Source organism: Melanerpes formicivorus, unplaced genomic scaffold (genome assembly GCF_026170545.1).
Source record: "Melanerpes formicivorus ecotype bairdi unplaced genomic scaffold, bMelFor1.0.p_v2 SCAF_23, whole genome shotgun sequence".
In the NCBI taxonomy this organism is placed as follows: domain Eukaryota; kingdom Metazoa; phylum Chordata; class Aves; order Piciformes; family Picidae; genus Melanerpes; species Melanerpes formicivorus.
Window position 1 is genome coordinate 12,162,125 of NW_027142375.1, and position 72,089 is coordinate 12,234,213.

Consider the following 72,089-nt stretch of genomic DNA (forward strand, 5'->3'; position numbering starts at 1 on the left):
AAAAATAGAAGACAGGAAGAAACTTTCACCATGGTTCGTAAACTGCTTGTGCTGTAGCTTGCTTGGGAAACATTTTAATAACACACATGACTGACCTGTGGGTCTTCAAGGGCTTTCCTTCAAATTCCAATGAAGGATAAATTCTCAGTAAGGTCAACTTGTATGGACACGAATAGCCTACAGGCTACTACAAGCAACTCAGAAGCACAGTGGTGGCACATTGACTTCCATCCGCCCTTACAGGATAGAAGATAAAGCTTTTGTTACCTGCATGGGTAGCCTGAAGCCGTATCAGATTAAATCTTCAAGCTTTGAAAGCCTATAGGATTCTCACACTATGCTTGAAAGAGATGAAGTCTGTTCTTTCACTGGGGCATGTCTCCATTTAAAGGAGAGGAATTACCTGGTTTTGAAACTGTTTTATAATTATGGTTATCTGGGCAATGTATTGCTTCATGATTTGAACCAGAATATGTTTGTTATCAGTGACACAATTACACCATGCAAAATAAGGACAAGTATAGAAACACCTGGGAACACAATCTGAAGATCAATGTTAACATATACAGAATGTAAGATTACAGAATTTAGAGCTGCATTTAAAAAACTCATTAGTAGCATAGTAAAGGCAAGAATTAAGGTTACCTGTGCCATTTATTATAGCCTGAAATTCCATTCATAGTCAGCATCAGTTGGTTTCTGTTTTTAATAGCAACATAAACAGATAGATACATATGAAATGTCATTTACTCACAAATAGTCTCTTACCTTATTAACATTCTCTTACCTTATTTTCCCCCTACTTTTATTTTCCAAGCAGATTCCTGAGGAAGAATGGCCATTCAGTACTTTGCATGCAAATATGCCATTAGCCAGAACTTTTGTTGTCACTCTCCTTGACAGGACTGAACTCAGCTGCCAGGTTCAACTCAGAAATTATGGCATTCTGCTTTATTTTTGAATGAGTCTGCATTTAAAAGAAACTATCACAAAGATTTCTTGAGATTCTGATCCTTCATTTTGCCTATCAGCAATTCTGAGATTTTTTTTTTGAGGGGGGGGGAGGGGAGCACAACTACACTTAGGTGTCTAAAAATTTGTTTGTCACCTGTATTTACTTACACACTTTTCACAGAATCATAGAATGGTTTGGATTGGAAGGGGCCTTAGAGATCATCTAGTTCCAACCCCCTGCCATGGTCAGGGACACCTTTTGCTAGTCCAGGTTGTTCTAGGCCCTGTCCAACCTGGCTTTGAATATCTCCAGGGAGGAGACATCTTCACCCTCCCTGGGCAACCTTTTGCTATGATATGCATGTGTATATGCAAACTGTATACAACCACCTCTCATCCACTTGAGGGAATTCTCCATTTCATGCACAGGAACCCTGTAAAGTGATAGCCTGTTTACAAAAGACCTTTGGATAATCCTTACTTCTCTTGAGGTAAGACTTTGATCCTCTCATATATCTGACACCCCATTTTTATTCAGGTTTTTAGGTGTCATAAACATTAGTGAAACTAGAAAGTCAAAATCCAGAAAGTATAAGCATATTCCTTTCCACTGTTTTTACATCTAAAGTAAATGGCTAAAATATATTTACGTATATTGTCCACTTCAAGAAAGAAAAGTTGCCCCACAGTGAATTCTATTCAGTTTTAGGTTGCTGACATATCTGTTTGGTGTTGTTACTAAGACTTTAGTGAGTTTTTCAGTACAAGTAGCTTCACATCAAACTGTGCTATATCCTCATTTGCCCATTAAGAACACTTAACATCTTTTCTAGCCTGCTTGTTAGGCATTCCATCTTGATACTCCAAATCCTCTTGCTTCACAGTTCTGGAATGCTCTCCTGGTGGACATCAGATCCTGCAGAGCCCATACCGAAGTGTTGATTTTGATTCATCCCACCTCCAGCAGTCAGCTATTCAGGATTTAATATGTGACCATTCCCTAGCCCCAGGATGGTATCGCTTTATGATTTTTGATAAGCCTGCTGAGATGCCGACCAAGTGTGTGGAGGTATTGTAACAACTCATTTGATTGTGAGAAATACATGTTGTTTTCTTAGGATAGGGATAAAAAACCCCAAACAATTATGGAGACTGTGTGGAGGACTATGGAGTACTCCTTCTGTATAACTATTTGAGTATATTAAAATGTGTGTGGCAGTTTAGGCTGGGTGCCTCTTCTTGCCGCCACCCAAGTTATGCCTCTGGTCTCCCAAGGGTCCAGTCCAGTAGGCGGACACAGGAAATAGAGTATTTCATACCCATAATGTCCTGCGCCCTATAAATCCAGCTGCAAAGTCTTCCTCTTCCCTCCCTCTCTGCTCCTGTGGGAGATGCTCCCTATCGGGTAACAGTGGGGATTTATCTCAAGGCCTCTAAGGCCTTGCTAGGAGGCCTGCCAGGAAGCGGGGCGGGGGGAGGGGAGGAGGGACATTCTCAGACCTTAGCCGGCCTGAGACTAGCCTAGCAGTGGGCATGGAAGAAAGAGCCCTGGGGGTTTTGGGTATAACCCTCAGGTGGGGAGAAGGGAAGTACTGGGAGGTTTTTGGGTGTGCACAGGGGACTCTGTACGCTTTGGGTTTCTTTTGTCACTATGCTTGTAGCTTTCTGTAAAACACTTACTGCTTTTCCATTTAAACTTGCCATCACTTCTACAATCTATTTGTTTCAGTGTCATTCTTTTGCCTCTCCCAAGGGCAAGAAAGGACCTGCCTGGCCTCAAACCAGGACAATGTGTTAAGTGGACAGTTAAGTCTTAAACATTGAAAATTTTACACTGAATGGGCAATAGCAGAGGATGATAAATTACATCCTTTTAGGGCACTTAAACTGTCATTTGTAGTCGCTGCTAAGGAAGACTTTTCTCAGTGGCAGTCTAGCGGGGATACCATGTTGTAAAGCAGCCACTGTGTGATGGTCAGTCTCTTAGGAGAGCCATGTGAAAGCAGTGTGAAGACTTGCAGCCACATCAATCCAGTAATTGTGGGGCTTTTAAAGTGATCGTGCTAGAGAGAAGGGATTACTCCTAAAATGACTTGAACTAACAGAGCTAACTGAAGATTAGTTGCCTTGTCATCTGCAAGTCCCCTAAGACTCAAGGATTACTTGGAATATTTTCTACTTTACACTTGGAATGCTTTATTTTTGAGTGTACTAACAGCTCTATAGTTGTTACATCTAAGGAGATATATTTCCCTACTTTTAAACATTACCTTGTGTAAGAAAAAATAATATTAAAATGTCATTAGAATATGTGATGTTCCTAATGAATTGAAATTCCCTGACCATAGGTTTGTTGGGGTTTTTTTAAAGAAGGAAAGCCCAACAATGAAGCATTTTAAAGGAATAGAAAGCAGCTTAAAGATACTAATAAAATTATAAAAGAGGGAGCATTCTAAACTCACATTTTCATTTTATTTTGAATTAAATATTTACAGCAGCATAAAGACATCAAAGTATCTTTATTGTGCAGCTGACTCAAGGACTCAGAGGGCTGTGTTACAGAGGCTGCTGTTATTCAGGCTTTGATACTGCAAAAACCCAGCAAAAACTACCATTACGGAAGGACTTTTTTTTTTTCCAGTTAGATTTAATACAAACAGATAATTAACTAGTTGTATTTTATCAAAATGCATACTTTTGTGCAAAGAATTAGCATGATAAATGAGAGGAAAAGACCAATGTATTTTTCAGAACACTTGCAAAATACCTGCTCAGATCACTTAGGAAAGTTTTACGAATCTGAGGGAGCTGGGGCTGCTCAGCCTGGAGAGGAGGAGACTCAGGGGTGACCTTATTGATCTCTACAACTACCTGAAGGGAGGTTGTAGACAGGCAGATGTTGGTCTCTTCTCCCAGGCAGCCAGCACCAGAACAAGAGGACACAGTCTCAGGCTGCGCCAGGGGAGGTTTAGGTTGGGTGTTAGGAAGAAGTTCTATACAGAGAGAGTGATTGCCCATTGGAATGGGCTGCCTGGGGAGGTGGTGGAGTCACCATCACTGGAGGTGTTCAGGAGGAGACTTGATGGGGTGCTTGGTGCCATGGGTTAGTTGTTTAGGTGGGTTGGATTGGTTGATGGGTTGGACGCGATGATCTTGAAGGTCTCTTCCAACCTGGTTTATTCTATTCTATTCCTATTCTACTCTAAATATATGGTAAAAATGGGCTAACATCCTTGCACAGAGGAGTCCAGATAATGAAAGCTGGAATGAGGTTGATTTAAAACTTACTCAGCAAGTTAGATTTATGCTTTGGCAGCTGCTTCTTTGCATCTGTTGACAAACTCAAGACATTTATTTTGAAATCTCAAAGTCAAAACATTAAAATCAAACTGAAATGGGTGTCTTGTTTGAGAAGCTTCTTCCTTCCTTTCCCTTTAGGAGAATTTTTATTATAGCTATATTTAATCCTTGTCAAAGATTTAGACTGTGTAAAACAGTCCATCCCATTTCTGTCTGCTTCTCATTAATTCTGTCTGATGGATTGATGATGGGCTCAGATATTCTAGAGTAAGAAAGGTGTACTTTCAAGATGACTAATTGCTCAATGAGTCTGCAGTCATCTTTAGACCAAGAGGTCTAAAGACAAGATTATCCAAGACCTGAGGTGATGTATGAAGCAGAGGTTCTCAAAATCTCAATTTCAGATTTACAGGTTTCATGTGAATACTTTTCAGATGCTGGCTTTAATACACTGTGTCCTCCTCCTTGGTGTTCCTTTAGTTCGATTTCTGCAGCATGAAAGGCAGCAGGTGGTCTTTAACTCCTTCTGGTAGCCCATGAGCCAGATTCTTCTTTGTGTCCTTTTCTCAGGATTCACACACACACACACACACACACACACACACACACTCACACACTCACACGCACGCACGGTAAACTCTTGTGTCTGTTCAATTGGCCTAAAGCTTTGGTTGCTAAGATTGTTACTGCTGTTAAGTTGTGACCTGCATGGAAGCTTCCTTGACCTGAAAACCTCACATAGCCACAGTGGAGAGGGGTGAAGTAGACTATTACACAAGCACACTTATCACTCCCTGAGGAAAATCATGGAACAAGGCTTTTGTTTGCAAGAGGGGGATAACAGCCCTCTGAAGTCACCTGTTGAATTAGCATCTGATCCACAGACCTTGAATCCCAGTGCTTTGTAAATGCCAGAGGATTTAGGGTCGCTGCATAGTCATTGTGTTTGTTACAGGGTTTCCTAAGGGTGGGGAGTTGAAAGACAGGGCTTTGATGTATTACATTTTTGGCTAGAGCTGCAAGTCATAGCATTAGGTCCTGCAAGACCTTGCATCAGCTGGCTAGGTCTCAGAAGAAATCCCAGTTAGCTGAGGCTTTGGTCCATTGCAAAGGGCAGATAAAACACATCAACTTTAGGGCCTTTAGCTGACATTCAGTGTATGCATGCTCTACCCTGGTTTTGCTGTGCTCTGGCAGGGTAAACACAGTCAGTTACTGTAGATTTGTAGCTTGTGTAGAGTAACTCTCTAAATTGTAACATAACTGTTAGCTTTTCTGGGCAGAACTTTCAGATGTGGCTCCCTTCAGGCACTAAATTATAGTTAGGCTTTAGAAACACAAATTCATTAGACTCAGGTAAAGACTTAAGTCTCTTTTGGTATCCAGCCTTGAGGAGGAAAGTATGCAAGTCTTCAATTGTCTTGTCTAAACTTTACTAAAAGCTCTTGCAGAAAATTAATTGGATACATATGTACCTCTCATTAAAGCAAAGCAGCAGTTTGATACAGCAATAACCATTTTCTGATGTTTTTCTCTGGTGCTGAAGATGAATCACTGTGGGACTCAAGCCCCTGTCTGGTTGTCTCTGAGAGAGTCAGAATCCATGCCTCGACCTGGTGAGATCAAACAGTTAACAGCTTGTGCTACATGGCAGTTTTTCTTCAGCACTTCAAAAGACTGCTGTCTCTTCCGAATCCCTGTCACTGTGAGGAACTGTGGAGATTTCTTTGTTTACTTACTGCAGCCCACCCAAGGATGCATGGGGTATTGTGCAGAAGGTGAGAAAAGCCATGCTTTATTCAGCTGAGTGTGTGTGTTCAGGAGTAAGTGTGTTTCTCTGGTATTTGTTTGAGCTGAAATGTCTGAAAGTCATTATACATGCTAAGATTTCTTCCAATCCTTACTTTTAATATTGACATGACGGAAAAATTATTTGGTATGGTAAGGTGGGTTCATACTACCCCTCATATTTAGCACTCAGGTATTGTTCAAAGCCTGGAAACTTTAACAATTGGCAATTTTCATATAATGAGATGGGGATGTAAGACACATCTACAAGTAAAAATTCAGAATACCTACAATGGTGCTTTTATTTACCCATTATTGAATGTGCATAGAATTACCTGTCAGAGTAAATTTTGTGTAAGAACTTGAGCAAAATGTATTTAATGTTTAGCATTGTCAGGAATATTTTGTATTTACTTTGGATGGTGGCTCATGAAGAGGAAAGGATATAAAAATCATAGGTGGCGAGCTAGCAAATTTGTAGTGCCTCAAAACAAAGGCAAGAAAATTAACTCTGGTTTGGCTGTGCTGAGTACTGTAAATCTGAAACCCATTTTGAGTTTATAAGCCCTCTTTCAAGATGATGTTTTCATGTGAAGTGTATTGTGCTCTTGGGCTGCTTTTTCTATCTAATTTTCTATGTATTCTGTGTTTCCTCTTTAACATTTATAAATTCTGCAAATTTTCAGTCTCTCCACATGCTGAGGAATTCACTAGAGAGTGAAACATCAAAATCTGCTTTTCATTCTTTTTTGGTGAATTGTTTTCAGTGTTGCTGCTGCCCTTCTGGACTTAGTTTGAGTAGAGTGACTAATCTCTTTCTACTCTTCACACTGATATTTTCAAGTTTAATCAAAGATCCACTTTCAAAGTGGATTGAAAGTACCAAACAATAGCAGTGCACAAGTACTGTTCTTAGGCCCCTCTAGGAAAGATTATTTTTTTCCAAAGTAGATCTGCATTGAATTTGGCTCTCCAGGGTTACAGTTAATGAATAAGCATTCAAATATGGATTTGAGGAGGCAAAATAGATATTCAGCAGAATAGTTTTGTGCCTTGTGTTCACTAACTATCTTTAAGTGTTGGTTTTTACTGCACATCTGCAGTAAAAGATGTGGAGGTGGTAGGATGTCCCATACCCTTCCTTCTAGGTGTCACCAATCTACTTGTGATCTTCAGCACAGGGCTTTGTGCTGACCACTACCATTAATGTAGATGGATTGGGCTACAAGACTGCTTCTTTCTGCCAATTTACACTTCAATTAGTGTCTGGTGATATTTGGTGTATTTTTAACATAGGGCACTATTACCAGAGCATTGCTACATGTGTACACTCTGCATGTGTGTGAATATACAATTTAGGAACAAGTTGTTTCAGATGCAAAACCACACCTGTGATCCTGAGGGAATAGAAATTCAAGCATTTGTGGCAGGAATTATTTTGTTTTGATTTTCTGTGCATCTATGACCCAATAATGTCAACATTTAGTGATGTTATGTCTTGAATAAAATCCTTTTCACTTTATCAACAGTATTGCTCTGTTTATTGCAAAATGAGCAGTTCGGAGGCAATTTCAGACTTCGAATTACAAAAGAACTTTCTCAGCAATAGTGTTCAAAGTACCAACATTACTTTAAATAATTCTGATTTACTTTTATTCTTTGGGAGTCAAATACAAGATTAGTCTACAAATCATGCTGTTGCTTATTCTGTTCCTTTTTACACAGACCTTTTTTCTTCCACCTACCCACCCCTTTCTTTGTAAGTAAAGAATATATTCTTCTGTCAGGCAAATTCTTTTGCATGTTGCTGCCTCCTGTCTAGTAATATAGCTAATTGTATTTTATTCCCTTGTTTTTCATTATTTCCACCCTCTTCAGCATCTTCCTATTGACTGAAATATAATCAGAGTTTTTTTTCCCCCCTCTTAGTAATTAATAAAAGCAACATACACACTTCCCTGATTCTCTGAGCAGTTATGTAACACTTCCACATATGAATAAAGGTAAATGTTATTAGTGTGTTGATTGGTAAAATATATGTCAGTGTTCATTTCATCTGATACTGGTTTTGCATAGAACAAAAAGCACAAACCACGCTTCTGTTTGACTAGGTAACCTGGCTCCTTCATCTTCTTCACCTATGTCACCACCACTGCCAGTCATTCCTGAAGTTGTAGCCGAGTTGGTCAAAGGCAGCATTTACCTAAGGTGTACCTTTGGTATTCCTTTTGCAAACAGCTCAATTGGATTCATTGTAACTTGGTCAAGACTTTCTTCTGAAGGTATCAAAGAAGAACTGAAACATGAAACAACATTTCATATGTTCTCACTTCTAGAACTAGACGGGATAAACATCAGACTTGGAGACAGAGTATGTTAAAGCACAATTATAATATCTTTTTATCTTTGTAAATATGACTCAGTAGACACTAACAGTTGTTAGAGATGGAGTTCCAGCACCTTGCTGCGTACTGCCTGTAGTTGTTTATACCAACAGTGCCTATATGAATGTGGAAATACCACAGAATGTATCAGTAATTATCACTGACATTAAGATTTTGTGACAATACAGTATAGTGTACCTCCAGGAGATAAATTTGTATTTCAGTTGAATCTTCTCCACCCTCTACTGTGATTTTGCTTGATACTGTAAATTAAGAGGATTTTTGGATGCCACTGCATCTGAGTTAGAAGCTAGAGACTGCAAGAAGCTTTATTCTTCATTCATTAGATAGATTTATTTTCTCTGAATTGATAATGAGCTGCTGTTTGGTGGCTTTGTCTCTAGGATCAGATTTAAATGGTTTAATCTCCACCATCAAAAGCATTGGAAGTACTTGTGTTACGTTCTGTGGTAGCAGAATCAAGGCCTATGCTCTCATGGTAACTTTGAGAAGCTTAAGCATTGGAAAATCAAAAAGCTTTCTGCTTGTATGTACCATAATACAGGTTATTTTTCCCTGGCTAAAATTAACCCCCAAAAAACATGTGGTTGGTGTGCATGTGTATTCAAGAGAAAACCAGGTGCTTGCAGGGCTTAGGAACAGCAACAGGGATGGCTAATCCTCAAAAATCCTATGGGTACTTAGTGAATAGTTGCCTGACAGTGCTAGCTCATTGACAGTCAAAAGGAAAGGCACAGTCATAAAGTATCTGCTGCTGCTGCAAAGCCTTAGCTCTCTCAAGATCTGAAGTACTGAATGTGTAGTCAATCTCCAAAGGGATGCAGCAAAATGAACAAAAGATGCAAAACCACAGTTTCTGGTAGCATGGAAATGGTTCAGTGGAGTGAAATTGCAGTAAATTCTTCATTTTGAAAAGATTATCCAGACACTAGGAAAAAAGTACAATGAGGAGAAGGAGAGGGTGGTTGTTTTGCATAATCTGAGATCTAGTAGGCTCTCAGTAAAATTAAAAGGCAAAAAAAGAAAGGTGAAACAGACAAAAAGAAACTAATAACATGTAATATAGCACAGAGTCATGGGATGCAGAGATGCTCCAGAAGGAGTTTAGGTCCACAGAGACTTAAGTCCCTGTTAAACATGATTTGTATGAAGCCTTTGGATCAAGAAGCCTTTGCACCACTGATGGAGCATGCAAGGGAAAGGTCTTAGGATGCTTGAGCAGTTTCTATGTTTTTGTTAAGCAGCACCACTGTCAGTTGGTAACTTCTGGTGCAGATAAATTGTTATTCCAGTTGCATCTTCTCCATTCTCTACTGTAATTTTGCTTGATACTGTAAACTAAGAGGATTTTTGGATGCAACTGTATCTGAGTGAAAGGCTGTAAGAGTCAGAGATTGCAAGAAGCTGTATTCTACATTCATTAGATAGATTTGTTTTCTCTGAATCAATAATTGGCTGCTGCATGATTAATCCATCAAACTGATTCATGATGCCTGGGTTTTGTCTTCATGTGACCACTTCATACAAGAAATACCTTCTATTATGCTTGTTTTGCCCAACAGGTCTATTGTAGCAGTGCTGCTTTCTTCATGGAGAAGCCTGATATACAAAGTTCTTCTGTGGAAAGCAAGGAATTTTTTGCTGGTATTAAGGTACTTTTGGAAGGAGGCCATGTTTTACTTTATCAGAGGAAGAATCTGGGTATTGCTGCAACAGTCAGAGCTCTGACAAGAAGGCACTCAAGATACGTTAATTGTGAACTAGCAGAGCATGTTTGCTGTAGTGAACTTATACTAGTTAAAAAGCAGAAGAGTCAAAGTTGCTTCTCTGCTCCCCATATACTCATGGTGAAGGAAGGCTGAATCAGGGGCTCACATGTAACAAATGCCTTGGTTTCCAGTAGCTAGAGTCTGTGCTGAAGTTTTATGTGTAAACTAGGAGGGCTGCAGCACAGAGCTGAGCCCCACTATGCTGTTGTCCATTATATTTACCTGCTGCTGCCTTTTCTAGCATGATTTTGGCTTCTGCCAACAGGTTCTCCTAGCATGCCACCAGGGCCTCTTCCCAGCTGGCTGTGAGGGTAAGGGTTAGGGTGAGGCAAACCTGTTCTGGGCTCAGGGAGGGAAGATGGGACATGAAGAGCAACAAGGCTGGTGATGGCTTTGGAGGGCATGTCATACTAGGAGCGGCTGAGGGAACTGAGGCTGTTTAATCTGGTGAAGAAAAAGCTAAAGGGAGTTCTTGTTGCTCTCTACAGCTACTTGAAAGGAGGTTTGAGTGAGGCTGATCTTCTCCCAAGCAGCTAGTGATAGGACAAGAGGAAATGGGTTTAAGTTGTTCCAGGAGAAGTTTATATTGGCTATTAGGAAAAATGTCTCCTGAGAGAGTGGTGAGGCATTGGAACAGGCTGCCTAGGGAGGTGGGGGAGTATTCATCCCTGGAGGTGTGCAAGAAGCTGTAGATGTAGCACCTCAGAATACAGTTTAGTGGTCATGGTAGTTGGGTTGCAGTTGGACTTAATTATCTTAAAGGACAGTGCTGTAGTTTACTCACAAAGCTTGCATTTTAAGTACAATTTCTTCTGTGCCAGATCCATCCAGAAACAAGTGATATAGCAGAAGATGGGAAGGAATACAGACTGGCAATAGAAAGTAGCATTCCTATTCCTTGTCCTGAGTTTAGGCAGCTTGAAAGTGACTGCAAGATCTCAGTAACATTAAATACTGTTGATGATGGTAAGTATTATCCTGATTTTTGTTGCCTTTTATGTTTAATGTGTTTTTATAAATAGTCTCCCTCCTTGGATAAATACTTTAATACCTCCTATAATGGTGAAATGAAACATTCACAGTCTGTATACACAGCTGATGAAAGTATGGAAGAATGTGTCTGTAATCCATTACTTGTTGAAGTTAGCAGGTGCTTTTGGCAGCCAGATTCTGTAATTTGGATAGACAGAACATCATAATACTTGCAAAGTTTGTAATCCAGTTCTTTTTGTTGCCCTGTTGTTTTGCAAGTATTATCTGTGCATTTGGGAAGTTCTCATCAGAAGAGGAGGCTCAGGGCAGACCTTATCGCTGTCTACAACTACCTGAAGGGAGGTTGTAGCCAGGTGGGGGCTGGTCTCTTCTCCCAGGCAACCACCAAGAGAACAAGAGGACACAGTCTCAAGCTGCACCAGGGGAGGTTTAGGCTGGATGTTATTACTTAAAAGGAAACTCTACAGGAAGTGGAGAGAAGGACAGGTAGAACAGGGGGTATATAAGGAAGCTGCCCGAGCAGCAAGAGTCCTGGTTAGGAAAGCCAAAGCAGAGTTTGAATTGAATCTAGCCAGGGAGATTAAAGGGAACACTAAGAACTTCTACAGGTATATTAATGGGAAGAAGAAGACTAGGGAAGGTGTGGGCCCCCTCAGAAAGGAAAATGGTGACATGGTCACAAGTGATGAGGAAAAGGCTGAGGTACTTAATAACTTCTTTACCTCAGTCTTCACTGCAAGGGCCTCTAGCCACACTCCTGATGTTATGGAAGACAATGCCAGGGACGGGGAGGAAGAGCTGCCCATTGTAAGTGCAGATCAGGTTCGTGATCATCTGAAGAACCTGAAAGTGTTCAAGTCCATGGGACCCGACAGGATACACCCATGGGTACTGAGAGAACTGGCAGATGAGGTTGCTAAACCCCTCTCTATTATATTTCAAAAGTCATGGCAATCTGGTCAAGTCCCCACAGACTGGAAAAGGGGAAACATTGCCCCCATCTTCAAAAAGGGCAAGAAGGAGGAACCAGGGAACTACAGGCCAGTCAGTCTCACCTCTGTGCCTGGAAAGATCATGGAGCAGATCCTCCTGGAGTCACTACTCACTCAGAAGAATAGTGAAGAGGTGATTGGGAACAGTCAGCATGGCTTTGCCAAGGGCAAATCCTGCCTGACCAACCTGGTTGCCTTCTATGAGCAGGTGACAAAATTAATAGATGAGGGGCGAGCAACTGATGTCATTTACCTGGACCTGAGCAAAGCCTTCAACACTGTCCCACACCACATCCTGGTCTCCAAACTGGTGACACATGGGTTTGATGGGTGGACCACTAGATGGATAAGGAACTAGCTTGATGGCCGCACCCAGAGAGTGGCTGTCAATGGGTCCATGTCCCAGTGGAGGCCAGTGACAAGTGGAGTCCCTCAGGGATCAGTCCTGGGACCTATCTTATTCAACATCTTTGTGGGGGACATGGACAGTGGCATTGAGTGCACCCTCAGCAAGTTTGCTGATGACACCAAGCTGTGTGGTGCAGCAGACACGCTGGAGGGAAGGGAGGCCATCCAGAGGGACCTTGACAGGCTGGAGAGGTGGGCACAGGCCAACCTCATGAAGTTCAATAAGAGCAAGTGCAGGGTCCTGCATCTGGGTCAAGGCAATCCCAGGCACAAATCCAGGCTGGGCAGTGACTGGCTGGAAAGCAGCCCTGAGGAGAGAGACTTGGGGGTGCTGGTGGACAAAAAGCTCAACATGAGCTCTCAGTGTGCACTTGCAGCCCGCAAAGCCAATCAGATCCTGGGCTGCATCAGGAGAAGTGTGGCTAGCAGGTCGAGGGAGGTGATTCTCCCCCTCTACTCAGCCCTGGTGAGACCCCACCTGGAGTACTGTGTCCAGTTCTGGAGCCCCTATTACAAGAGGGATACGGATGTGCTGGAATGTGTCCAGAGAAGGGCCATGAGGATGATCAGAGGGCTGGAGCACCTCTCCTATGAGGACAGACTGAAGGAGTTGGGGCTGTTCAGTCTGGAGAAGAGAAGGCTCCGAGGTGACCTCATTGTGGCCTTCCAGTATCTGAAGGGGGCCTACAGGAAGGCTGGGGAAGGACTTCTCAGGACCTCAGGTAGTGATAGGACTAGGGGGAATGGAATGAAGCTGGAGGTGGGGAGATTCAGGCTGGATGTGAGGAGGAGGTTCTTCACCATGAGAGTGGTGAAACTGTGGAATGGGTTGTCCAGGGAGGTGTTCGAGGCCCCGTCCCTGGAGGTGTTTAAGAGCAGGCTGGATGAGGCTCTGGCCAACCTGATCTAGTGTGGGGTGTCCCTGCCCATGGCAGGGGGGTTGGAACTAGATGATCCTTGTGGTCCCTTCCAACCCTGAATGATACTATGATACTATGATAAGAAATTCTTCATAGAGAGAGTGATTGGCCTTTGGAATGTGCTGCCCAGGGAGGTGGTGGGGTCACCATCATTGGAGGTCTTTGGAGGAAACTTGATAGGGTGCTTGGTTGCATGTTTTAGTTGATTAGATGGTGTTGGATCATGGTTGGACGTGATGATCTCAAAGGTCTCTTTCAACCTGGTCTGGTCTATTCTATTCTATTCTATTCTATTCTATTCTATTCTATTCTATTCTATTCTACTGCTATTAGTGTTTTCTGTGGCACTTTCTCAAGCATACGTTCTGTGAACCCCAGGAGGATCTTTGCCTGTGCAGACAACATTAGGAAGCCTATCATGATTTTACTTTGTCTGTCAAACTGGAAAATTTAAAAACTGGTTTCTTGGCTGTGTATGAAGATGTAGAGAGGGGGTTTGCATGACAAAACTTAAGAAAAAATGCATAATTATTTTAATTGATGGAACTATTGGTAAATACATTAGTATCTTTATAAACAGTATAGGAATTATTTAGAGGAGAACTCACTAATGATGTGTTTTTATTAAAACAGGTAAGGAGCAGTTAGGCTTAAACCTGGCTCTTTCTTCTTGTCGTGTGGATCTTCTCCAGAAACCCTGCAACAATGGAATCTGTAGTCGAGCTGTAATTTATTTCACTGCTGTGACAGACTTTGTGCAGGATGGAGACAGAATTACCAGAATTGCAGCTGAACCTATATCCAGTGAGAATTTCCTGTGGAATGGCTACGTTCCAGAAAGCACACAGGTTGAAAATCTTTATGTTGAACTCTCTAAACTGGCCACAAATGTGGCCGATGCTAATGTCTGTTTCGGCTGTGACTTGCTGACTGACACCAAGGTTTCTAAGTGGTCAGTTTTCCATTGTTTTATTTTCTCTGACAGGGTGCATTTTCATTTTAGTTATTTTTACATATTACTACTGATAGAACTACTCTGATTCAAAGTAGAATACATTCTTTAGAATGCAAACCAGTATCATAAGGTAAATGATGTGCCTGAGTCTGTTTATTTCCTAATCTGACATAGTTTTCTATGTGCTGCTTTGTTTTGAAGATAACAGTGAAAGATCTACCTACTGCCTACTGCTACTCATTTACGGACCCTCATATAATTACATTTGATGGAAGGTAATTAACTGGACTTCTGCTCTTAATTTTTATTCTGTTGGAATTTTTTGTGTGTGTGGTTTGTTTTTCTTTTGAGGAAGTGCTATTTTAACCTTGCTTCAGGGAAGAGATGGCTAACCCTAAGGAAAAAAAAAAGAAAGAAATCGCTATTTATGATTTTCATCTTAAATGATTTCCAGATCTTGGGAAATTAAGCACTACCCAACTCCATTTTCATAAAGCAGACATCTTTAAAAGTATGCAGCTTTCTAAATCACTTTGTCAAGGCTACTTGTGCAATTTTCAGCAGCTGTCCCCACATACACACTACTGTGCCTCTTACTAGTCTTGATGCATAGGTGTATACCTGTAGAAACAAACAGGCCCTCCAGTTCCCCGTCTTAAGCACTGTTAAAATGGTCGTCAAAGAATGGCAGTAGCTTCATGGTTATGTTTCTCTTCACAGCCATTCCCCACATATACTCTACTAATGATCCTTCTTTTATTCCATATTGTTCTGCTGTAAAACAGCTTTAATTTTTATTTTCTTCTTGACTTAGAGCTGTACAGAGGTAGGTATGATGGTGTTTGTTCCGAACAAAGTTGTGTGTTGGTTTGTGTGGCAAACTGTTTGGGTTTTCTGATGCAGGAAAATGAGATGCAGTATCAAAGTTCACCAAGTTGCTGACATGGGGTGATAGAGTTCTTTTAAACCAAAGTGATATCACACACTATTCTTTTGATTTCCAGGCTCTATGACAATTTTAAAACAGGAACATTTGTTCTCTATAAGAGTACGTCCCGAGATTTTGAAGTTCATGTTCGCCAGTGGGACTGTGGAAGCTTTCACTACCCAGCATCCTGTAACTGTGGCTTCGTTGCCAAAGAAGGAAGTGATATAATTGCATTTGACATGTGCAGTGGTCAGCTACACGAGTCACAGCCACACTTATCTGTAATAAATAGAGATACAACAGGAAGCAATGTCAGAATCACTGAATCCTACCTGGGGAGAAAAGTAACAGTAAGTAGTAAATAATTGCTTGCGGATGTAGTAGTTGTCTCAGCAATTATTTTTACTACACAACACACTTCAGAACTGAAACATGTTTTATTTTCTGGAATTAAGCAGTAGAATTAAGTTTATTTTACATTTCTAGTCCTCTTGGCAGTGTTGGGCTTGTAAGTGAAGGATATCATCCTCAAAACCAAGAAATGTGTCAATCTGCATACCCTTCTGGAACCTTATTGTCAGTCACAACCCTTGTGTGGAAGGTGCAGTTTACAGTTTCAATAGGCACTTAGCAGCCCTGATGTTCTAAAATAAGGTCTCTGTGCACCCTTTTGCTCATTATATATAGGAAGGCTGTGCAGGCAAGTAATTAAGTATGCCAAATAACATCCGCAGAATTAGAAGTGTAGATGGTTTCTCTAGAGAATGTGGTCCTCAGATAGAACATTCATGTTTGCTTTTATAATTTCCTTTAACTTTCCTTCTGTAGACAGAATCGATGTAGGACTCCAATGAACTTCAAATGAAGCAGAAAATAAAAATGAAGCCTTCAACTACTCTTTAATCACTGTTGGTCTGAAAGGCAAGCCAAATAAACAGATATGCCTTTTCAATTTCAATTTGGCTATTGGCATAAGACTGTTTAAAATATTTAACTTTTATCTGAAACACTTCATCAGAAGACCTCAGATATAAGGTATTAAAATGACATTAGGCAAATGAGAAATTAAAGGCACTGAGGATACAGAAAAATTAAGTGACTTGCTCAGGTTTGTACAGCAACTTCATAATAGAAGCAGCATTTAAACTTGCAGTGGATTTTTTTTCTTGAGACTTCTAATACATCTTTCAAGAGATTGTTCATTTGCTTTAAATTAAAAACTAAATCCTTGAGACTATCATAGATTCAATAAGGTTGGAAAAGACTTCAAAGATAAGTCCAACCTGTGACCCAACACCTCATGACTACTAAACCATGGCACCAAGTGCCACGTCCAATCCCCTTTTGAAACACCTCCAGGGAAGGTGACTCCACCACCTCCCTGGGCAGCCCATTCCAATGGCTATCAACTCTCTGTGAAGAACTTTCTCCTCACCTCCAGCCTAAACTTCCCCTGGCGTAGCTTGAGACTGTGTCCTCTTGTTATCTTCCTTTGGTAAATCCAATTTGAATGTGTGTGATACTGCATTATTGTCCTTTGTGCATTTGTAATTTCCCAGAAGATATGCTTCATGTCCTTGTCTGTGACTATTCTGAGCTATCTACAACATTTAGGATCAGCTTTGCAGGTAGAAAGGGACTCTCTATTAAATTACTGACAGAAAAGAAAGTTGAGACAGCTGCTGCCAAAGATTTTAACCACCTTACCCGAATCAGTCCTTTCCATGTGCTGGAATGTGAAGAGTGAGCAGCCCAGCTGGTCTTTGATATCTCTGGTTTTACAGTCTGTGACCTTCCACAATATAGCTACTAATGATAGACTAAGTTGGACCTATGTGCACCATCCAGCTGCCTGCTAAGGTGGAGATGTGTAAGGGTATCACAAGAAGAAGTAATGGCTGTTGTCTGATCTAGATTAGTTAGAGCAAGAATTTAATGGACTCTCTTTAGAAGCATGGCCCTTTCCAATAGTTTCTTGCTATACATGGTTTTATTATGCAAAATAAAAGTCATGCTTCTCATGGTGATATCATCAATCTCTCTGTAGGTTTTGTTTTCTTCTGGAGCTTTTGTTCGTGCTGATGTGAGCGAATGGGGAATGAGCTTAACACTTAGGGCACCCAGTTCAGATTACAGACATACAGTGGGACTCTGTGGCACCTTTGATGGAAGTGCAGAGAATGACTATCACACTGCAAGCGGACTGGAAATTCCAAACCAAGCTTCTTCTTTTATCGAAGAATGGAGGTAACAAGCTACTTCTGTTTCAATCAAATGTCACAATTTTTGGTTCAACCTTTCCTTCACACACTTAAAATATTGTAAAAATAATAATAATAAACATAAACAATACATTAAAAAATAACAGTCAGGTAATAAAACAATAAATAAAAACATACTAAATAATAATTAAACAACAATTCAATATAATAAGTTAACTTTTTAGATGCCTAAGTCTTTTAAGTTAATGTTAGAATGTCATCCTTATATTCCATAATTAATTTCAGAGGAAATTGAAAGTGAAGTGCCAAAGTAGTGTTTGAGTTGTGTGATGTAAGATTATTTTGAGCAGATTTTGAACCAAGTAGCAAGAGAATATCCACTCTTCTTGGTTTTTCCTATTATAAGGTACTGACATGGTTTTGTGATTTAACTGGTCTTTCATTGCAGCTGTATGTTATGATTAATTCTTTACTGAACCAATTAAAATTCCATGTTTTTCTTTCTTCTCCAGAATTGCACCAGGAGACAGCTTGTTTGACAAGACGCCTGCTTCTTTAACACCTTCTAGAAAAATTGTCTTCTGTGACTGCGTGCTTGAGGATGATGGGTTATATCCATCGGTGAACAAACCAGAGACAGTATCTCAGTCAGAACTTCCTCTGTCTTGTAAAGAAAGTGGAAGTGGTAGATTTCTCTCTTTGATACCAGGGCTGGATGTCACTGCTGAGTATCTGGGTCCTGTTGATTTTCTCAGAGGCTTAAAGAAACGCTCATCTGCACATGAAATGGATTCAGTTACACTTCTACAGAGGGAGGGTAGTCAAACCAAACTTCAGAAAACATCACTAGGAAACACAAGTGTCTTTGCAGCCTCAGTGGAAAATGCTGATGTAGAAAGAGAAGGAACTTCAAGCTCAGACATTAAAAGGAATCTTCACGACAGCAGTGCTCTTCCCAAAAGTCAGTCTGTTACAAGTAGGGGGAAGCGCCAAAATTACTATGAATACCATCCTGTATTTCTATTCCAAAGTCTTAGCCAAACAGACTTAGAGGGATATAGTTATTTTTTCCCAGAGGACCATGCCACTGACACAGACCAAAAGTTCCTTCCTTCTTGGCCCACACCTTCTGGCCTCACCGAGTCTAGTGCTTTGTTACTGTGCCAGCAGGCAATAGCTAATTCCAGCATAGGAAGATCTTGTGGTGGCCTTCTTGGGCAGCGACTAGAGGATGCAATCGACATGTGTGTTAAGGATTTGCTACTGAAAGATGACCTCAGCTGGGCAGAAGCTTCCTTAGCTCTTCTAGAAAATGAATGTGAAAAAAGAGTTTTAGAAGAAATAAATTACAACCAACAGGAACTTGAAGGGTCAGTTGAGAGCCTACTTACTGCATTGAAGTGTCCCAGTCTCTGCAGTGGTAATGGGGCATGTACAGAATGGGGGTGTATATGTTTTCAAGGCTACAGCTCGTATGACTGCAGCATCTTATCTGGTAAGTGGGGGAAAATAAATGATAATTACTTAAATACTGTTTTCAGTGTTTGTGCAACATATATATAGCTTCCTTTATCTTCTACTTTTGTACTCTGACAAGGGCTCCCTATGGCGGTCCTCTTTGTTAGCCAGCAATTTAGTTTCAGTTTAATACAGCCGTAATTGCTTTCTATTCAGCCTTTTTGTTTCCAAAGGGCAAAACATGGCCTCAGTTTGTAGTATGTCAGATTTTAAAAATTTACTGCTCTGAGTTTACAATCCAGAGTATTGCCCCAAGAGATTAGCAATGTTTCCACATGCTGTCTTCTTCAGGGATGATCCGCCGCATCCATTCATTCCCTAAGTTTCTATACTCCATGTGATACTGAACTGTAAGTGGGATGTTTTTGATGATGTTACATCTCCGTAAGCTAGATGTGGTGGAAGCAAAATTGATGGTGAATAAGAAAATATAGCAAATAGAGATGGGTGGGTGGTATGTTTTGTTCTGTTTGTTTTGGGGTTTTATTCATGTTGTTTCTGTAAATACATTCACTAAAAATTATTTAAGCAGGTACACTAGAAAATAGGAAAAGAACTGCAAAAAGCCAAAGCCCTTTCAAAACAAACCCTGTTAAAATTTGGGTTTGTAATGGTGCTTTTTTTTCAGTGACCTTTTTAAAAGCAAATGAAGAAAGAGGTGAGAGAATAATAATGAGTAAAAAAGTGTTTTACATCTCTTGGAAGTCAAATAAATTGGTTTTGCTTGATAAAAAATATTTTTTGAGTGTTGTAGTCCTTGTCATTTCCTTAAAAAAACTCCCACCTGTGATGTTTTGGCTTAGTCTTTAAACAAAAAATTCCTATTATAAATTATTGCATAGCTACAACCTTTGCAGTTCCTATTACTAGGGTTTGAGCTTCATTTAAATTGTATTCTGTAAGTGTGATGTAAAGAACCATAGATGAGAAAGCAAAACACATGTCCACGAGTGCTTGTTTTCAGCTTAATATTTTATCTGTTTGATAATGTTCTGGTTCCAAGAAAAGGCAAAAGCTTAGCTTTCAGTTTCATTTTAATGAAAAAAAAATGTTTCTGTGGATGCCTTTCTTTATCTGGCTCCAGATTTTGTTGTTGATGCCGTTTTCTTAGTTGGATAGAGAGCTAAACCTACAGCTTAATGTAAATGCATATGAAGGAGTCAATATACTGACATTGGTTGTCTAATCTCTGCTTTGAAGACCAGTTTCCAGAAATCACAGAGCTGGAGAACGCTGGGCTGTGTGATATCCGACGGTATGACTGCACATCAGTGAGAGCTTTTGGACATGGCTTCAGGGAGTCACTGAATCTGAAATGTGAAATTATCAAATTACAGGTAAGTCTCCCTCAGTAGTGAAAATTACATATTAAATTTCTCAGAGAACAAGGGGAAAAAATGTCATTACTGTCTGTACTACCCAGTGCTTTAGCAGAAGCTAAAAAGCAAAAGCACTCAGTGCTTTACAACAGACACTCCAGTCTTTGCAAGATGGCCATTTCCTCTGTGATAAGAAAAATTCAAAACATAATGGAAATGTTCAGCAGCCAAGAGCAGCTATCCATCAGAAAGGGGCAAGGGCAGCCATGTTAGTAACCACCAGTACCTTGTTGTTCATTTTCCTAAGTGCTTGTGGAGAGGAGAAGTACCACTTCTGTGAAAAAGGACTACAAGGTTAAAGACATTACTAGAATTCTGTCTCAAATCTAATGCTTGAAATAGCCCTATTATAAAGAGAAAAAATCTGTTACAAAAGAGAAAAGGGGTTTTGATCTGTTGTCCATTTTCTGGGGGTAGTGTACCAATGGCTACGTAGTGATACGTGTCAGCTCCATACCTCAGGTTCGAACAGGGGATTAGAAGTATTACACAGTAAACTAAGAGGAATCTATATGCAGAAACAGTTGTTACTCAGACCTAAAATTGGCTCAAGCAAAATTTACAAGCAGTTCACAACTGTTAGCCTGGGATAAACAATAGGCAATTACAAGTTTTTATGTCATGTTTGGCATGAAAAAAGCTTCAAAGTAAAACTGAATTTCACCAATGTGATGATGGCAGTGCTGGGGAGATGGCAGAAGGGGAACCTTTCAATGGGAAAGTTTTGTTCTTGAGGCACAGAAGTTTTCTTTAGCTAGTCCCGTCAGGTGCCAAAATTATTTTGACAGGTTGAGCAATGTTGGATATAGATTCTCTGAAACATAACATGTATCCACTCATCTGCGAGTTAGCTTGAAATGATAAAGCTGAGAGTAAGTTCACACTCCATTAGGTTAAAAGACTTCAAGACCAAGCTCATAGTGAGCCAGTTATTGGGGAGTTCACTTATCACAGTTTGAAATGTCTTGGTTTTAACTCATGGCAAGATATTCTGCTATAGCACTCTTTGTCATGGTGCATTTCATTTCCAGCTACAAAATCTTTTTACTTACTCACTTTTATTGATGATCTTCTAACTGGCAAGAGCCAGGTTAGAAAATGAGCACTGCTGCTGTTATCTGTAGTTGAGGAGAAGGCTGAAAATTTTTTCCCTGAAAACACATTTGGGTTTTTGTGTTTTGTTTAGTTAGTTTAATTGTTAGGCGGGAGTAAAAGTGACTATGCAAATGTCAGTGGATTTGAAAGAGTGTAGAACTCCACGTGTCTTGAGATCAAATTTAAGTGATCAGAATTTCATAGAAGAGACATTTTGGCAGAACTGAGAGCTTATAAACACTGAATTTTTAAAAATTTGGTTTGTATTTTCCCTTTTGGAAGGTTAAATCCATTGTGCATCTGCTGTCCTGCCATGCTAGGAAAGATGTGGGGGACATAATGCTGTAAGAGGTGATTGTCAGAGAATTCTGTATTGTAATACCTCACAGATGCAGGCCCACTGCGCATCTCTTGATAGAGCTTTGGGGAGGACATTGCCAAGGAATCTATGATTACACAGATCCAGAATTTACTAATATTTGTATGAAAGGTGAAAATATGTGTAACTTCTCCAAAATGAAAATACTGGTTTAGTTCCTCCTTATTTACCTTGAACTACAGAAGCAAGTTTTTCTGTGAACCTAATGAGTTAGAGTGCTAATAGATTTGAAGGGGATTTAATTGATTTTTTTTTCCCTCCTGAAGAAATTATTTAAACTTGACTCCAGCAAATAACATAAGTGCATCTCCTAGAGTGCATCTCCTATCAGGACTGGGACTGAATAAATGTCTTGCTTGGCTGCAGTGACTAGAAAATGTGCTAGCTCAGTAAAGTCTAGTCAAGCTCAAAATTATTTTGATCTTGCTCTGTTCTTGATTCTTAGTTTGTCTGGATTCTTCCTCCCATCTTGATTTTGAGTATGTTTATTCCTGTTTCCACATCAGTACTTCAGTCAGATACTATTAACATCCCTATTCTATTACCTTGAATTCTCAGGATAGATCCTTCCATGCCTTGTCCTTGCTGTGGTTTAGAAGTAAAGTCTGCAGGTTTAATGTTGTATTCTGCTGGTGTGTGAAAGGACTTAATGGCTAACTGCCAATATTCCCCCAGCACCCAGAGTGATACCTGAGCCCTGCCAAAAACCTCATTTGGTCCTTTGACTAAAGCTTGTTCTCTCATGGGAGCAGAGATGGAGATGGATAGAGGCACTTACACATCAGATCAGTGCTCTTAGAGGATCACCCGCTGCTTGACCCTCCCATTACTCTCCAAATGGAGGAACTGTTTGGCCTTGGCAATGCAGTTGCCAACAGACCATGTGGCAGGAAAGATTTCTCTGCCTTTTCTTCCACAGTAGCAGGCTTAGCTAGAAATTTATGTGTGCAAATAATGGCATTTAATATTTCCCACTGAATTCTAACCCAGAGACATTAGACTTACTCAAACATTGTGCAAAACATGTTTTCTTTTCTCTGATAGAAATAATTTCATAATGTGTATTACTGAAAAACAGATTTTTCTGTCTTATCACATAGTATAGTGACAGACAATGGATTCCTGGAGAACCTCTAACTGTGCCAGCTGTCTTTCAAAATACCAGAACTGTTGACTGCCAGTTGCCAACTGATGACCAGCAGTCTGATGTCATGGATCTGGTTGATGATAAACCCATTGCCAGATGGCAAATAAAGGTACTTGCAGAAATTTCAAATATTCACTGTTAAGATGAAAACAGATTGCACAGCTATTATCCTTTTGAAAATGGTACTAAAGATGGACCTCAACTTGCTTAACTTGGGGTCTCAGTTTCATCACCTAAGTTTAAGTGTTGGGTGCCATTCAAGAGTGCTCTCTTGCAAGGTGACCGGTAGGTATGACCTAGGACCTACAGATACATACATTATTCAGGAGTGGAAGTTAGACACCAGGTAGTTACCCTGAAGCATTTCAAATGACATGACAATCATTTATGGGGAAACTGAGTTGAGCCCAGACTACGTGGGCCAATCCCTGTGTGAGGTAAATATTTGAGCACTATCTCTCTATTTAGAATCGTAGAATCTATGATTCTATGAATCCCTGTGTGAGGTAAATATTTGAGCACTCTCTCTCTCTACCCTTAAGTAGACACCTATAATGTATTTGGTCGAATATTTGCCTAGACTTATTGGCAGGATTGATTAGATTTCTGATGACTGTCACAAGAGTTGAAGCAGCTAATTGTAGATGTCTATTAATGAGCTGAAGCTCATGCTGGCAGCCCACACTAGTGATAAATTGATACCTGTATGGGTTAATCTATCCTAACTGTACATCTTTGCAGATTTCTAATGATGGATTCATTTATAGCAACTCTAAAACAATGATATTATATGATGGAGCCTGTCAGATGTGTGAGCCACTAGAATCTGGGTTATGTACGTTAAAGGTATGTATTTCATTCCTTTATCTGTTTATTATGAAAATACACATCTTTCCAGGCAGAAAACAACACAGAAAGATCAGCAGAATGTTGCTGTTCTTGCTTCCAACAGGGATTTTCCATGCATTAAAAAAAAAAAACCAAAAAGAAGCTGGAATGAGGCAATTTTACATTAAAAAAAGTCAAACTAAAAGCACTTCACATAATTACCAAATAAAACCAAACATGCTGTCAGCTCTTTAGGGCTCAAAACAACTGCAGTTGTTTAGTGGAAGTGCAGAACAGAGCAGATTTTATTTGACACTTCACTAATTCATCTAGATTTACTGTTTGCTAACCAAAGAATCACATTATCCTTTCTCTAAAAGGAGAAAACATGCAACATAGACGGACTCTGTTATGGTGAAGGTGACACAAACCCAACCAGCCCTTGCCTACTCTGCAGACCTGATTTATCAAAGCTGACTTGGTCAGTGGTTGAAAGTAAGTTTTGGTTTTGTTTTTTAATACTTTTATAATATGAAAATGAATAAATAGGATTATTTTTTTAATCATAGAAGGCCTTAGGTTGGAAGAGACTTTAGAGATCATCTACTCCAACCTCCCTGCCTTGGGCAGGGATGCCTCTCGACTAGAACTGGCTGCTGAAGGCCTCAAGGCCTCATAAATGGGAATTGAAAATCTTTCCTATGTCACAACTTCAAAACCTGTGCTCTTATCAGGGCTTCTGCTTCTCTCTTTTGTAGAACTTGTTCTTGTGTTGGGGTTTTGTTTGCATGTTTTCACATGGCATCTCTAGAAATCTCTATTTTTTTCTGCCAGATAGATTAGAGCTCAACAGTGCTGGCATCTAAATAGACTAAGACTTACTGACAAGGAAGGTTGAAACCTTTCTGAGGAGCAATGAATGAATAACTTATTTCATCACCTTGTGCTCAGTTTTTGCCAAGATAGTCACTGCAGCCCATTCCCAAGGATTTGCTTAGCAGTGTCGGTTCATTTGCTAAAGGAAGTCCCAATCACTTCTGAATTTTATGGTGTCTTGTACTTTACCTCTGCAAGCTATATCTGCATAGTTAAAATGCAGTGGTTGAGTTCAGTAAATACAGAGTTCTTTCTGTGTACAGATGCACTGCATCTTTACCAGCTCTTGCAGAGAATAGGTGATTTCTTGGTTATGTTGATACAGTTATACTGAAAACATCTAATGTTTTTCCTGTGCCATTGAAATGTCATTAGAATGTAAGAGAAGTAATCACATGTGACTTCCTTAATAAAAAGATATGCTCCTTCTGACTTTTATAAATAGATTGCAACTTTTACTTTAAAGAGGAAAATATCTCCTTTGTTGCAGACAACCAGCCTCCAGTGCTTGAAACTTTTCAGGGTATGCTACAGACTTTTTATGGAGAAGATTTTGTATATCAGTTTTTGGCTTCAGATCCAGAGGGCTCTGCTATTCATTTCACATTGGATTCTGGTCCAGAAGGTGCCAGTCTTTCCCCATCAGGTCTCCTTTTGTGGAAAGCTGTGTCAATGAATCTCCATAAATTAACATTTTCTTTGACAGATGACTGCAATGCAAAGACTAAGGTAGAAATAGAGGTAATTAATATTACAGTGAAATGACACCTATTAGTAAGATTTCTAAGATACCTAATTACAAAACTCATTGCTGGTTCATTAAAAAAAGAAAACTCTCTTATTGGGCATGTCTTGTAGGTCAGTGTAAAATCATGTGATTGCCTGAATGGTGGCTCATGTGTGACAAACATAAATTTCCCCCCTGGAAGTGGAAGATACCTTTGTGTGTGTCTGGCTGGATTTGAAGGTGATCTCTGTCAAGTGAATATTGATGACTGTAAACTTAACCAGTGTGGTATTGGCAGATGTGTGGATGGAATAAACAGCTATTCCTGTGAATGTCCACCTGAACTTCAAGGTAGATTGCAATGTTATTTACATTATCACATTTGGTCTGTAAATAGCTTACTGTTAGAGTATGAAGAAATGTTATGGTCTTATGGGTAAGGCTGTATGATGTAATTCCAGATTTTTCTTGCATGAATACAATGGTTGTTTATATTATGACAGCATTTATTATTTTCATCTGTAGACAGACACATAGTCCCTACAGCCCATTTGCTCCATGTTCCATAATAAGCAAGGTACTTCACAGTATCACTAAGGTTGGAAGAGACCTCAAAGATGATCGAGTCCAACCTGTCACCACAGACCCCATGACTAGACCATGGCACCAAATGCCACATCCAATCCCCTCTTGAACACCTCCAGGGATGGCGACTCCACCACCTCCCTGCTCCCTGGGCAGCACATTCCAATGACAAAAGACTTTCTTGGTGAAGAACTTTCTCCTCACCTTCAGCCTAAACTTCCCCTGGCGCAGCTTGAGACTGTGTCCTATTGTTCTGGTGCTGGTTGCCTGGGAGAAGAGACCAACCCCTTCCTGGCTACAACCACCTTTTAGGTAGTTGTAGAGAGCAATGAAGTCATCCCTGAGCCTCCTCTTTTCCAGGCTAAACAATCCCAGCTCCCTCAGCCTCTCCTCATAGGGCTTGTGCTCAAGGCCTCTCTCCAGCCTTGTTGCCCTTCTCTGGACACGTTCAAGTGTCACAATGTCCTTCTACTTATTGAATCATAGAATGGTTTATATTGGAAGGGACCCCCAAAGGTCAGCTAGTCCAACCCCTGTGCAGTAAGCAGGAACATCCTCGACTAGATCAGGTTGCTCAGAGCCTTGTTGAACCTGACCTTGAATATCTCCAAGGGTGGGGCTTAAACTACCTCCCTGGGCAACCACTTCCAGTGCGTCCACCGCCCTCATGGTGAAGAACCTGTTCCTAACATCCAATCTAAATCTACTCTTCTGGAATTTCAAACCTTTGCCCCTTGTCCTATATCTACAGGCCTTTGGAAACAGTCCCTCTCCAGCCTTCTTGTAGGCCCCCTTCAGGTACTAGAAGGCTGCTAATAGGGCTTCCCAGAGCCTTCTCTTCCCCAGGCTGAAAAACTGTGAATAGCAAACCTACTCAGCTGTACTTCTTGGGTGTACTGAAATCTTTGTTGCACTTGCTAGATGCCCTTCTTTTTTTGTATTTAGACAGCTGCATACATTCTACTTGTATCTTTTATAGACACATTGTCAAAGGCTAGTGACACAAGATTATTGAAATAAGTAAAAATTTATTTCAATGCAGGTAAAAATTGTCAAGAGGATGTAGATGAATGTGTATCCAGTCCTTGTTTCCCTGGAGTGTTTTGCTTCAATACTTTTGGTTCTTACTATTGTGGTCCATGCCCAAATAATCTGCAAGGAGATGAGAAATCATGTTATGGTAAAATTATTTGTTTTTCAGCAGAATGCTATTATTTTTACTGTTGATCAGGTAAAATATCTTTGGTTGTGTTTCATGTTTCTGAGAGTCTTAGAATTCTTTTCAGTAGCTAGCAAAACAGAACTGTCTGTCTTGATTATTGGTGGCTGGGACAGGACCTCAGTTGACAACAACATCAGACTGCACTGGGTCATGCAGCTGTAAAACACTTTTTCAGATGGGTACAGAATACCCCAATTCTTTGTTACCAGAATAGAATACAATTAAATGTACTTCTCTTTTTCTACATCATTTTCATAATAGGAGCAATTACTGACAAAATCTTTTTATATTAGTTTGTCTAACATAGATTTATTTGCTCAAATCAAGGCACTTGCCAAACAAGGTGCCCAAACATTTGTTTGCAATGCAATTGCTGCTTAAATTGTATTTTTTAAATGCTGCATTGAAAACTTCTAAGGAACAATTTTTACTCTTGCCTGCTTTCTGAATTTTGAGTTATTTTTATATACTAAATCTTTAACTCTGTAATTTGTTTGCATTTACAGCAAAACTACTAATGTGCCTTCACATCTTTTGTTTTCAGGGAGCGCTGAAGATGCTAATGCTGAAAGAAAGGATTCCACAGGAGAAATTGGAATGAATAAAGGTGATATTTTTTGATGAAGAAAATGTAATTTCTGATGCACATGATGATCAGCATATAGCTGTCAAAGAAAGGTTCTAGTTAGTTTACTGTCACACACTTTAAATTTCCAGTTTGACTCAACCTAATTCATTACTGGGGCTGAATTCTGATCTGAAAAATGAGACTGAAATGTCAATATCAACAAATCCCCTAGGTCAGTTGAGTCATTTTGCCGACAGTATGATGTATGACATTCTTACTGTTGCCTTTTGTTTTTGTGACTAACCACTGACATAAAATAGGTGACATGGGGATAGGGACATCTGTTACGTGAGATAACCAAAAGTTTATGGCATTATGTTGAATGCCATTTTCATACTTTAACTCAAAGGAAAGGCGAAGGATGTGGCATGTGAAGGTCTTAATTTCAAAAGTCTGTAAATCCTGTTGCTGGCATTTCCAGCTCTCTGCCTGCTGGGGCTTTCTTTACAGGAAATTCTAGCATGTCTTTTCCTTTTACCTCTGAATGGTTAGAGGAAATCTCTCTCACTCTGCTGCCAGTTCTGGGTAATACTTTGTTGGCTGTAAAATGGTGTGCTTTTCAGCAACGGGAGATGGTACTCTGTAAAATGATTCAGTGAAGTTTAACCCTTCATAGACTGTTTTCTACTACACTTCTAAATGGGGAAAGGAACAAAGCTGAAGTTAAGTTGAATAATCTCCTTCAGTTTCATTCTTTCTCTGCCCTATAATGCTAAAAGCCCATATGTGGCATGCTCCCATTCTAGGATTACAATGCCATACTCCTTTCCACAACCCATCAGACTGCCTGCTTTTCCTGGGCAGAGTAGGAAGAATTTATCGTTCACTTTGCATTCCTTTCAGGCAGGAGGCTGAGTCAGTTTCTGTTTATACAGTAGACACATGAAAACCCATGCAGAAACTTCAAGAAAACTGATTTTAAAAGTTTAGAGGGTGAAATATGCTCCAAAGTAGTGGATTATTCACAAAAATACTATCAATAAGCATAAAACATGGACATACTTGTGATTGAATGTCTGCTTCTAGACCCTAGGCCGATTACTGGTGAGTCATCAGCAGTATCTTTTCTTTGAACTCTCTTTCTGTTACCTAGTTGGAAGCAACATATGGAGTCTGTAATTTGCTCTGACAGTAAAGCTGTTTATCCAGTGTGGGAGTATCTCCACTGTCTGTCTCATATATATGTATGGTGCTTTCTCTTTACCTTCCAGCCAAGAAAATGGCACAGTGAGGGTAGGAAAGGACATAGCCAGGATACCATAACCTTCTCCAATTTAGCCAGTTAGGATTTAGGTTCCACTCTGTACATATGTTCAGTTGTAGCACATGGAGAGACTTCCTGAAGCACAGAATGTACATTTTTCTGCTCACAGAATATTCCTCAACCTCAGAAGGAAAAAAAGACCTCATAATATTCCTGTACTTCCCCCCCCCACACTTTCTTTCTAATGTGCTGTAGGTTTTCTACAATCATCATTTGAGAAGGTTTTAAGCATCTCAAGCCATAGTGCCAGTTCTACAGATGTCCCTGAGAGGTTTATGTCTACAGAAATGGTCAGTAGCAGCACTCCACCAGCATCCACAGGAAAAACAATCACTGCTTGGAAGCCACTTAGTTCTCAGAGAAGTGCTTCTGTGCAGCCTGCTCTTACTGGAAGCATTGCTCATAATCTCAGCACCATCAGCGGTCACCTTGCTAACATGGGAGAGAGTTCTTCCATACCTGCTGTGATGACTGCATCTTCAAGGAGCCATGCTGTATCACCTGAGAAGAAAGCAAGGGCACAAACTGGGACCTACAGCTATTTTGATACCAGCAGAAAGACTTCTAGCAGAGGAACAAATATAAGCAAAGTGCTTTCTTTGCCAAGCAAAGTGTTCAAAGGGGGAAATGCTCACAGAGTTCAGCACCTCTTAGCCAAGCATAAAGCAAGTATTTTACCTTTTTTTCTTGTTGAAGTCACTGTCCCACCAAAAATGCTTCCTGAAGAACTGAGTGAAATAGTGACTCCTCAACCAGTAACCTGTTCTGACTTACCTTGTTTTCCTGGCGTCCCTTGTGAGCCCAGTCAGGATGGAAGGGTCAAGTGTGGTCGTTGTCCCTATGGCTATTATGGAGATGGCTTCACTTGCAAAGGTATCGCAAACAACTGCACTAAATGCTTTGCAGAAAAGATTCTTGTGACATCTTTATAACTTTAAAGTGCACTGCTACTGTGTGATCAGTGAAATGCACAGGGTATTGAATTTTCTCATTTTCATTATTAATATTGCCATAGCCCACAGGCTTTTAGTTGTATGGATGCACTTAAAAATATTTTTTTCTGATGTCTCTCAGGCTCCTCACTTATGGGCAGGCACCTAATGGATTCTGTGTGAATTGTTCACTCCGTTAGGTGAGGCACAGTTGTGCTGAAGGGCACTTGCATTTTCTGTATTCCTTTATTTTCTCCATTGTCTTTCAGCAAGATGCAGGCAAACATGTGGCAAAAATATGGAGTGTGTGGCACCCAATATTTGCAAATGCAGGCCTGGTTATGCTGGTTCTAACTGCCAAGCTGGTGAGTATGGCATTTTGATGTAGGCTGTGATAACTCTCACCAACAAATTCATGCTTGGAAGATCACTGTTGATTTTTTGCACAGCTCTATGCAGACCTGATTGCAAAAACCATGGGAAGTGCATTAAGCCCAATGTCTGTGAATGTCTACCAGGATACAGTGGCCCTGCTTGTGAGGAAGGTAAACAGAATATTTTTCACTTTTGAGTCCATAAATACCTAAAGAATCTTGTAAATAACTTCCTGTGCCTAGGGAGGAATAACCTCATGTGTCAGTATGTCGAGGGGCGCTGACCAGCTGAAAAGCAGCTCTGTGGAAAAAGACCTGGGAGTCCTGGTGAACAACAGGACGACCATAAGTCAGCAGTGTGCCCTTGTGGCCAAGACCAGCGGTGTCCTCGGGTGCATGAAGAAGAGTGTGGCCAGCAGGTTGAGAGGGGCTCTCTTCCCCCTCTATTCTGCCCTGGTGAGGCCTCATCTGGAGTATTGTGTCCAGTTCTGGGCTCCCCAGTTTGAGGACAGGGAACTGCTTGAGAGGGTACAGTGAAGGGCTGGCACATCTGTCTTACAAAGAAAGGCTGACAAACTCAGGGCTTTTTAGCCTGAAGAAGAGAAGACAGAAGGGGGGTCTTAACATTGCTTATAAGTACTTAAAGGCTGGTGTCCAGAGGATGGGGCCAGTCTTTTTTCAGTAATGCCTAGCAACAGGACAAGAGGTAACGGGCACAAACTTTATCATAGGAAGTCCCATTTAAACACGAGGAGGAACTTTACATTCAGAGTGGTGGAGCACTGGAACAGGCTGCCCAGAAAGGTTGTGGGGACTCTGAAGTCATTGAAAACCCACCTGGATATGTTCCTGTGCAGCCCGCTCTAGGTGAACCTGTTCTGGCAGTGAGGTTGAACTAGATGATGTCCAGAAGTCCCTTACAATTCTGTGATGTTGGACTGATCATTGTGACAGCAGAGGTGTGTTCATTTTCCTTTAACAGAACTCTAAGTAACATGTTGGTACAGACCCATATTTTAAAATACAGAATCACAGGCTTAGGCTGGAAGGGACCTTAGAGATAATCTACTCCAACCTCCCCACCATGGGCAGGGATGCCTCTCAACTCAATTATGGCAGTTTAGGCTGGTTCCCTTCTATTCCTCCCACATAAGTTACACCTCCAGTGTCCAGAGGGTCCAACCCAGTAGGTGGACACAGGAAGCAGTGCATTTCATATCCATAATGTCCTGCACCCTATAAATCCGTCTGCAAAGTCATTCTCCTCCTCTTTCTTCCCTCTCTGCTCCCATGGGGGATACTTCCTATCGGGTAATGGTAGAGGTGATCTCTTGAACAACCTAATTCTGTATCTGCAGCACATTGTCAACCACCCTGTCGAAACGGAGGCACATGCTTGGCCAGAAATCTCTGCACCTGCCCATATGGTTTTGTGGGACCAAGATGTGGCACAAGTAAGCAAAAAAAGCATAATGGAAGAATACAGAATATTTCTGCTGTTCTGTAGGAGTGAGAAAGCAAATGATGGTTTCAGTTTTTGATGTAGTCTGTCTAGTGCTAGTAACTGACATAATAGCTGTGCCTCTTTGAAGGCTGCCATACTTGGGCTTTTCAAACATTGGTTGGGTAGTATTTGCACATAACATTGAGAACATAAACTACTGTAGAGATTGCAAATGGCTTATGATTCTTGTTGTGAGGACAGAGCATGTTGCTGGTGTGATTCTACCTTCAGGAGAAAGAGAGATATTTAGCATGTCCTTACAGCTTTTTAACTTCTGTCAACTTAATTTGGCTAGATACTGGGGTACCTTTAGAAGCTGGTATCAGTGAGTGGTGGGTTAGAACTGGGATACAGGAAAACTTAATTCAGGACCACATCATGGGGGCTTTTCTTTTTTTTTTTTTTTTACCTGGCATAAAAATGGGAAAATTTGCTGTGATCATAGCTGTAAAATTGGAATTACTCTTTTCTGTCTTTTACATATCAAATTCTACATGCTGCAATTTGGCAACTCCAGATTTAGGGTAGATTTCAATCTGGTAATTTTTATCATTCAGAGAATCCAAATTTAGATATTGTTGACCCCAAACTGAGAAATCCAAAGGCTTGTCTCCTTCTCAGACCCTAGGACTCTTCATTCTCAGTTTCTCCTGTTCTAATTTCAATTGTGACCAAAAAAATCACCCCTGCCCTTTATTAAGCAATACCAAAGAGGATAAGGTGTTGTCCTGAAGAAGTGATTTGTGCTTCCACAGTGATGATATTTTAATGTCTTTGCTTATTAGTCTCATGTCACTCTATGCATGCAGCTGTACTTGCTGAAGTAGTGGACTGGACTTCAGTGACTTGAGGGAACTTTCTCTTGAAGTCCATCAAACTCATCCTGTAATGTGGACCATTTGTCTCTTAGCATTGAATTTCCCATTTTGTTTAGGGCTTATTTGAAATTTTCTATACTTTTAGCACTGACTATACCCAGACCACAGATAAATACACTTTATTTACCTTTATAGGCTGGCACTAGTATTTTGTGAGACTGGATTAATCCTCTACAACTAGTGGAATATTATGTTATTTCCAGTGTTAATATTTGGGAAAGACCTGAAAAATGAACCAAACATAATCTGTAGCATATCTCTTTCCCTCTCTGCCCCTCCTCACCTCCTCCTCCCTTTTTCCCCCTCTATTTTTGCCTGACTTCTTGGATGGTAGTGATTTGCAACAGACACTGCGAAAATGGTGGTGAATGTCTTACTCCGGACATCTGCCAGTGTAAACCTGGATGGTATGGACCTACCTGCGGTACAGGTAACAGTCCTACAGCTCCCATGTTCTTGGGAGGGCATCCGTAGGGTCTCCCATAGTTTGAGATTTATCTGCCAGTGTAAACCTGGAGGGTATGGACCTACCTGCAGTAAAGGTAACAGTCCTGCAACTCCCATATTCTTGGGAAGGCATCTGTAGGGTCTCCCATAGTTTGAGACGTGGCATCATGAGACTCAGCAGTGATGGGCAGCTCCTTAGAGCCCCCACATCCCTTCTTCTCTCTTCATATTAGTTCTGCAGCACCTCTAGAAAATCTAATGCTGATTTGAAAATTTTTGGTAAAGATCTGACCTGAATGGTGTTACTTGCAGTGGTTGTAGTTGTTTAACTCCTGTCCTTGCAATGGAAGCACATGTTTTATAGCCTTTATTTGGATGTCATGCTTCCTGCTTTTCCTGACCCTGTTTCTGCAGCAAAGTGTGATCCTGTTTGTCTCAATGGTGGTTCCTGTACTAAGCCAGATGTTTGCCTCTGTCCACATGGATTCTTCGGTGCTCAGTGTCAGAATGGTAATTTTTTTCCCCTCTTCTCCCCTCTTAGCTTCCATTAAGGGGAAATCTGTGACAAAACATTATATCATAAGACACAAAGTTCACACTCAAGTGAACTTAGCTGTGAAGTGGTGCAAAACAGAGATTGCATTATTTTTTATATTTTATGGCTGATTCAGTGAATCTCCAAAGAGAAAGGAGACTCAAAAGTCCCTTATCTGCCACTCAACTTTTGAGCAGTGTTCAACCATTTCCACTCTCTATTATGTAGTCTGGTTACTTGTGTACACAAAGTTACCAGCCTTGACCCCTTTTTATCTGAGTTGGTCTTTACTACTGACATAGGCAATACGAGAGAGGCCTGATAGTGCTGAATGTCTGTATAAACTAAGAATTTTCATGTTGCACCCTTGTTTCCTAGAAGTCTAGCACTCTGCCAAACAAAAAGCAAACTACAGCCTTTTCCTCCTGTTTGTGTCTTCTAGCTGTCTGCAGGCCGCCGTGTAAGAATGGTGGTCACTGCATGAGAAATAATGTCTGCACCTGTCCTGATGGGTACACAGGCAGAAGATGTGAAAAAAGTAAGACACTATTGAAAATCCTGCCAGGATCTGAAAGCAACCAATACATTATTCTACAGCTTGTTAAATGTATTTGTGGTTTTGATTTTTAAGGTGTCTGTGAGCCAAGGTGCATGAATGGAGGAAAGTGTGTAGGGCCAAATGTTTGCTCTTGTCCTTCAGGATGGAGAGGAAAAAGATGTAACACTCGTAAGTATCTTGTAGTTAACAGGAGAACCATACCTTCAAAGTGGAATACTACTAAAGGACTCATGAGGTTTAACAAGAGCAAGTGCAGGGTCCTGCATCTGATTCGAGGCAATCCCAGGCACAAATCCAGGCTGGGCAGTGACTGGCTGGAAAGCAGCCCTGAGGAGAGAGACTTGGGGGTGCTGGTGGACAAAAAGCTCAACATGAGCTCTCAGTGCACTTGCAGCCCGCAAAGCCAATCAGATCCTGGGCTGCATCAGGAGAAGTGTGGCTAGCAGGTCGAGGGAGGTGATCCTCCCCCTCTACTCAGCCCTGGTGAGATCCCACCTGGAGTACTGTGTCCGGTTTTGGAGCCCCTATTACAAGACGGATGTGGACGTGCTGGAATGTGTCCAGAGAAGGGCCACGAGGATGATCAGAGGGCTGGAGCACCTCTCCTATGAGGACAGACTGAAGGAGTTGGGGCTGTTCAGTCTGGAGAAGAGAAGGCTCCGAGGTGACCTAATTGTGGCCTTCCAGTATCTGAAGGGGGCCTACAGGAAGGCTGGGGAGGGACTTCTCAGGATATCAAGTAGTGATAGGACTAGAGGAAATGGAATGAAGCTGGAGGTGGGGAGATTCAGGCTGGAGGTGAGGAGGAGGTTCTTCACCATGAAAGTGGTGAAGCCCTGGAATGGGTTTTGCAGTGAGGTGGTTGAGGTGCCATCCCTGGAGGTGTTTAAGCCCAGGCTGGATGAGGCTCTGGCCAGCCTGATCTAGTGTGGGGTGTCCCTGCCCGTGGCAGGGGGGTTGGAACTAGATGATCCTTGTGGTCCCTTCCAACCCTGACTGATACTATGATACTATGACTGCCTACACAAGTAATATTAACATAGTGCCAAAGAACTCAAGAATATATATCACACACAGAAAAAATAATGGTCTGTTACTTGGCAGGAAAAATTAGGATGGAGAATTAATACCATGCATTTCCTTGACTAAGTCATGGACCAGAGTATCTCTAAAATTCCTATACAGCAAATGATACTTGTTTCTTTGTTCACTCTTGTCTAAATAAAAAACCTCTGTATTTCTGCAAAGAGCTGAGTCAATGAGGTGAAAGGATTTCAATTTGTGCTGTAGGACATAAAAGCAGATATAATAGAAAAAGAAGTACAGCGAGAGATTGGAAAACTGGAAATGTGGTAGGAAATGATGGGAATAGAAGATGGAACGGGCACAAGCTGGTTAGGAATGGTAGAAATAAGACTGTAATGGTAGAGCAGCTGTGGGTCACATTGTATCTTAATGAAGGTATTGAAGGTGCATAAATAAAATGTGATAGCGTGGATAAAAGTAGGGTCTTAGTGAAAATCAGCATGGGGATGGGTGGTAGAAATCCAATAAAGAGTTAAGTGTCTATGATAGCACCCACCCAAGGCTCAGGGAATGATATGGCCAATGAGCTCTCTAATAGCATGGAGGCAAAACAAATGTCCTTGTATTGCTTATTGCAATTATTGGAAAGTTTTACAAAATATAGCCAATCAGATCCTGGGCTGCATCAGGAGAAGTGTGGCCAGCAGGTCAAGGGAGGTGATTCTCCCCCTCTACTCAGCTCTGGTGAGAACCCACCTGGAGTACTGCCACCAGTTCTGGAGCCCCTATTATAAGAGGGATATGGAAGTGCTGGAATGTGTCCAGAGAAGGGCCACAAGGATGATCAGAGGGCTGGAGCACCTCTCCTGTGAGGGCAGACTGAAGGAGTTGGGGCTGTTCAGTCTGCAGAAGAGAAGGCTCCGAGATCTCTCACTAAGCTATGGGATTTAGACAGGAAAATTTGGAATAAGCAAAACTATTTAGTGGTGCTGACTTGATTCAGTATTTCAGGATTTTGTAGCAATCTGTGATGCATCAGAACATCTCAAAGCTTGCTGTGGCTGTCAGGCTTTTTGTTTCTAGTTGCCTCTCTTCTTGAACATTCACTGATCTTAGGTAGCTTTTCAGTGAAGATGATGTGACACTTCTGTATGGAAAGCACTCAGCCTCCTGTGAGCTTTCTGAAATGTAAAGAACAACTAAAAGGAATCACTTGGGACATAACCAAACTTTGTGGTGATGTTTGTGCAGCAATCTGTCTTCAGGAATGTAAGAATGGTGGGGAGTGTATTGGACCCAGTACGTGTCATTGTCCACCACAGTGGGAAGGAATCCAGTGTCAAACGGGTAAGCGTGATGTGACCTGTAAACCTCTTGCTTCAGCACATTAAGAATGCTTCATCAGTGCACAGTTCCTGGAAGTCCTATGCCTTGGCTGTATTTTAAGTCAAGCTGTGTCAAAGGCAGGATAAAGTGCAGAGACTCCTGCCCGTCTGAAACTCTCTGGAATATGATGGCAGTCTGGTGGTTGGTATGTAGTGGCTTCCTGTAACACTGGGCATTGCTGCAGCAGCCCTGAGAAAATGCTGTGATAGCTTAGAACAGTGGGATTTGCTAAAAAACACCCTGCTCATGTCTTTGTCTCAGTTTCATTCATGCCCTCAGCATGTCTTCTCTTAACTCTGCGTCTTTGCATGAGTTGGCCACATGACTGGTGAAACCTCCTTACACTGAGGGCTGTTCCCCTGTGACAGTACCTACCAAGTTCTCAGCTCCTACAGTCAGAAAAGTAAATAGAGATGATAGTCACTTTTCCTTCAGCAAGCTGTTTTCATGAATAAAGCTGCATATCTACCTCTTGTTTTAGCTGTGTGCCACCAGAAATGCTTGTTTGGAGGCAAGTGTGTAATGCCCAACGTCTGCTCGTGTCGTCCTGGCTACACTGGAGTTCTCTGTGAGAGGAAAATTCAGGTACATGCAGAGTCAAGACATAATCATCTAGTGCACCCTTGTCCAATGAAGCACCATTAAATACACCAAAATTATTTGACTAGTTTCTTCTTTCAGCCTCCAGTGAAGGAAAACTGGTAGCATTCCTAAGAGCTACTCCAGTAATTTCTAGGCTCTAATACTTGCAGACTTGGTGTCAACACCCACAGTAAATTTGCTTTCAAGCTGGTTATCTCTTGTCACTCCCTACATGGCTGTAGCAGGATTTGATAACAGAATCATAGAATGGCTTGGGTTGGAAGGGATGCCTAAAGGTCATCTAGTCTAACTCCGATTAGAACAACCACTATTCTTTTTTCCAGCAGCTGGGCCTGTTTTGGGGAAGAGTGTCCCACTGCTGACTTTTTTAGCTTGCATCAAGTCAAGTCCTGATCTTTGTCAGCTAAATAACTACACATCACTGATTTCATCCCTGTTTTACACAAACATTCCTTACCCCACATGTGACTTTTGGAACACCTTCACTTTTGTGTACTGTAGTGAATGATGACCATGTCTCTGTTCTGTCACATAATCTTCTGTTGGATTCCTTTGCTTGGAAGCTGACAGTCATTCACTGATGTAGTTTAAACATTCCATTACAACTTTTCTGTGATTTCTGAAGTAGAAAAGATTCTATTTTTCTTGCATCTGGCACTAAACCATGTCCCTCAGCACCACATCTCTGTATCTTTTAAACACCTCAAGGGGTAGACACTCAACCACCCTCCTGGAGAGCCTGTTCCAGTGTTTGAGAGCCCTTTTGGTGAAGAAGTTTCTTCTAATATCCAAACTTAACCTAATATTCAGTATCACCTGTGATGTTTCTCCTCTTTATTTAGACACTTCTCTGATGCCATCAGAATTTCAGCCCTGTGTTTCTGCATGTCAGGAAAGCAGAGATTCATTAAAGCTGTTTCTTAAACTTTAGCATAAAACCAGGCTGCACCGTTAAAATATCTTTTAACATTTATTTGTTTCTTTTTCTCTTCAAGGTACAAAGGCATCATGGTTGAAGAGAAGATGTGTGTCAATTAAATTGCAATGCTGCACAGATGTGTGAGGCTTGAAAATAGCAAGAAGGTTGAAGGCAATCACAGAGTTTATTTAAATGAAAGGAATCTCCAGAAGCATTGGTTTTAAAGCTTTGTATTGCAGTTGTGAGTTTTGGTGTGCTTCAAAATGACAGTTTTGTAGGCAAAATGTATGTATATAATTTTTTTGCTACCTCATGCACAAACCCCACCCCTCTGATTCTTCACTGGGCTCACCAATTAGATGAAGGATGCAAACCCAAAATGCTGCAGTTTGTTGGTGTAGTCATCTAGACTATCAGGTTTCCATTGTGGGAACAAGATTGTAATAGCTGCTGAATGTCTCTAGGAAGGAAAGCAGCACTTCCATCACCTGTGAATGGTACCTTCTGATTTTAAGCATTATTTACATGCATATTAATTGGCTGTGTACAGAACAAAAGCAGAACTGGTTTTTTTTTTTCCTTTGCTTTGTATGTGTACCAGCCTGTTATAATGATAGGCTAGTAGTGAAGAAGGAGGGGCAACCTAAACCAAGGCTTGGCTCTTCACAATGGAGGCAGGGCTGCAGGTCTTGTTCACAAACAGAGGCAGAGTAATTGTGGTTTATCTTTAGCAAGCCTTTGTAGCCAGGTACCAACTCTTCTGTTTTGACTTCATTACTTCTACAATCATGGTGGTGAGTATTCAGCTCCTAAATGATTCCTGTTGTATGCCCCTGTTTGAGGTGGCCCTCTGTAATATGAGGAAGTTTGATCCCCAAGTCTCTTAGAGAAATTCGACAATGCTTTTAGCTGTGCTGAATGTTAAAATAGGAGCTACTAAGAGGAAGAACTTGCCATACATCATGCTATCTGCATACATCAAATCAGAAAGTGTTTGTAGAGATGTCACAGAGTTGTTTTCCATCTCCAATGAACTGTTAGCCCCTACTAGCTGCCTGACAGTTCTTGAACAAATAAAATTCCATTTTTTCTGAAGTTACCTACAGAGAACCACCATCTTCTTCCTCTAGAGCTGCAAAAGACATAGCAGTTCCTGCTGCAACCAGCTGAGCTCTGGTAACAGACACAAACATCCCTTTAGCCAAATCATTGAAGTTTACAGTTCAGGTTTTTTATCTTGTTTTGGGGGTATTTTTGGGGAGGGGTTGTTTTGTTTTTAAACCAAGAATAAACATCATCACTTCCTGTTCTCCACAGCAGTATTTAATTTACATAAACCAGTTCAGAGTGGGAAGAAAATGGAGCTCATTTTGCCATTTACTGCCACTGTGGGATGCTGGTTGCCAAACCATAGCTGTCAGCAGCCCTCTGCCTAGATTTCTCCTCACCTTTTGCTAGTCATTTTTGCAGAGTAAGATGGTGTTCTCAGAGTTCCAGAATGATACTTGACGGTGCTGAATGATACTTCCAAGTGCCTGATGGGTATATTTAAACATTTTTTTGCAATTTCCCACTTGCATTTTAAGTTTGGTGTTTCCATAGTTTCTTTCAATACAGCATCCAAGTGGCTGACAGCTTGATCTTCTAGGAACTGTTGTGTTATTTAAGACCTGCTCCACTAGAACCATTTCCTTTCGCGCAACTCACAGAGATTGCTCTGAACAAAACCTTGACAAGCTCTTTGAATTGGTACCTCAGGATGAGGCATTGAATACACAAGGTTCTGAAAATGTTTGAAAATGCAAACACACCAGTATCACACAATCTTATATTGTAATAACCCCCATTCCACCTGTCAGTTTGAGGCGGCGTGCTAAAGAGAGAGATAACGTCCGTTAATAGTACTTTGGTTAATGAGTTTGTGCAACCCTCCATTCACAAATCTAAGTCAATGTATACTTGCCTTTCTAGGATTTCAGGATGAATAAGGGGATGGGATTTTTTTTTGTTGTGGCTTTTCTTTTTTAATCAAAACTTTGAGTATTTCCCATTTATTTTCAGCATATCTGAAGGAAGAAATTCTTTCTTTCACATGTTCCAAACACGAGCTGTGCGAACGAAAGCACAGCCACAGTTTTGCTACAGGAGTTAAAAATGCTCAGTGCTAAGCTGTGCTGTTCTCCAGCCAGCACATGATGCAGAAAAATGACTCATACAGGCGTAAAACCAGGCTGCTACTCTGAAACTGCCCAGTAATTCTGTAATTAGTTGAAACTATTCTGTACTTGCTTGTCCGTCATACACACGAAACCGAGTTCACTGTAATTGCAATAATGCAGTGTAATTGCTCAGCTTAACAAGAGCCAGAAGAATATAGAACGCTTGGGCACACAGGTTAGCAAAATTGGTCTAGAATTGCATAAAGCAATCTGAAATGAGGCCTAAAAGAAAAGATTCAAAATAGGGGGAAAAGGGTTGCATACAGCAGGAGTTGCCATAGTTCTGCTCTGATGGGATGAAGGGAATCTTGTGCCAAACTGAAGATCTTACAGTGATCCTTAGCATATTAAGCAGACTACAGCTCTCTTCACTGAATATTCTTGCATGATTTGCAACCTGCTTCAGGGGAACCGGCTTTAGCAGGAGTTGGACCAGATGATCTCAAGAGGTCACTTCAAACCTCTACCATTCTGCAGTTCTGTGACTTTTCAATACTGGACAGTGCTGGAAAGTACCTATGTACAACATCTATCTTGTTACCTGCTTGAACTGAAGGTGCTCTGCAGGCCAGCAGAAATCCTCCCAAGAGCAGTCTGACTTTTGCCCACGATCTCAAAAAGATCTGTAAAATGCAGTACAACACGTTTTCTGAAGGAAGGACTGGTATCAGAGGAGATACCATAGATCTTGGCAAGGACTCAGTTTCCTATATCTGTACCCTTGTTGGCTGTGATTAAAAACAAAAAGAGGAAAAAAAAGTGTGTCTCAAATGACAGGCTCCCTCTTTTCACAAACATTAACTGCATCTGCTTAAACCTGAGAACCAGAAGTGTGTTGGCATTTCCATCCACCAAAAGCCAACCTGGGAAGAAGAATCAGTGTCAAACTTCAAGAAAACCAGTATAAAAGCTTAAGCTACTTGACAGCTTGGCTATAGCCATTCCACTGCTTGCTCAAAGAGGAAAATCCCAAGTTTAAATTCTCAGTAAAACAGAACATCTGGGTTCACAGCCAAACCCAAACATAGAGATGAGAAAGTGTTGCGAATGATTGAAGATGTTTATGCTGTTTCTCTTGTATAAAAGAATCAGATGGCAACAGTGGATCATTTTACTCAGCCACAGCTCAGTTGAACCAGCAGAGGATCTTTCATGCATAAACCACACAAACCCATTCTTGCTACAGCCACTTAGGGGAGAAGAGAAAGCATAAATGGTAAAATGTACATGTAAGTGACTTAAAAAGAACCAGTCCTCACCTTTCCCCATGCCCTCTGGAGAGACAATATCAAAACCTCACCCATTAACAAAATTTCCTGTTGTTTCTTAGTGAAATACATAGTGAATAAGGCAGGTAACTTGTTCTGTGACTGGCTTTGCACAAGAAGACACAGCTGGCTCCAAAAACTTCATGCTGTTAACTGGTAGTTTCTGTTCTCCAGCAAATAGAAAAGAAAGAGAAGACAAGGAATACTGACAGCTCCTCAAGTAAATACAGGCTTAGGGAGCTGGGGTTGTTCAGAGAAAACAAGACGGGGGGGTGGATCTTAGAGCTGCCTTCCAATACCTGGAGGTATCCTACAGCAAGACTGAAGAGGGACTTTTAATAAGGGTGTCTAGCAGCAGGGCATGGGGATGGTTTGAAGCTGAGGGAGAGTAGGTTTAGACTGGATCTTAGGAAGAAGTTCCTCATTATGAAGATGGTGAGACTTTGGAATGAGCTGCCCCGGGAGGCTGTGGATGCCTCCTCCTGGGGGTGTTCAAGGCCACTTTGGATGAGACCTTGAGCAGCTGAGTCTAGTTGAGAGGCATCCCTGCCCATGTCAGGGAGGTTGGAGTAAATGATCTCTAAGGTCTCTTCTAGCCTAAGCCATTCCATGATTCTATGATCTGATGATAAGTGAAGCTGTGGAAATGATAATTTGGGGGCCAGGGTTGTTGTTGATAAGACATTCTGAGACTGTTCCACTTTAAAAAAACTACTAGAAAATCCATTTTTAAAACTCACTTAAAACATCACAGAGATGTTTATTCCTGGTCAACAAAAGCAAATCCAGGGAGAGCCCTTGTAGCCAGTAGATGGTGCTAAATTCAAGGAGGAGTTCTAAAATATGCCATCACAATCTGTGTGCCATCAAAGTCCTGCTTACTTCAGTCATTTCTGAGCAGGGAACTGCTTGGATTAGCATTTGTTCTGGCCTGCTCAGAAACACCAATTGCGAGTGTCTCTCTGACTGCTCCTGGTATCATGCTCCTAACAATGCCAATATCTCCTCTGGCTTCTAATCACCATTATTGCCGCTTCTGACTTCATTAGTGGAAGTCAGTCTTTCCAGGAACATTTTCTTTGCATTTACATACTTCTGCTCATTTACTGTGAAATCCTGGCTCTGAAGCAATTAATTTTTTTTCCATTCACTTCCCTGCAACAGTATGTCAGCAAAGGTATCCAGATTAATTCCTGAATTTCTAAATTATGGCATGGTTATTGTAGTGAAATGTGACACACACATCAAATTTCATCATCGTGAAGCCTACTACAGAATCTTACTACATATGTGAAACCCACATTTTTCACTAGCATGACTCAAACACCCAGTGTATCATAGAATCATAGAATGGCCTAGGCTGGAAGAGACTTTAGAGATCATCTAATCCAACCTCCCTGTCATAGGCAGGGATGCCTCTCAACTAGACCAGGTTACTCAAGTCCCCATCCAACCTGGCCTTGAACATCTCCAGGGAGGAGGCATTCACAACCTCTCTGGACAATCCATTCCAGGGTCTTGCTACCTTCATAGTGAAGAATTTCTTCCCAAGATCCAATCTAATCCAATTCTCCTTCAATTGAAATCCATCACAGCAAAGGTAGCACAAAACCTATGTGCTCCTCTTACTGTGTCCCCTGCCCCTGGCAACCAAGCCTGCACACCACCTATCTGTAGCAGGTTTCATCAAAACCAAATGCAGCAGCCTCCAAAGCAAGGGCAATGACTTCTCCACACTGTAACACAGCAATTGCTCCTAAGAGAAAATAGGGATCTCATGAACTAGACCATTGTCCTTCATTTGTCCTTTGTATGCCTGGGTTCTCTTTTAGAGGGCTTGTAACAAGAAGGCTCCATTTCCTTTGCTTCTTGTCAATGCTCTGTGACTTATAATCCCTGGAGAACCATGTCCATCTAAGTCATTCAGCCTATGAAACCTGCATGTTGGGAGTTTACACAGAGATACAACGCTATTCCATCAAATGGATTAAAATAATGCACAGGCAAAAGGCTTAAATAATACACAGTTAAAATGCTCCCACTGAAATTCTAGTTTCACCCAGAAGACAATGAAAATCTCTCTCAAAAAACCCAAAACCTCAAAAGCTGACTCAGACAGTCTCAGAAAGCTGATTGAACTTGCATATTTTGGCAAAACTTTCCTCAACTGCAGCCTTCAAGAAACAGCACAAATGAAGCATGGAACAGTGAACCTAGGAGTCTTGGTCCAACAACGTGCAGCCTGTTCAAAAGGCTGCAAATCCTAGATGAGGCCAAACTGGAACATGACCAGATGACAACCCTCAGCATCCTCCATGCAGGTGATTTGTGACAGACACAGCTTTTCCCCACTGCCAGTCTGTGGCCTCCCATTATATTGCTCCTGTAACAACAAACTCTTGAACAGCAATGAATCATCAATGTCTGCATCTCCAAAAGGGAGATAAACACATTTCCCTATCTCACTGGGACAAGGCAAAGAAATAATTGGAAGTTGAGAGATGATCAGATAATGTGATTGTAGAAGTTGTCAAGATAAGGACTCTAAAAAGTATCAGTATGGATTAAGCCTTTAGAAAATAGAAGTGGAACTGTCTGAACTGTGCTTTGGGGTTTTTTAAACACTGCTTAACTGATCAAGATCCAAAATGATTTGGGAGGGGAGAGGGAGCAGGAAGAATACACAAAGAGATAACCAAGATTTTAATAAGATTATTTACAGTTGTTCCAGAAAGATGTAAACTCCAAGTTTCCTCTTGCAACTGTGCAATCTTATTGCAGGCAAATGATACTTGCACTAACACTCACTTCTGATACCTGAGTTACAGAATCATAGAATTGTTAGGGTTGGAAGGGACCTCAAGGATCATCTAGTTCCAACCCCCCTGCCCATGGACACCTCACACTAGATCAGGTTGCTAGATCAGCTCACACTAGGTCAGGTTAAAGACACATTAATATAATGCAATAATTCTACTTAAAGGTGGATGAAAAAAAAATTGAAGAGCACAGATCTATTCTCAAGTACTTTATTTGAAGAGTATGTTTTATTTCAAGGTCAGATGAATAACCAAAACATAATACTCCTGCTTACAAAGAAAGAATAGAAGAAAATGTGTCACACACTACACACACTTGGACACTTGTTTAAGTGTCAGCTCTGTTACAGCCTGTTCTTCCACATGGAAAAGCATTTACTTAACGTACTGAAGACAAAAGGCTATCCAAAATCAATCAGCTACCACGTTTGTTTTACGGTTCCCCCCGCTCTGCTGCAGACTTCATCGCTGTATGAAGAGTTAGATGATGAAAATGCAGCTTATCTTTGCTGAAGTTGCTTCATTCCTTCCTTTTCTTTGTGCACTGCAGACCAGAGTATGGCACTCGACACCTACACACGTTTGGAGCTATGCATTTTCCTCCATGTTGACAAGGTAGTTTGCATACAGCTGAAATGAGACACCAGACACACAGTATGTCTTCAGCACAACACAGCATCATTTTTCTTCTTTGTCTTACTGTGCTAGCTGAATTGTTCCCTGGTGACTGTGCTGAGACAGTATAAATAAAAGCATAATGGAAGGACTGAAAAGCAATGCCTCTCAATTTATGGCATGGTGGCCTTTACTGGAATACAGCCACAGTACGTCTAGTCTCATTCATGCTCCATTCCCTTTTAAAATACCATCATTTCTGTTGTTCTTTAAGGCACAGGCTACTTCTGAGATGAATGCCTTCACAAAGTGAGGGAACAACAAAAATTCCTATTGAAACTCATTCAAGTTCTTGGATCCTGATCCATGAGAAAACAGCTGCCACACACTAGCTGTTGCTCCCCAGAAGAAGGGGACAGGAGGACTGAGCAGGCACAGCTTTAGCTGTCCCCTAGCTACACAGCAGGTCAGTTAACAAGCCAGAGGCTGCTATGTGCTCATAAGCATCTGCACCAACGCAAGTCAGACTGGGTACAGGTCTAGTGAGTTCAGGAAGTGAAAAACCTGAATGCTTCTACCCAGGGAATGGAGCTAAGCATCTTGTAAGTTCTCTGCACCTCCCATACCTACATTTTAATATCACTCTCTATCTCAATACATCAGTCTATACAAAAGGTAAGCACTTTGCTGGTCAAATGGGAATGGTAAGCATTATTTGTTAACGATTGCTTAACTACATAGCTTGCAGGAGAGCTAACACTAGCTGATTTGGATTACCACCACCACACAAAAATTTCAAATGCTGAAGGCTTGATCCAAAGAGCTTGCACTCCTGATAGCCAGTTGGAAAGCAATGTTTAAATGAGCTTTCTCTCACAGAGCAAACACTGAAAGTTTCCTTTTTACACCCTCAGGACAATTGCTTTTAGAATGAGGACCCCTGCTTTTGTGAGCCAAAATTTAGGAGAAAATGGTACTAATCCTGATGGCAGCGAGCTTCCTCTTGCTCCTTTAAGAGTACCTGGAGTTTATTCTGCCAACTTACCCTCAAAACGAGAAGCAAGTTTCAATTTTCCAGGTCCCTAAATTTAATGAAGATTCTAACCCACATAAGTAACAACAGTGTTTCTGTAATGGTCATTTCCAGGTCTTTATACTGGGGTATTGCTTTACAGAAAATATTTCAAGTATACCAAGCAATGAATCTGGTGACAACCAAAATCTGAATCTGAAGTTATTTGAGCTGGTCTTTTCAACCAAACTGAAAAGCCATCTAGTCCTTATGCGCACTTGTAAGATCCTCAGAATGCTGAAGCAGCTCTCATTTACTACTCTTAAGACACTTTCCTAGCAGCTTTGTTAGGCACTGGAGATCTGAGCACTATATTGGTAACTGAAACAAGTAGGGAAAAGGATAAATGGGGAATGTCGTAAGTCATTTACCTAGGTGACATGCTCCACCCACCCATCCAGCTGGACAGCTACAAATTCCAGGAGCCACACACGCTCCATTATTTCGACAACCTTGAGGACATATTGCTAGAAGAAAAGAATGGGTAAGTCAGCAGGATTTATAAAACTGATACAAAAAAATCCTGACAGAATGAAAGATTCAGGATGATACAAATCAAAATGGCAAAACACATTTTCTTCCAGGCCAGATATTACTCAATTGGTACAACTCTAAAGGCATTTCCAGGACGATGGAAATGGAAGAAAATATTTATGGACTCTGTTAAGAAATTTTGGTTTAAATGTTAATAGATGTACATACAGTGTAAAGCAAAGTAATTTGACACTCTTCTATTTAAGTATATACCAATAATTAAGGTCCTTATTTCTGTAGCAATGCAATGATATTTCCATAGTTATTAGCCTCTTCATACTTTTTAAATGGTTTTGTTACTGCAGTTATGTTTTTAATCAGTAAAGATATTTTTATAAATAGAGATACCCACCTTCTTGGCATCTTGATCCTGTCCAGCCAGAAGCACAAAGGCACTTCACAACTCCATTGACAGAGATGCATTCCCCACCATTTTGACAGCCTCCTTCACAGCTCACTGCAGAACAGCACACACAGCACTTTTCAGAAGCAACTTCAAAGAATGATCTTTAAACATCTGGTCTGCCATCATCTATTTGCTTTATCATGTTTCCAAAGGCTAAATTTTCAACTCTTGAGAGCAAGGCATAGATTTATAAAGAGTGAGTGAGGGTGACAACCATTTCTGCAAATGCCAACACCAAATGCAGTTAAAATTAAGCATGTGCTTTGAAGCTTGTTAAGCACTTAGCCTGAGAGTACCAACCAATACACACGGTTACTGCTGTGGCACAGCTCTTCTCCTCACCAACTGTGAACCAACTGTTAGCAGCTACATCACAGTAACTACTACCATGTGTTCTTATCCATCTTGCCAAATCACAGCTGGTGAACCAGTGACGTGTGGTGAAGGATTCCCATATTTCCTTACCTGACAGGACCTACAGACAACACGAGGAAGAGGAGAAGGGGAAATACTACTTGGACAAATGAATTGCCAAGGGTTAGGGCAGGCCCAGCCACTAAAAAAGTGACAAATGATTTCTATTAACCCCTCTTCCTTCCCCAAAAGGAATGAGAGAGAGACCTATGGATTGGAAAAGAGGAAGGCAGTGGATGTAGTCTACGTTGACTTCAGCAAGGCTTTCAACACAGCATCCTCACAGCAAAGCTTAAGAAGTCTGGATTGGATGACTGCAGATACCACCCAAAAGTTTCAACCACTTAACACAGAAGTATGTTTCTACAGAAATCAGCTCATTCAATTATTCAGAAAGAGCCTATTACAGAGCTAAACAGAATATTGATGATATATATACACAGCGTTTTCCAAGGGGCAAAAGTCTCTCAGATTCTTACAACACATTTCAGTACATACTAACCTCCTGCAAGCAAGCAGATCCTCTAGGCCTTGCATTTTTTGACAGTGAGGTCAGAGGTCTAAGCAATTAAGGACATTATTTCAAAGTACATCAGATTTTGGGCAAGAGGAGTCCTAGATTAATTTTGTCTGTTTTCAAAGTCCTTGTCTTTCCAAGTTATCACTTGTTTGGGTCTTACCCTTATGACAGTATCTACCCCCATAGCCAGGTGGACATCTACATTTTCCAGGTCTGAGGCACTCCCCACCATTTTTGCATTTTGGGTAACATGTTGCTGTAAGAGAAGAAACAAAGCTTGGATAAATATTGGTGATCTGCATTATTCTAGCCTCTGAGCACTCAGTTTATCTACACATTTCCTCTGATAGATTCATCCTGCAGTCCTGCATTGCTGTTCAGGTTAAGATAGCTTTTCTGCACAGGAGCATTCCACCATTTGAAGCTTTTAAACACTTGAAACGAAGGATATTTTTGGATGCTAGACAGGACAGGCAGAAGAAAGAGCCACATTAAAAGGGAACAAAGCAACACAGATGGTCTGCCAAAGAAGCTTTTGATAATTGAAGTCAAGAAATGACAGGTGTGAAAAAAGTAATATGAAGAAATGATTTAATAAAAAATGCTGCAACTTCAGAGGCATCTTCAGATCCTTAAGACGAAATACCAGAGTTCGTTCTTTAGTGGATTCCTACAGACCTCTCCAGAAAAAAATACATGCTCATTTCTTCATACCTCTCCTCTAAAACATATCCAGAAGTAAGTCAGCACTTCCTTTTCCTCTACCCTCTTTTGCTGCCTCATCTGGCCTCTCAGAGACCTTTCTGAAATATACAATGTTTGTTTAGAAATCACTTGAGATAAATCTTAACTTTTGTCATAACTGTAATTATCTCCTGGGAGGAAAGCACCTATGATCATCACACATTCTGCAGCTTTTTTTATTGCTGACAGGTTGGATACGGCACAAACAAAAAATCTTAATCTTGCAAAATTCTGGGTAAATTCAGATTGACAATTAATTATCTATCACACAGACGTCCTTGCTACTCATCAATCATTCCCAAAACAGCCCTGGTGTCTGAGAAAACCTTTGCTTATATACAGATTTTAGAACTCCATGTGTTTCAGAGTCTCAGCTGAACTAACTGGAGGTGCAAGACGAGTACCCTACACCACACTGCTTCATCCTTTGATTGGATGGGTAAGTCTGAAACAGAGGGAAGAAACAGGGAAAGATGAGCAGTAACACCACATCTTGTATACCTACAACACTCTGAAACAACCCAACTGAAAGAAAGAGTATTTTTCATATTAGTATCTGCAGAATGAGGATTTCCATGCAAATAAAGGACCCTAATGAAAGAACCATTTAGCACTCATCTCTGAATAACTGTTTTACCAGATACTTTCAGCTGACTGGATATGCCACATGAGACCTCTCAGTGTAAGAAAGTTTCTGTGTTATTCACATAGTTTTCAGTTCAGTTTTCTTGACAGAACAAGGGACAAAGCTTCATACATTCAAACGTTTTTTATGTCGATAGCCTTATCAAAGCAGCCAGTGGTTCTACTAATTCCAGACAGGTTGCCACTTAGCCAGTTCAAAAGCAGATCTGCATTTCCAACAATCTTTCACATCTCCCCTAAACCCAAAAATGTCCAGGATTCAATAGCTGCTTGGAACAGTGCATACTACAGTCATTCATCCCCACTATGCTGCACATTAGCTATACATCATTTGTCACCACCTGCTTTAGCTTCTAAATAAAACAACACTTCATGAATGTTTAGAGTGCTCAATGAGATTTTCAGCATCCCATTCCAGAGTTTAAAAAAATAATCACGTTATAAATGAAGGGCATTGAGAACTAGGAATAAGTATTGCACAAATCATATCACCACTTCTCACAGGATAATGTGTGAAGCAAAAGAACTCCTGATACCGAGTGGGTTGTAGCAATTAGACTCAATGCTCTGCCACTAAGCTTCTGAAGAAAGACATTAGAAATCAGGCATGGTGCATTAAACAGGTTTCAAAATAAAACTCTTCTTTCCAGTGTTTACTTTTGCATATTGGATGATGTTTCCAAAACCACTTTGCCTTTTTGGAAACTGTCAGGAAGAGAGTTCAGTCCACCCTAGCTTTATGCCTCCTAGTGTCGCAAGGGGATGTACAGATGACTCTGTGGGACAGGTAACATTTAGGAACTCCAGTCTTTTTACAAGCACTACAAGGTCTAAACAAGAGGTTTACAAAATACCCTACTTTCTACACACTTTTTTGATTTCTTTGTTAATATTGTTGTGACAAATCACACCCAGAAATACCACTTTAACTTCGCTGAGGCTTAGGAAGCAATCAAGCCTCCAAAAGCACCTTTCCTTATTCAGGCAAGTACTTAAACATGCACAGTGAAAAGGATCAAAGGATGCTGATGCAAATGCCTGTCCAGTAAGTAGACATCTACCCAATGTTCACATGGCAAAAAGCTATCTCCTGACAGTGTTGACTTTTCTGATGGCCTACTCACCTACACGAGTCTTCACAAAGGATCTAGCTCCGGTTGTGCTCCGTCAGTTTACTGGCATTGCCTCACCTCAGCCAAACCCAGGGATCTTTACCCCGCTTTTTCCACCACACCTTATTTGCAAATGTCTTTCCTGCTATTCAACCACCAACCTCTCACGCAAGATCCAAACCCAAACTCTTCAAACCTTCCTGGAGAGGTTGATCACAGGCAGGCTGACCTCTCGGAGAGGCAACGCCGTGCTTGTGCACAGCTCTGGTCAGGCCGTGATACCGCGCTAGGGAAGCACCACGAAGAGGAGGTGCCCGCAGCCTCGGGCAGGGGATGCACGGCCAGCCACCCCGCTGCCGCGCGCCCCGGGCGGGACGTTTCTCACTTTGCCCGGCGGCGACGCCAAGCGCGGGGCGGCCTCTGCCAGCCCTCCAGCGGCCCGCAGCCCTTCCCCGTCCGAAGAACCCCACCGCCACCCCTTCCCACGGTTACCGTGCTGGCAGAGGTCGCCCTCGTAGCCCTTGGAGCAGAGGCAGGTGCCGTTGCCGAGGCAGAGCCCGCCGTGCTGGCAGCGCGGGCTGCACGCCGCCGCCGTACTGCGGCCGAATGGCAGAGCCGCCCCGAGGGAGGGCAGGGCGCCAGCGCCGCGCCACAGCCCCCACAGCGCCAGCCACAGCAGCAGGCAGGGCAGCCCCTCACCGTCCTGCCGCGACATGGCCCGGGCGCCTCTGCCTCGGGCAGCTCGCCGCCGTCCGCTGCCCTCCACGCAGACGCCTCCTCTCCGCTCACTGCCCTTTCACACCCCGCTCCTTCACGCCCCCCTCGCCTTTTGCCCTCTCGGTCCTTTCCACACCCTCCTCCTCCTCACCCCCACTGAGGCGCCGGCCCCTGCGCCCCCGCCTCCCTCTCCCTGGCGCCATGTCACTGTGGGTGAAAGCCCCACCCGATGACAGCCGACGGCTTATCCGGCCGGGGGCGACTGCGGTGGCTGAAATAAACCGGGACTTGGGGGGTGGTCTGCAGCCAGAGAACAGGCACCAGGGAGTCATTTGTCAAGGCTACGCTGGACGTAGGTCTTGGAGTCCACCTCAGCACGAAGCATAGCAGTGGGCCCTGCCGCCTGCAGGCCCTTCCAGCTGTTCGCAGGGTGGCACTGCTCTCGCCGTCTGGCTGAATCACCTCACTCTTTGCCTCCTTACAGACTCTTGATTTCTATTCATTTCGATCTTTGGTATTCCCATGCGATACGAGCATCATGGCGCAATACCTGTGTGTGATTTGAGCAGGAGGACAGACTGCTCTCATTTCTGCTTTGCAGATAGGAAGACAGGAGGAATATGGGTTTCCTGTTCCTCCTCCACATCCAGTCTCTCAGAATGGCTTGAATACGGTTCCGTGACAAATAAAATAGCAATATAGTTAGGCTCAGTTGTGAAGATACCTTCAGTTGCAAGAACACAAATGGAAATGACCAGAAAACACTTTTCCCTTCATTGTTTCCCATCTTTCACAAGTATCTCCTACCATTTAAAATGTTTCTCAGGGGAAAGACTTTCAACACCAAGACTGAGACCGGAGTCCCTGAAAGCAGGTCATAGAGAGGTAAGTGTTGGTGTCTTCTCCCAAAGGACTGGATGAGAGGAAACAGCCTCATATTGCACCAGGGGAGGTTCAGGTTGGACATTGGAAGAAACGCCATTGAAGAGTTCTCAACCACAGTAACAGGGTCCCAAAGGAAGTCGGTTGAATTCCTGTCCCTGAAGGTGTTTTAAAGATGAAGAGATGTGATGGGGAACATGATTTAGCACCAGACTTGTTAGAACTAGATAATGGTTGGACTCAGTGGTTGTTTCCAACTAAAACAGTTATATGATTCTGATTTTTGTAGCTGATTGATGGGTTTGATTGAGCCATAGTGATAAAAAGATAGTACAAACATCTATACAAAGCGTGTGTAGAAAAGTGAAATGAACCCTCAAACCTTCTGAAAAACTAAGGAAAAAAACAAGTCTGTCTTCAACAGCGAGAGCTGACTTTGAATTGGTTCTGTGACACAAAGCAGCTTAATTTGTTGTCCTGCTGATTTGGCAACTGGATTCACTTTGACTGTAGTTGCTTGATAGAAAGGTAAAAGTACTTCTGCTGGAAAACTGGCTTTGATCCCCTTTCACACTAATGCAGTATGGAACATGGAGTTGCTAGAGTGAGTAGAATACATGGCAAAAGTGTTAGTGACACCACAAAGTGCTGCCTAGCTTCTTGCAAAGGTTAAGCCACATGTAATGTGATCTTTGCAAGACTGCATTTCGCCTTTCAAGGTGCAAAGTGACACGTTAAATGATGAAACAAGAGAAGCTAGAAGTGCAATGCTGAATAATTGCCTAGAATGGGCACAATTCCCCTCTTGCTTGTGCCTAGGCAACCAGAGCAACTTTTAGATTATACAAACAATTACATTCATGCTGTGCAAACCCATGTTGCAAGTATCCTTTCAAGCAGTACTGATGCTGGAAAAAACCCCACAACAAACCAGTGATGTAATTACTCCTGCAGAAGTTGCCATAGTCTGTTAATTTGCCATCTAGAATAAAAATATCCAAACCTCCTTCATATAGCAGTTCCAGTTGTGGCAGGGAGAACAAGGTTTCCTGTTTTCATATAGAGCATTCCCTTCTTGCAAGTGTAAGGATAATTGGATTGTGCAGTGAGAGCACTCGTGATAATATTGCTTGCCAGAAATATATTGGGGAATAAATTCTTCCCAAAAGGAATAGCTTGCTTTATGCCAACCCCACAAGAGCAAAAGGAGAGAAGAACTGAGATGCTGACTCTGGGCTGTATTGTTCTCTGGGTATATCATAATTTTACACTTCCTTGACTTCTGTCAATAATTTTGACCACATTCAGTTCTTCAGAGAGTTAATTTATTTGTGTTTTTGTCTTTCTCTAAAAAGCACTTTAATGTGTGTGCCTTTCTGGTATTACTACCTAGCAACAATTCACATGGAATTCTTTTCAGTTTTTAGCAGCTATTCTTCATTATAAAACTAGTCTGATTTTGAAAGTACTATTTATTTTCACACCCATCTCCCAGCTTCCCTATTCCAAGAGGATGACTTCTGGTGTCCAGGATTAATTAAGAGCCCTTTTTAAAAATTCCTCTCCAGGTTTCCTTTGAGGATCTTAAAATAATTAATGGGAAAGAGAAGAATCATATTTTGAAATATAGCAAGTGCGCCTCCATGGAGATAATTAAATGCAAAGACTATATTAAATAAGCTTGCCCAGGTGTTTCAATGAATGAAATAAATTTGGTTAAACATTATCTTCTGTAGGAAGGATTAAGCTGCTTCACCATCTTTGTGCATCTAAATTCATCTCGGGGCTTATCAAATTTGCTGAGTACACGTCTGCGTTTTAAAGGGATTGTGTCATGTTAACAGAGGTTCTCGGTGAAATCAGAAATGCTACCAGGCATCTGACATGCTTTAGTCTTAGAAGCATAATGAGATTAAAAAAAATAAAAAGGAAATTTAAAAAAGACAGTAGTTAATGGAGTTGCTAAGTAGAGTTAGACAAAGAGAAGTTACTCTCATTCATTCATGTCATAATGGTTATATTTGATACTTAGATTCAAATTAAACACACACACAAAAGGCGGTTCTGGGTCCAGGATAGTCACAGGCTCATCTTCTGCATATTTCAAGAGTAGAGGAAAGAGTGTCAACATCATTCTGTCATAGTGGCTCCCTGTATTGTAGACAGCAATATGTGAGAGTCTCTTGAGGGTCAGTGCTGTCCAGTCTGGAGAGGAAGGCAGGGAAGGAATGAAACCTGCATTATAATTGGAGCAATGTACTGTGGAAATGAGGATGCTCAGCTGGAGTTTGTGATCTTGTGGCCTGTAAGGCAGAGCAGATACAAGAGTTGGGCTTTCCTACAATAGCATGGGAATATCCTCTTCTGGCCATCCTAAAAACGCAGACATACACCTCTCTCCTATTTCAAAGACTTATTTCATTACAGTGTGAAAAATATTCAAGAAGTATAAGTTCAGATCTTCCTATGCTGTGAGATTTTGTGAGTCAGCTGGCCATAGTACAGCACAACCTGCTCTGAAAAGTAGTGACTTGTTTAAGAAAATGATAAGCCAAGAAATGAGGATATGACATTTTGCAGGGTGCTTATGGTGCTCAGTGGTGATGCACATTAATCTTAATGAAATATAAGTATCTCATTAATCAAGTAGATTTAGTGGGGTAGGAGATAATGCTAGGAGGTGTAACACACGTCTAACCTCTTCCCCAGTACTGTGCAGTGTGTGTGATGCCAAGCTCTGACACAGTCATAGCTGCCCTGGTACAGCTGGACTCGGTGCTGTGCTTAAGTACATCTAACAATTTGCAATCCAGAGCTGACACTTTGCTTATCTGTGGAGCATCCCAATGAACACCCACATGTATAAGCATTTTTCAGCACAGTTTAATCTCCACTCTACCAAATGTAGATGAGCCATCAGGTGATGATACAGTTAAGTAGCATCGCTCAAAGCTGTATCCCAACTCAAGTCCACGTGAGATCTTTCAGATAATAGGGACTTATGACCAACATCAGTCTTCTTCATTGACAGTTTGAATACTGATCTGTCATCCAATGCAATTGGGCTCTGGTGGCATTTGAGAAATATATCTGAAAGTCACAATAATTGTGCTAAAAGAAGGGAAATGATATATGGGTTTATTTTCAAACATGCCCGTGTATGAATTAGGTGAGCAGAAATATTACAGACATTTACAAGCTGTGCACAAACATTCATACACAACTGCCATGCACACCTCTTGTTTTCCAAAATTAGGGGCCTCTGTGGACTGCCTGTATGGATTGTCCCCATTACTGCATATAGCCCTGATTTTATAATATGAAACCCCACTTTAATTTACCTGAAACAAATATATTAATCTGAATTATACCAGTCTTGTATGCAACCTTCAAAACCATAATTCTAATAAGCAGTTTTCTTCACATAACAGCAAACTCTCAATATATGATGTTTTATCAACAAGGCTCATGTGCACTGAAGTCCTTGTTCACAGATTTATCTTGCTTACTGGATAGAAACATGAAAATGGAATATGCTAGTGAGATATTACAGAATTAACACTTTAATCATTGCAATTAGCTATAAATCTCTTGGATTGTCACCTTTCCAAGGCATTTCCAATTAGAGTGCAGAATAGATCTATGCCTGGGGATTCCGGGTATCTCAAAGCAATACAAGACTATTGTCAAAAGACCAGCCAGGCTCACTAGGAACAGTTTAGCTCTGTTTGAAGCACTGTTTTATGCAAGACAAGGTCACTCAGTCACTACTCCCTCTTTTGAAAGCTGGATGTAATTTACCTGATAGGAAAGGAAATAATGTTTCTGTTGCCCATTAAAAGATTATTGAGCAAAAAGATCAAGGCTTGTCTTACTCCTTGGCTGAGCTTTCAGCTATAATTTTAAGTCCTTGTTGGATCTCATTTTGTCTTTCAGAATTGTTTGGTGGTGTCTAAGCTACGAATCCTTCCATTGCTACAAAGCAGGTAGGCCAGTGACTCTTCATCTGATTTCACAAACATAAAGCATTACTTCAAAGTCTCCATTTTATAAAACAGGGCCTTGATCTTCTGCTATAGGTCACCTTGATTAGTTGCTGTTATGGGAAGGGACCAAATGTTTATACAAGTAGTGGATTAGATGGTGTTGGGTGATAGGTTGGATGTGATGATCTCGAAGGTCATTTCCAACCTAGTTAATTCTATTCTATTCTAGAATACAGGAAGTTCAAAGTATAAGGAAAGTATCACCCAATTTAATTTTGAAAATTGAGTCCAGTCTCACTCTAACTAAGGAACTTTCTGCTCATGCTATAGGTCTTAAGACCAGCCCCATTCAATAAATGCACCATCTGAAAGATGCTGAGCAGATACCCATCAGTGGAAATTAAATGAGTGATTCATGCACAAAAATGAGTCTTAGGTATCAAGGACCAGATAAATCAAGACTGTAAAGCACTTTAAAGTAGCACATCCAGTTTGCTTTAGAGCCATCTGGAAACCTCCTTATTTTCTTCAGCACTGTAATATCAAGCCCCACATCCTGGCAAATAAAGGACAGGATATTGCAAGGCATCAGGTACCTTAAATTTTTATTTGGCCTGGGCTTTTAAGGGCTCAGTATCTCACAATGCTGTCAAAGTCAAAGTAAAAGAGTCCTCTTTCCATTCTCTTTTCTTTCTGCACTGCATTCTGCTGAGTTGCTGAAGTGGGCTTGCAAGCAGATGAAATGAATTTGATTTCCTCACTACTCGTTGGCTCTCAAGCATGTTCCTCATAAATAAATTATTTTCTTTTGGTCACTGAATCTTGTATTTTGCCCTGAAAGAAACTTGGCTTAATATCCAATGAAAAGAATAATTGAATAGCACTTGGTATAACTATTGACTATAACTCAGATGCTACACCACTGCACACAGTATAAATACCAGGGGCCTAATGTTCTGCAAATTAATCGAAGTGGAAAGTCCATATTCACAATTCATCCCAATGAACTCAAGGGAAAAACCCAAGAGGGAAAATGCTAATTCTAAGATAGAGGTTTTTTAGTGTTGAGTAGTGAATTTTATATTGTTCCAGCAGTTAAATCTCTCCCTCACAGGATTCAGCTTCATATCCATCAACTTTCCACAATATCAAATATTATTAATCATTTCATATTTATATAGTTCTTATTGTACCATAATCCCTGCACACACTTACGCTGCTGTAAGACAAAGAAACACTGCTTAAGCTGCCCCAGAGCAAAACCAGCATCTGTGGAGGCATTCAGAGAATCATCTTTGGGACATAAAGATACCACTTTGTCTGCCACTAAAATGTTGCCAACTTCAGGGTGAATGTGGCTACTATTGAACAGGGCACAGCAACACAGCCCAGCAATGTGGAACAGGAAATGAATAAAAAAAAACCCCACATCTAATTGATATTTAGATATGGTAGGATGTAATTACTCATGCTGGAATTCATTCAAAGCATCAGCAGCCTGAATGCTCCCTTATTATTAAAAAAAAAAATTACAATCAGTTCTTTGCTGTCTGCTAACAGAAGAGACTTTAGTTTGGCAGCTGCTGCTTAAAAAAATTGGTTTAATATATACTTCTGTGTTCTATACTTCTATGATTTCTTGTCATTGTTATAGTTGTTAAGGTGTATTACCTCAAATCTAGATCTGAGCAAAGAAAGTTTTAGCTCAACAGAAGTCTATCAGCATATTGCAAGTTTAATGTTCATTATAAATATGCTAATTCTCACAGCACTTCTCAGGGAAAATTAAATAGCAATGCCACTTTACAAATAGTGAGGCAACAGAGAGTTGTTAGGCCACTCATATTTAGAACTAATAGCAAAGCTGGAGTATACCTGGTTTATTTGTGTGGTCCATGTTTCAAATCATGGCAGCATGTCTATACAAATGTGTCTTCATATGAGCTGTGCAAGTCTGACCAGAAAATTAATATATACCTTGAGTACTGTGTCCAGCTCTGGGCCCCTCAGTTTAGGAAGGATGTTGACTTGCTGAAGCGTGTCCAGAGAAGGGCAACAAAGTTGGTGAGGGGCTTGGAACACAAGCCCTATGAGGAGAGGCTGAGGGAGCTGGGGTTGCTTAGCCTGGAGAGGAGGAGACTCAGGGGTGACCTTATTGCTCTCTACAACTACCTGAAGGGGAGCTGTAGACAGGCAGAGGTTGGTCTCTTCTCCCAGGCAACCAGTACCAGAACAAGAGGACACAGTCTCAGGCTGCGCCAGGGGAGGTTTAGGCTGGAGGTTAGGAGGAAATTTTACACAGAGAGAGAGATTGCCCATTGGAATGGGCTGCCTGGGGAGGAGGTGATGGAGTCACCATCCTGGAGGTGTTCAGGAGGAGACCTGATAGGGTGCTTGGTTGCATGGTTTAGTTGGTTGGGTGGTGTTGGATGATAGGTTGGACGCAATGATCTTGAAGGTCTCTTCCAACCTGGTCTTTTCTATTCTATTCTATTCTATTCTATTCTATTCTATTCTATTCTATTCTATTCTATTCTATTCTATTCTATTCTATTCTATTCTATTCTATTCTATTCTTAAAAAAATGAAGTTATGTAATCATTTATTTCTAAAGAACTGTCATTAAACTGAAGACCACCTGTAGACATCATCTTTCAAATTGCATAGGTATGGTTCTGTTGAGGGAATCCCAACTCTGATTTGAATACAGCTGGAATGTATGTTCAAGAAACTAACCTAGGGTCCAAGCCACTAACCCAAATCCTTAATGACAACAGAGCAAACAGGTTGACACTAAATTAACATTCATGTCAGCCATCAGACAAAAAAGTGAACATGACCACTAGTGTCAATGAAAATATGGAGAAATTAATACATTGAGGAAATTTAACAGCATCTTGGTCATTGTCATGTGTCTCTAAATGTCCTGTTAAACAGGCAGTCTCCAATGGATCAGATCAGCTCTTTCTATTATTTGTGCTGTGCTTCTATTGAAACTCAGTCCTTGGATGGACACTAACTCTAAGGAAGCTTTTGTCTGCACTGACTGTGAAGGCTTTCCATCTAATATTGAGCAGTAATTGCCATATTGACCGTACTGCCGGTTGTGAAAGGCTCTCACAGGTTGTGGGTTTGGAGTTTATTTCTTCTCCCCTAAACTTTCAGATTCTGGAATCCTGAGAGGAGGTTTAATACTCAACTTTAATTTCAATAGCTGTGACAAAGAGCTAAGTATGTGGTCTTAGAAAACTCAAGCAGATAAACTTGTTAACTTCTGCCAGTTCCTTTAAAAAAACATTAAAGTAGCTTTTTTGGGGTGTGTCTTTTGACTTCCTAAGGTTGGTAATACTGTCCTTAACTTCATATTTTATAAATGTGAAATGGCAACTTTGCACCTATGTGCACACCTCAAAACACAGGTTCATGAAAACAGACCAAGGTGCCCTGACATTCTGGCACAGTCCCTGTGCAAAAATCCTGAAATCAGACTTCCAAGGCATAGGAATCTTCATTTGCCACTGAAAACCAAACATCTGTAAGCACTACTGGTGCAATCCCCTGCACTACCTTCAGTGATTTTGACATTCAGCATTTTTTAAAATCCAATTTCTTAGGCTGTAGCTCTTCTGGAAAGCTTTCTCCTCCTTATTACAGATCAACAGTTACAAGTTATATTTGAATCTCAAGTGTAGATAGAGGACATTCATGCTTTCTCATTTTATCACCCAATTATTCCAAGCTGGTATAAATCCAGCACTGACAAAGCTGGCACTTATCAGAATTTCAGTGTCCTTACCACCACAACAGGCAATTAAATGTAAATAAACAAGATACCCTTCTGGACCTAACTGTCAACCACTGGAAGACTTAAAACTCAGAGGTCCTTAGGTGAAACGTGCCCCACGGCACAAAATGATCGCATTACCTCATATATGCTGGTCCTACCTATAGCTGTAAAATGTCTATTGTACTTCACATGCAGAACTTAGATGCTGAACAGAGGAGTGCAGAGCTGCTGCACAGACCACTCTGGTTTGAAATATGGTGGAAATAAGCTCAGCAAAAATGCTTCAGAGAACTGAAAATGAAACATTGTATAAATTTAACTGAGCATTCTTGATGAGCAATAATTAAAGCCCAGCTGCTTAGCACTTCAAACTTTCAGCTCACACTGATTATGTGTAAGATGATTTCAAGTTGAATGTTGCTGGATGAAAATTTATAGGCAGACTGGACATATGCACATATCAGGAGAAAAGAATAACCAAAGTTAAAATAAATTAAACCCAGCCTCAATAATGCAACCAGATTGCTAGACAGCCTCTTCCTCTCTGTAATGGTTAATATGAAGCTTTCCTTTTAACCAATTTTTGTGATTTTTTTACTGATTTCAGTACAGTCCTGCATCTCTTAGCTTCTCCTGTGCCTTAAGCAAGAAAACCAGACAATGCCAGATCTTCCCATTTTAACTTTTTTTCTTTTTTATTATTTGGTTGGGGGTTTTGTTTGGTTGTTGTTTGTTGTTTTGTTGTTGTAGTTTTGTCAAACTTGTAAGGGTCTTAACAATTTTACTAAGGCAAAATAGAACGGAGCAGCATAAATATGATTTAATTACTACAGTCAGATTTCCATCCCCCTTTTCAAATTATGCCCAGTGGCATAAGTTTCCATTTCTAAAAATAATTCCTCATCCATAATTTTATTTCACCAGTGACAACTTGTAACCAGCATACAGCATGTAATATTTACCAGCAAAATCTTTCAAAAGATTAAATATCAATGCAGGCTGAGGGATGCTGATATTGAGAGCAGCCCTGCAGAAAAGGCCTTGGGGGTGCTGGTGGATGAGAAGCTGAATGTGAGCCAACAGTGTGTACTTGCAGCCCAGGAGGCCAATGGCATCCTAGGCTGTACCAAATGAAGTGTGGCTAGCAGGTTGAGAGTGGTGATTCTGCCACTTTACTCTGCTCTCTAAGACCTCACCTGGAGTACTGCATCCAGGTCTGGAGCCCTCAACACAGGAAGGACATGGACCTGATGGAGCAGGTCCAGAGGAGGACCTTGAAAATGGTCAGGGGGCTGGAACACCTCTGCTACAAGGCAGGCTGAAGGAGCAGGGTTGTTCAGCCTGGAGAAGAGAAGGCTCTAGGCTGACCTGATAGCAACCTTCCACTACCTGATGGTGGCCTACAAGAAGATTGCAGAGGGACTGTTTACAAAGGCCTACAGCGATGGGATGAGGGGCAATGGTTTGAAATTAGAGAGGAGGAGATTTAGATTGGGTGTTAGGAACAAGCTCTTTACTATGAGAGTGATGGAACACTGGAACAGGTTGCCCAGGGAGGAAGCTGAAGCTCCGTCCCTGGAGATATTCAAGGTCAGGCTTGACAAGGCTCTGAGCAACCTGATCTAGTGGAGGATGTCCCTGCTGGATTCAGGGGAGTTAGACTAGATGACCTTTGGAGGTCCTTTCAAACTGAAACCATTCTATGATTCTGTATCTCCATAAAAGAGTGTGACATTTTTCTCTTGTACATATTTGCTCAGTTTTGGAGACATAGAGTTCTTTTTAAAGATCCTATATTGGTTGACTATTGAAGTTGGAAAAATACTTCATCAGAGGATATTAAATATTGCTCTGCAAAGTTATTATAAGGGCTTGCTAACATCAGTTGCAGAATTAGAAGTGTCCTGATCAAGACAAAGCATCATTAGAAGGTGCTTCTGTTATTCTGGGGCTGACATTCTTCTGCTTTAGATTGTATTAGTTTATGGGATAAATCAAACTGCATAGCTTTTGAGGAGAAGGATGGAAATTTTGTTCCCTGCTCTCCAGTGTAACTTCTAAAGTTGGCTGCTCGTTTTGACAAGCTTACTACACTGCTGCCCTGATACCTTAAAATAACCCTGCTCTGTGAGTGCAAATCAATATGTATTTGCAAGAAAGAAGGTGACAAAACAGTCATGCTTTTTTCTATAGATCATACATCCTCCATTTCACTTCCTTTGTTAATGGCACTCAGAGGAGCAGATGGGCTGACAGTCACAAAAGCAGGGCTATTGCTTCCTTCCTCAGTCGGCTCAGGGGTGGTATTCAGGCATCCCAGGCACAATTCAAACTGACCCTTTACTCTCAGTAATCAATATGAAACATCAGTAATGTTTGACTCGCCATTAAAAGTGCTATTTTTGTTACACTGCTCAAAGAAGGCAAGGCTGATGGGAATCTTCACCATCCCAATGGCTCCAAGGGCACCTGGTCTCTGCACCTCTCCTTGGCACCCTGAGCCATCCGACAGCAACACCTTGCACAAACTAAAGCTCCTAAGGTGTATCATCAGCCTGTTAAGAAGAGTGTGTGTTCCTCAGAAAGAAGGCAAAAGATAGGAGAGATGTCACCAAAGGTTTATTTATTTAAACCTGCCTGGAATTTTCTTACTGAAAGCTAAGATAAGCCAAATAACCCTAATAAAGAAACATTTCCCATCATCAAAAAATACCCCACCAATGGCTCTCTGCCAGCCCAGCCTGTGAGAAGAAAAAAGCATAAGCTCCTGTTGAGCAGCACAAAGCCAGATAGCAATTGTGCTTACACAAAAATCATCCCGGTGGAGTCTACCCAGTACAAAGCCAGTGTTATTGCCTGAGTACTGGCCAGTGCTACTGTTCCTGGGTATACTTATGGTTTTCAGTTTTGAGTTACTTTCCTTGCTGCAAATGCAATGAGGATAATCACAGAAGTCAAATAAGAGGAAATCTGTGTAGCCACAGCCAAGCAAAACTGATTTTAAAGTAGTAGCAACCAAGGGAAGTTGCAAAGATGATAATTGTAAAAACCTGGGTTATCTTGGCTTACATTTCTGTTTCATATTAAAAATAACCTAATAATGGTCTGGGAAAAGGAAGCTTTATTTCCTGTTTGCAGTGCTAAGAACACCTCCATGGAATGATACCACACTCATCACTGTTTTTCCACTGCTGCTGTTATCTGTGAGCTGCCAGGGAAGTGAATACACAATACAATCTGATACAGTGAATGGAGGCATTGCAAACTGTAAGAATTCGTGTCTCCTTTGCAATCTTTGCATTCAGTGTTGGCCACTATGGATCTGCAGTAGAAGGAGATGACCCAGTAATCTGCCCAGCCCATGTAGTACACCACATTGTCTCACTGGGACTTGAGTTTTCACATCTAAGCTGTTCACAGTCTATGTGTTCAACTGAGCTAAAATGGAGTGCAAGTACCTTAATGATTTCCTTGCGTGTCATTCCTGAGCATTAGCTTTGCAGAATACTGTCCACAGATATATCTATTCAAACATGTCTTAATTTTTAGCTGACTGTGGTTCTTTGACATGTCACATCAAATAGCCAATAATGATGTTGGGCTTTTCCCTGCATTCCTAAAACAGCTTCCCATGTCTCTCAATTACTTGCCCCCAGCAGAATAGCTGTAGTTACCAGCTTGTGCTTCACTGTGTCATTTGTATTACTCTAGTTCCATGTGAAGTATGACTTCCTGCCATGTATTTGCTAATGGCAACTAGCTGACTTTTATCCCACAAGGGATTTGCCCCCTCCTCCCCTCTAAGGTACTGTATTTGCTGGCCAAAAGCAGAATTATTCTTCATATCATCACATTCCTAAGTTTCTTTAGATTCTGTTCACATCCAAGAGTGTAGGTGCTAACATTGCTTGGCAACAATTAAACTTCTGGAGTGTAATTAAGAGGTATTTTCAAAGTAACAAATCCAAACAGCAAACCCTATATTGTCCAACATGGACCAAAAAATACAATCTACAAAAAAAGACTTAGGATTAACATTATTTTTTTGGGGTGATCATCTAAGATTCTTGTCTTTAATTCTGAAATGCAATTGCATATTACCATATGCACAGTAAAGGTGCAAAACAATTTTGGCAGGCTTTTTGAATTTGGGGTTGTGAAGAAGGGCAGCATTTAGTTTAATCTGTTTGGAACCAGCCAAAAACAAAGCCCACTGAAATATACCCCTCTCTGTATTTACTTCCATTTGCCAGAATGAAATCACAAGTTTGTAGATATGTTTATTCAACCTCTATTAAATACTAGTTACTGAAATAGCCTGGGGTTTGGGGGTTTTTTTTGCATTTTCAGGCATCAGGCGTTGCTAACATGGTTTGGGTTGGCAGGAACCTTGAAGATTATCGAGTTCCAACCCCCCTGCCATGGGCAGGGACAGCTCCTGATAGACCAGGTTGCTCAAAGCCCCATCCAACCTGGCCACCAGCACAGGGGATATCAACAGTTTCACTGTTTCAGTGTTTCATCACCTTCACAATGAAGAACTTCTTCCTAACATCTAGCTAAATTTCAGTTTAAAGCCATTACCTCATGTCTTATCTCTACATGCCCTTTTCAAATGTTCCTCTAGCTTTCCTGTAGGCCCCCCTTTAGGTACTGAAAGGCCACCATAATGTCTCCCTGGAGCCTTCTTTTCTCCAATCTAAACAACCCAAACTCTCTGAGCTTGGCCTCATAAGGGAGATGCTTCAGCCCCCTGACCATTTTCATGGCCCTTCACTTGATTCACTTCAACATGTCAACGTCCTTCTTATGTTGGAGGGCCCCGAAGCTAGATACAATATTCAGGTGAGGTCTCACCAGAGTGGAGTAGAGGGGCAGAATTACCTCCCCTGACTTGCTGGCTGCACTTTTAATGTAGGCTAAGAGACAGTTGGCATTCTGGCCTGTGAGCACAAATTGCTGGCTCATACTCAGTGCTTCATTCACCAGTATGGTTCTGTGATATCAGCCTCAGCTTTGCCCTGGTCACCGGGGCAGATCAGGTGGCCCATCCCTCCTCCCCTGAGTCAGCCTCTTTCATGTGAGAGGCAAGCAAGGCATGGGTGGAGACACTGCTGTGGCAGGAGATTTAAACCCCAGCAATTCAAAGCAGGGCAGATCTGCATCCTGTGCAGACTACCCTAGGTGATCCTGCAGGGGGGTTGGACCCGATGATCTCTGGAGTTCCCTTCCAACCTCTAATGTACTGTGATAGGGTAATATCCCCAAGTCCCTCTCCTGGGGGCTGCTCTCAATCTACTCATTGCCCAGCCTATATTCGTGCTTGGGATTGCCTTGACCCATGTGCAAGACCTTGCATTTGGTCTTATTCAGCTTCATGAGGCTTTCACAGGCCCACCTCTCAATCCTATCAAGGTCCCTCTGGATGACATTGCTTCCCTCCAGCACACTAGCTGGTACTAACTCCACATGAAGTTGCCAAGGAAGAATTACTCAGATTTCAGATGGCAAAATATTATACACAGTATTAGGACTAATGATGACAAGTGTGAGAGAAAGTGTTATAAACAGATTAATAGAGGGGTATTTAGAAGGACAGTATTAAATGTAGCATCCATCTGGATATTTGTCTTAATACCACTGCAGGCAATATTCCCCTCTCCTACTTTGCTAGCTAAAAATATTCTTGTTCTCTCTGGTCTGTTTATTTCAGAGTACATAGTAGGGAAAATGTTCAAAACACATGTTCTTTATTACTATGACAACTTTGAGAAGGACTCCACGGGTTGACATGTTTTGGGGAAAAGAAGGCATCCACAAGAAAGCTTGTGGAAGAATGAGGGCCCTGTGATTCACCAGCTATTAACTTGATAACAGGGGCAGAAGGAAAGCACTGTTGGGCTGTCTATCACAGCTTTTCGGTTTCCAGTCTGTCCTCACAGTAACACAAATGCCACTTATGATTTCCTCCTAAAATCAGGTTTACAGTCTGCAACCTCACGTATAAGCAACACAGCTATAGTTGCAACCTCTGTAAAAGAACACAAATTGCTACTCACAGCATTAATCAATTTTCCTACATTTTACTGGGGGAAAAAGTCATCAGTGTAGACAATAATCATTTAAAAAAAAGAAAACAAATCTGTCTCTCCAGCAGGTTCACCATTGCTAAACATCACAGAAATGAGAAAACAAAGCCAAACATTGCAACATCTGCTTATAACCATGATAATTGGGAAAAACAAGCCATTTGAATACATTCTGGAGGCAGTAACTGTCCCTCTAAATTGTGTGCGTCTGAGGGTTCACATGTACATCTAATTCACATAGAAATCAATGTAATGCTCTATCCATACTTTCTATTGCTCAGCAGCTCAGAGTACCTCAGCGTGAGTCTCTCAGGAAACAAAGACAGGCTAATAGTTTTGCCTATGAGCCTGTAATTTAATGTAGGCTGTAAACAAAATGGTTATATTTTAAAATGTTCTCTTCTTTGTTCCAACAAAATCTGAGGAGAAGGTTTCAGTTCAGTCCTGCTAAGTGTGGAGAAAGAAATCTTGGTGTCACCTCTATTACAATATAAAGCAATCATCATCAAGAGGAAACCTTATATCAACAGCACTTACCTTGCTCTTTCCAGGATAAGGCCATACAGCTCTGAAGAAAACACAGCAAGACTTGGCTTCTCTTTTAACATGTATGACAAGTACATTCTGTAGAAAAAAATGCACCCTCCTGAGCTGCAACTGAGTGGTTTGGCCTCTGAGCAAGCCCCAGAGCTTCAAGCACTTCCACGTAATGGCACCAAGGGAACAGCTATTGGTAAGTGCTTCTGAACAAGCACCTCTGACTGACACCTCCAGTCGTGCATTGCAAGCCATAGTAGATGTTCAGTCAGTGTAAGTAATTTGAAAGGTACAATGGCAAATTTTCCCATTTCCCCAAAAGTTTCCAGCTATAGTGCTGAAAGGAGTGGAAAACTCTGCTTTTATCTTGGCAAATTATTTCTGCTGTTAATTAACATCATGAGTAAAAGTTTGCACCTTACCTCTACTGTGATTATTTTTTTTTTGGGGGGGGGGGGGTGTCTTAAATATCTTCTTGTGAAAAGGATTTTTTTTTTCTAATTTTTTTGAGTCCTTTTTGCAGCTAGAATAAAGCCAAATAAAATCTTCAGTCCTAGGCAAAGCCTCTACCTAGCTACACAGCCTTTAAAGTCAGGGCACCTGGCTGCAAGCATGGCTCCTGTTTCTAATATACACACTGTTCATTGAACAAAAGGGTTTAGGGCTGGGCATGAAATAATGCAAGAAGTGGAAACTCCCCAGCATATCTCTGTGGCAAATAACCTTCAATTCAGTAAAGTTTCAGCCAGGAAAACGTGCCATTTTGGTGATGGTACCAATGGAAAGAGGAAAAAGTAGTAGGAAGGAAGCTGAGAGCTGCCCCTGACTGATGAGTAAAGCACTTTTCTGCTGTTTAGGAGACCATCAGAGATCGAAATGTTAACCCTGAACATTGAAATGCCTACAGCTCCTTGCCTGTGCAAGTGGAGGGCTCTTGCATCCCAACACATAACAGGATGCAGTGAGAGCTCTCTGCACACCTTGTCCTTATCAGTACTTTATGATCAGGATATAATGGAAGGACCTTGCAGACATGAAAATGAGCCTGTGAAATGAGGTTCATAGAGTTAACCGCAAAAGAATAGAATTTATATTGCCTGCCACTAATGTTTTAACTTGCCACCCTGATGACTTTGATAAGGCTTTGACATGGTTACATGGGACGATCTCACTGGGAAGTGGGAGACATGCTTGGGTGAAACAAGTCTGCTGGAGAAGAGCAGAACCAGTGTGAAACCCCTTAAGCCCTTACCAACACCTCTCTGGCAGAGGGGGAGGATGTTTTTCAAAGGGTTCATCAGCATTAGAGCCTATAGGTCTGTACCTTAACCTAACCCACAAAAACAGCTGTGATAGCCTGAAGGCACACAGCTATTTTAAAGGATGTGCAAAGAAATGGCATATGTGTTAACTGGTGAAACAATGAGATTTCGTGTCTGTTTGAATTTAAAACAAATAAACGAATAATGGTTTTGTTTGTGTTGTGTGCTTTGCCTGATGGATGGCTACCAGCACATCCAGCAGCTCCTGATACTGCAGGAACAGTCCTTGTAATTCTATAGCAATGCCCAAGGGACAGCATGTCACAGCAGGTGGAGGATATTTTAGAAGCCTGCTTATGCTCTGCTTGGGACTGCTGCCTGCTCCAGCCCTGGCACAGGACAGAGCTGAAAGAGCAAAGCTATGCCTTAAGGCTACCTTATCCCATGTTTCCTTAAGTCTCACCTACTTGTCCCAAGGAATCTATTTAGTGCTTCCCCTCTTAATACTAAATCTAGAATGAAACCTGATTAACTTGCTCCTGGTGATAATTCCTCCTGGTTTCAATGATTCAGAACAGGTCCAGCAGCTGTGGCTTGCACAGTGAGGAGGAAGGAAGCAGGCAGCATCTTTCACATCTAGGGGAGACTGTAGGTTCATTCTTCTGAAGCAGCTGGTATTTCTGAACTTAAAAATAAAATGTGATGCCATGAAAAATGTGCATGTCCCACAATACTTGATAGCTTTTCCATCACTCTATGAATACAGGAAACACTTCCAGCCCAGTTACACCTTTCATTTTCAGTAATGAAAGCCTATGTGAATCAAAAAATCCCCAAAAGCCTAGAAGACTTAAGCCTGGAAGCTAGTCATCACTCTTCTTGTCAGTGGCTGTATCTCAGTGAACTTTATAAGTAATTAATGATATTCCTTTTTCCTTCCTTCCTTACTCCACAGCTTAGTGGGACTATCCATGGAGACTGTGATTCCTTGTTGGGCTTCACAAAGAGTCAATGGTTGACCAAGAAGAGACAAAGAAGGTTTGTGAATCTCTGTTGAACTGAGAGGCTATTACATTTTTTGCTAAGTTTGAGAGGAGAAAAATGTCATCTAGAAACAAAAGGAGCATACTCAATCCATATGTCAAAGCTTGATAAATCCTGTCTTTGATTTTGTGATTGTGAATGGATCAATTAAATGGATGTTACATCCCTGAATGAACCCTTGTAGTTTTTGTCTGTCTGTGGCATGAACACACTTCCCTGAGAGAGAACCAGGGGTTCAGGAAACAAAGGGCCCTTGAACCCACTGTCATTTCCTTTTCCTAAAGACCCCAAGTCTGAAATGGTCTTCAGATGAAAGCTGAAATTAGGACTCCACACTTAAGCAAAGTAACAAATGAAGCCTCTCCACAGCAGTCACGTTTGCCTAAATGATAGGAAATGTAGATATAGGCCTTTCATTCAGAGCATTTCATGAGAGCATTTCTGAGAGGCAAGAGCACTTCAGAAGCTGAGGACCATTTGCTTGCTCCCTCTCACAAGCTACAGTTATTTTGTAGAGTATGGAAAAGTGCCTAGATACCTTTTTTCCCTTCCCACCCTTAGGAAGGGCACAGCTGCAGAGCTGGGAAGACAGGTGAAGCCAAACAGTGACACAGTGCCTGCAGCTCCAATTTTTACATTAGATATTAGGAAAAAATTCTTTACTGAAAGAGTACCCAAGAGTTGCAACAGGCTGTCCTGGGAGGTGGTTGAGCCACCATCCCTAGAGGTGTTCAAAAACATTGTGGACTTTGACTTTGGGTCACAGTGGTGCTGGATGAAAGGTTGGACTTGGAGGTCTTTTTTAAACCTTAATGATTCTATGGTTCTATGATTCTAGATTTGCACCATAAACTGAGTAGTCACAAAAGCCAGAGGAGATGAGCACGCCAGAACCAGCATGACTTCCACTTCACATGATCAAGATGGAAGAGGAAGATTCAACCATTGCGGCAGTGGCAAGCAGTGACAAGTTTGACAGAAACTGGGAAAAAGAAAGGAAAAGCAGAAAGCATTGTAGCGAGGCTCTGTGAGATGGCCAGCACTGTAATCCAGTAAGCTGAGTCCCCTGGTCCAGTGGCTGCCCTGCCTCACTCAGTAGGGTCTGGGTAGCAGGTCAGGCAGCTCAGTTTTTATGAAACAAAATGGGATTGAACAGTCCCCAGAGAAATATGTTAGTGACAACAACCATGCTTCTGGAACTGCCACAATTTCTGACTCCTTTCCACGAGTGGCTGATAATGCTTCAGTTCCTTCCAGTAGATGACCCTCTGCCTTCCACCTTTCTGCCCCTGAGTGCCAAAACACTAAGCCAGCTCCTCCACATCTAAGAGCTGCGCTTCGTCCAGCAGCTGGATACTGGCACACTGCAGCAGCAAAGACAGATGAAGTTTAGTTTTGCTTTTTTGCGTGACTGTCTGCTCACTTACATGAGGCTATTAACAACAGCTTGGCTCTGCAGCTCCAAAAAGTCACCAAAGAACCAGAAGTTTCAGCAGTTCTTAGAAGAGAGAAGCTGATCAGGACACTGGAGAAAAAAGGTTAGTCATATTGCATGATTTCCCAACTAACCAGGTACCAGAAAAGGTGGGTTCATCTTCACCCCTCCCTTGTTCAGACCTGGGTAGCCTGCAACGTAGAGAAAACATGTATCTTTGCTGAGGTTAGTCTTTGTCACTGGTGGAGGAGGACAGAGATCTCCAGTGCTAGGGCTTGTTCACACCATCCTCTGTCACCAACACACAGTGACTCAGCAGTGCAGCTAGGTTCAGAAACCACATCCAAATCCAGTGCATCAAAGATGCACAAACTCTGATGACAGATGCCTGCGTATCTCATGAGTAAGCTTGTTCATTCATGCTCCCTTCACTACCATGATCTGTCTCTGCAGAGCATGGTGCACAAAGATTGTCAGGTTTCACACATTCATGTGGCACTCATTTATTTAACTCCTGTATCATGCAGAGCCCCATTTACAGAGGAGCTTTACAAGGCTTCTCCAAATCAAATCTGTAGGTGAAGAAGCTAGTAAGTACAGCCTTAATGAAATAGGGGCTATTGGCTTTTAGTTTGGTTCTAGAGAAACAAAGCTCAAGCATACACTTTGGGGCTCAACCTGCCTGTTGCCTTTGAACCCATTACAGACCACACACCAAACAAAGAAATAAAGTCAGTTGAGATATCAGGTTCTTACAAGTGCTGCAAAAATGGATGGCTTTGTAAGAGTGAGAGCTCAAAAATCATAAAATCATAGAATGGCTTGAGTTGGAAGAGACCTTACAGATCATCTAGTTCCACCCTGCCCCTGCCATTAGACCTCCCATTAGACCAGGTTGCTCAGAGCCTCATTCAGCCTGTCTTAAATACTCCCATTGTAGGAAGGACACAACTTTCATGGGACGCTGAAGACTCCACAGAAAAAAGGGAGAATGGAAAAATTCCTGACAGTGTTATAACAGTTTTAAGGGAAGGAAAATTAGCTTTCCAAAACCTAAGAAATAAATCCTAAATTCAACAGTACCATAAAATAATCCCCTAAGAGCCTATGCTTCTGAGATTGCAGGCTCAATTATTTTTGCCATGAGAGTTAGAAGAGATTAAGGGGATAGGGGCAAAGCATGCTGATTAAGAAAAAACAAAAGTGGTTTGCTCAGCAGATGTCTCGTCCTTTAATCTGAAGTACAAACACCAAGACCAGCATTGCAATAATCTGTTGGAGCTGTTGGAGCATACAGTGTTCTGGGGTGCATCAGTGGGGAGGGTGAAGGAAGTACAGTCATTAGGATGCAGAAGAACTGCAAGGTACATCTCTTTCAGAGGATAAACATCATGGTTTAGATGGGTTTTCCATCAGGAGGAACTCAGGAGCCAGGCACAGCCCATTGTTAATGCTTGAGCAGGGAGTCTGGCCCCCTGGGGAGGCCCCAGTGATGGGTTGGTCTCTCCTGCTAAGCCTTTTGCAGAGAGAGGATGCT

At 41.4% G+C, this 72,089-nt stretch overlaps 2 protein-coding genes across 2 annotated transcripts; one reads left to right on the top strand and one right to left on the bottom strand.

The window, feature by feature from the left end:
• Positions 1 to 1,868: 1,868 nt before the first annotated feature.
• VWDE (von Willebrand factor D and EGF domains) lies at positions 1,869 to 40,486 on the top strand. The gene is given in 30 exon segments (XM_068152519.1): positions 1,869 to 2,023; positions 5,801 to 6,032; positions 7,409 to 7,433; positions 8,119 to 8,413; positions 10,010 to 10,099; positions 11,038 to 11,182; positions 14,163 to 14,377; positions 14,686 to 14,759; positions 15,489 to 15,762; positions 17,460 to 17,659; positions 18,147 to 19,129; positions 20,353 to 20,489; positions 23,106 to 23,261; positions 23,894 to 23,998; positions 24,361 to 24,475; positions 25,347 to 25,597; positions 25,715 to 25,934; positions 27,211 to 27,348; positions 27,935 to 27,997; positions 29,478 to 30,155; positions 30,484 to 30,579; positions 30,664 to 30,759; positions 31,947 to 32,042; positions 33,305 to 33,400; positions 33,832 to 33,927; positions 34,395 to 34,490; positions 34,584 to 34,679; positions 36,789 to 36,884; positions 37,405 to 37,508; positions 38,522 to 40,486. Coding segments are annotated over 30 exon segments (5,334 nt in total). The 5' UTR covers positions 1,869 to 1,978; the 3' UTR covers positions 38,543 to 40,486.
• Positions 40,487 to 44,971: 4,485 nt separating this feature from the next.
• LOC137448253 (wnt inhibitory factor 1-like) lies at positions 44,972 to 51,606 on the bottom strand. The gene is made up of 5 exons (XM_068152549.1): positions 51,306 to 51,606; positions 48,473 to 48,568; positions 47,325 to 47,429; positions 46,810 to 46,905; positions 44,972 to 45,381 (listed from the first exon to the last, which is right to left on the bottom strand). Exons 1-5 carry the CDS (start codon positions 51,526 to 51,528, stop codon positions 45,272 to 45,274), a joined length of 630 nt encoding a protein of 209 aa, XP_068008650.1. The 5' UTR covers positions 51,529 to 51,606; the 3' UTR covers positions 44,972 to 45,271.
• Between the last annotated feature and the right edge of the window lie 20,483 nt (positions 51,607 to 72,089).

Bases quoted from the DNA above. Each gene is read 5' to 3' on its own strand.
- LOC137448253 (XM_068152549.1), bottom strand. From the start codon at position 51,528: ATGTCGCGGCAGGACGGTGAGGGGCTGCCCTGCCTGCTGCTGTGGCTG. The intron at 46,906-47,324 runs GTGGGTATCTCT...CTTTTCTTCTAG, and splicing joins AGGATCAAGATGCCAAGAAG to CAATATGTCCTCAAGGTTGT. The intron at 45,382-46,809 runs GTAAATGACTTA...GTCTCATTTCAG, and splicing joins GGGTGGAGCATGTCACCTAG to CTGTATGCAAACTACCTTGT.